Below are 71,015 nucleotides of genomic sequence, written 5' to 3' on the forward strand. Positions count from 1 at the left end.
TTACATAATGCAACTACTGCTTCTCATTTGCCCTCAAACTGTAGTGGAGAGTGTGGGTACTGCAGCGCTGTCTGATAGACTTCTATAAGACCAGTCAGCGAAGGGTGCACACTATTTGACAAGTCACACGACTCCCCATAAATGGCGTGCGCCCTACACCTGGCCGGCCTGAGCTGGCGTCCATTTCACCAGTTTTCTGGCATAAATGATGATAAATCTAGCCGGGCAAGTGGTAAGTAATCAAAAAATTGCCGTTTTTATCTGCAAAATACGTAATTTGCACAAATGTGCAACTTGTAATTGCAACCAGAAAACCGGCATATGCGGCATAATAAATCCGCCACTCCGTTGCAAAAAATGCTGCGCTTCCGCAAAATGAGGCCTTAACCTAAACATGCTAAATACTCTATATATTTGGCGCAATTGTGTTTTTTTTTCCCCATTTCCACCCAATTCTGATTTTTTTCCCTCTTCCTAGGACATTGTACAGACTATCAAGTAGCGCGATTATGGCGTACAAAAAAAAAATCCCTTATACGACTCTGCAAATGAAAAAATAAAAAAAAAATCATGGCCTGCCTATTAAAGGGTTAATACTGTGCTAACAACATACTACACGCATGTAATGATGACACACCGTGAAAGCCCTGGGTAGCATTTGCTCTATTCTGCCTAGCAACCAATGGTAAGCTCTCATCGCCTATTGGACCGCGTCAGCTTCTCCAGCCTGAATCTTTTTTTCTATTGGTGCAGGTTCTCACATGGCAACCAATCATCTGCAGCCACGGTCAAGCTTCATCGGAAAGCTGACTGGAAAGCGGAGCTTACAAAGTGATTTTCTGAGCTTCATTGGAAATGCCGGCAGCTTCACACTATAGACTGTAATCCTGTCACCGACCGAACACACATTCCCGCCTTCGCATCTCCTGCCACTGATGTATCAGGTAAACCCCTAGTACAAAGCTTTACTTGGTATGCTCCTTTCAGGTAATGCACTAAATGGACGATACCATTGCGGAAAAAGGGGTAAATATACTCAAACTATTACAGCGTTTTTTTATTATTTTTTTTTTTAAAGGCGTCTATATTTTTACATAGGACAAATATTACGTGCACAAAATAGACAACCGCCCTCGGTTTGTTATGGGTAAAATCATCATAATAATCGTTATGTTCCGCCCCTCACTGGTTGTGTATGTGGAAAAGTCCAAGCGGAAGTGAGGTGTCTTGTTGATTTAACCTCTTCCTGTTTGGGGTGTTAGTGACAGCAACAGCTGGGACGAGCGGAGCTGATCTGTCACTGGCCGGGGTAATGTTACATATATGTGCTGAGTGCGGGGACGTGGAGTGCTGCTGCTAACACTGTGCGGGTGTGCTTTACGGCAGGGCTGTGATACACATGGGAAGGGATGTAGTGCAAGGATTGGTAATGCAGTGAAGGGTAGCAGATGTCTATCAGGAGTAATGGGTTTCTGTATTGATCCTTGGAGACTCTAGGGCGCTGTGCACATGGGTGTGACTTTAATGCAGTTTCTGCATGCTGATTTGTACATGGATTGTGTTTTATGTGGCCAATCTGGGGTTAAATTCGCAGGTTTTGCAGATTGCTTGTGAAGTTTTCATAGATTGCATTGCCATGGATTTCCTGCAGCTGATCTGCGGTGTGTGAATTCACCCTTAGGATTTGGTTATTGATCAGTGATACCTTGTGTACTATACGATGCTACACTAGATCTGTAACCGTTGTCTGCCATATATAACCCTTACGTTTGAGATTTTTGGCTGCACCTTGTTTGTGGATTTCTGTTCACATTTTATTACAGAGATGATAAGAAATCTGCAGACTATAAATACCGTGTTAGCGCCCCTTGGCCGTGCTGGTGCAAAAGGGGAATTGCACCAAGTTTTGCACCTCATTCTGTTGCATCAGGGTAGTCTAGAAACATGGCACACAACATATTAAAGCCACCACTGATCTCTCCTGACAGGTCTGGTTTAGTAAATAATTGTCTTCCCTATAATGTAACACTTCTATTAGTCTGTGTCAGATTATTCCTCCTGGAAATATAGTGATACATTGACAACTGGATGTTACCAATGGAGGGGATGTCTCTGCACAGTCTGGTACTGATCTATTCCTGTCCTGACCGTGCCCAGCTGTCAGGACACACCCATTTGACAAGGGAAATGGTAATGCCCTGTTGTCAGTTTATTTATATGTTTCAGCAGGAATAAGGGAGCCTTCACACGGAGTAAACACGCGTGTATTTTTGCAAAATACACATGTAAAAATAAGACTCCCATTGACTTCAATGATATTTTTTACACCTATAAATGTCATTGAAGTCAATGGGAGTCTTATTTTTACACGTGTATTTTGCAAAAAAATACACGTGCATTTAATCCATGTGAAGGCTCCCTAATAGCAGAATGGCGCAATATGGGATTTATAAGAGAAATATCACATGTTCTCCTTAAAGGGGTTTCTGCTATTTATGGCTTATCCTTTGGATATCTGTGTGGTCTGGCACCTAGGACCTCTGCAGATCAGCTGTAATGAGAGATAGCAGCTCCAATTCACCATACAAATTGTAGCGGTGGATTTTCATATTGCATCGGTGTCCTCTTGAAGTCTATGAAGCAGCGATTTTTATCCCTAAACCCTTCGCTACAGTCTGTAAAGTGAGTTTAAACCTCCATTACTTCCAGATTCCAGTAGTACTGTCTTGGTACAGCTGAAGTGCGGGGGTCCTGGGTGTCCAACCCCAGCATATCTGATATTGATGGGTTATCCTAAGGATGGGTTATCAATAGCAGAAACTATACAACTCCTTTAAGGAATATCATTTCCCGTTAGAGATATTGGTGCCATTACCGATATCCCTTCACTGTCAGAAAGGCGTTCCTGACAGACTGGGAACGCCTACTGTCCGTAGCGCTATACTGTCAGAGGGGGTATTCCTTACCACCCAGACATGCTGAGCTGTGAGGCATGCCCCCCCCCCCCAGGTACTAGTCTATGGACAATTATTGTCAGGCGAGTGGGGGGAAGGGGTTCCTCACTGTTATGTCTGGGCGGTGAGGAACGCTACACACAGTACTGTCAGGAGGGGCGTTCCCAGCTACACTGTCAGGAACGCCCTTTTGACGGTGAAAAGCTATCGGTAAGTGCCCCAATATCTCTTCCCCTGGGGCATGTAACGGGAAAGCCAACAGTGCACTGAATTCAGCACACTATTGGCTTTCTAGTGGTATATAAAACCGCATGTGCCCGAGGACGTGAAAGATCCTCTTTATTAAAATAATTCCAAGAAGAACTCATGTTCAAAGTTATGGCGCACAGGATTCATACACAAGAAGCTGTCTGACTACATTAATCGTTTATTTTGGGGAATATCAAGTCATCAGGTGTACACTGCTATGTCGGCAGTTATAATGATGATCGCTATAATGGGGGTCCCTATATCTCCCCCATGCTTGATCCAATAACATGGGACCCAACTATTGGACTCCCAGCGATCTAGTAGTTATATATATTTCTAATGCTGTAGCAGATCATGAAAGGATGATGCTAACTATAGAAAACAATCAGAATGCGGTTAGTTGCCGCGTCCTCCTGTTAGCAGATGTATCCTGCAGGTGCAAGGGGTCTCGTGCTTTGGCGAAACCAATGTTGTCGTTGCAAAGTACTGACTTCTAAGCTATTGCCACGTGGAGCCCTGGGTGGTGTCTGGGTGTTGTGATACCGGCTGCCGTGGACCATACAAATAACTGCTCAGTGTGGGCGTTGAGCGTATATAAGCACAGAGTTGGAGGCTCATTGTACTTTAGGACCGATTTCACATAGGGTAAGACTAGTGCTATATGGCGACTTTTGCTAAAAATTGAGGTGCTGCAATTTGTAGTTGCAAAACGGTTGAGCAGTTTTCAATTTTTTGGGGACTATAAGTTGCAGTCGATGTGACTTCATTCATTTGCATTAGTAAAATAAGTTGTAGGGCGTCACGACGATCTTTGATCGCGTCCGGGGGCTTCATGGCCCTCGCCTAATAGTAGTGCAGTTCCTAAAGGTAGTCAATCTGCAGTTTTGATCCCTTAGAACTACTGACAGCTCTGTAGGTGCAGAGAGAGCGGTGTAAGTATACCTGGGGTCATGGTCATGCAGGTTGCATCATTGAGGAATCTTTACTTTAATACATCTAGCACCACAATAACAAGGGCCCTTTTATTTGCAGTGCCTGGGGCTCTCTGCACAACCCCTCCCCCACTGCTCTGAATAATGACTCTAGCGGTTTCCTAATCGGATGCTAGACTTGTCACCCGGAGCAGAAGAGGGGTACATGAAGGGGTCACCTGGCACTAAGTGGTCTTCAAGCGTACCCCCAGATATATTTACATTGTACTTTGTTTTCTATAGCTCAATGACAACTGTTATAAGGGGCCAAAACTGTTGATGGACTCCCTTTTAAAAGGCCTAGCGTCATCAGACCGCCCCTTTAATTTGTTGGCTTCTCTCCAGACCCCAGGGCATGAGGCAGCTCATTTGCAGGTAAATGTAGCATCAGGTATCCGGTCAGCTGTGTAATACATTGGTGGCCGAGTCCTCCAGACCAGGAGCTGCTGCTTGTCTGTGCCTCAAAGAAGGGAGTAGGTCAGCGGTATGTGATCTGTGGGGGCTCAACCCCGTGCATAGGTTACTACCATGTTATTTGTGGGGGTCCGACCCTGTGGATACGTCATCAGTATGAAAAATCCATTTGAGTCTTTAAAAATCCTTTAAGTGCACAACGTATACTCATGCTGAACAGTATTGGCAGTGTGCCATAGGGACTAAAACTGTGAACATCTTACCATGTTTCTTGGGCTTGTGGCACACGACTAGTGCAATTCGGCAAGTGTGCATAGTTGCACAACATTTTCTGCCTATTTTGGTGTATTTAAGATATGCTAAAAACATAGAGAAAAGTGAGTCTCTTTATTCACATTTAAGGGTTAATCTGAGACTTTAATATTGGTGACATCTGTATTCAGTACCTAGCAGCCCCACCGATCAGCTGACTGAAGTGGCCACAATTTGGTGACTTTTTCACTGTATACTAAGCACAGCACCATACATAGCATAGTGGCTGTGATTGGTATTGCAACTCAGTCCCATGTACCTAAATGTTGTGGCCACGACAATCAGCTGATCAGCGGTAGTGCCAAGAGTTTCTACTGTACTAATCGGATATTGATGACTTATCTTGAGGCGGTGTATAAGTCTCCGAATGTGCCTTTAAACGTATAGGGCAACCTGCACGAGGCTTCCCGGCAGTTCCTGTGCTGCCCCCCTACCATGACGTGTATATTACAGCCGCACGCTTTTCCTGCCCTGACTGTACAGCTATGGCACTAAATCCAGTTATATCACCTGCCAAAGTGGCGTAACGACATCCTGTCTGAACACACCCTATTACGGTGAGATTTTACTAGACCTGGATGTGTTACGATCCTGGTCAGACGGCGTCAGTGACGCGGGTTCACCTTGTGCACATACATTTATAGAGGTAATCTCTCTATCAGTCAACATGGGCTTGTGGTTTGTTTGGCTTTGGGTAGATGTATTATAACTTGCTTACGGTGACTGCAGAGTACATAAAGTATTCCGTTCTCGTTCCGTACAGGGTCCCGCCCCTCCGTTGACCGAAAAGATGAGGACAGCAGTGATGACGGGTGCCAGCCTGGCCCTTACCGCTGCGGTGGTGGCCCACGCTTATTACCTCAAACACCAGTTCTACCCAACAGTTGTGTATCTGACCAAGTCAAGTCCCAGCATGGCTGTAAGTAAATGCAACAAAATAATATTCGTTACATACAACGGTAGGAACAAAGAAACTGAAATACTTTGAGACCCCCTAATGATTTTTAGTATATGTTTATTGGGGATTATTCCAAACGCAGTCCTGCAGATCGAAAATAGGATTAGTATAGAAGAGCAATACACATATAACGTATAACAATGATGTCATGTCTGCATACAGGCCCCCCTGCCCAGAACAGATGGCCGCGGGCGCCTTCCTTACTTAAGCGCTGCCATTAGTACTAAGGTTGGCGCTGCTTACAGTTACTGGTACCCCGGGAGCGATGGTGATCTGCATTTGTCACTCGCCACTTTGCACCCCACTATCTATGTTCCGGAGCCTGCTGTGACATCATCATTTGGTGTGGTGAATGTTGAATGCAATTCTGTTGGATCATTCATGGCAATTCTAATGTTAGGGTGGTGCCCGTGGAAATGTCCTGAACAGAGGGGACCTGCATATAATAAGGACTAGTGATTCTTAGCGCCTTTCTAGGGGATGTACCCCCAATTAAAAATATATACCACAGGATGAGAACCACTGACGTAGGGGAGTCAGGATTAATGGCTGTCGGCCAAGCAAGCTTTTACCCAACAGCTATTGGAGGCTCATGTCAACCTTTAGTCAATAATGAGATTAAAGTCGGGGACCATGATTGGTGTGTGTGGCCCCAACACATCATCATCAGCGAGCACATTGCCATCTACAGTAGCAGTAAACAAGTGTCGCCCACATGCTGCGACTAAAAGTTATGGTGGTAAGTGAGCTGCGTTATATCGAGGATTTCCACCGTAATGGACACAAAGGTGCGTAACGTATTACAAGGTGCCCTCTGATCACATACTGTAAGGCCCGCTTCACATCGGGTTTCTATTTGGGGAGTCTGCTTGGGGGCCCCCTGAATGGAAACCTATCTGCATTAAAAAAAAAAAAAAAAAAAAAGTGGTTACCTAAGGCTATAATGGGGTCTGCTTTCCGCACAAAAAATGAGGAGAGAAAAGTGCTGCTTCCAGGACTTTTCTCTCTGTATATTTTATGCGGATTGGTGAACAGAATTGCCCGAACGCAGATGTGATGTGGGCCTCAATGTAACAAGTCCTACACCTTTGTGTCTGTTGCAGGACCACAACAGGTGTGCATTTGCTGGAAAGGAATACACTAATGTATCGGCCATTTTCTACCATGCCCGTGGCTTCTGTTTTTCACAGATCTCAATAGACTTGAGTCTGAGTGATCCATGAAAACCTGTTCACTTCAGGACGTGCTCTAATGATTCATGGGCTGTTAAACATGGAATGCCTTGTGACTGGATCCATCGACTTCAACGGGGCCACTAACTTCTGTTTTGTTTTTTAAAAAAAGTGGCAGCACATGCCTGTGATCTCTGCTGTGTGAATAAGTCCTTATCTTTGTTTTTTCTCTTTCCCTCAGGTGCTTTATATACAAGCATTTGTCTTGGTCTTCCTCTTAGGAAAATTCATGGGCAAAGTGTTTTTTGGTCAACTGAGAGCAGCTGAAATGGAGGTAAGATTTGGGGCTAGGGATTTGTGGTCTCTGCGTAAAGAGGATGTTTCACCACTTAGGTCACATGCGGTTTTATACACCGCTAGAAAGCCGACGCTGCACTGAATTCGGGGCTCGTTCACATCTGCGCCCGGTCTCCGTTCTGCAGGTTTCCATTTCCTGCACAAAACAGAGGCAGGAGACGGAAACCTGCAGGACTCTTTCAAACCCATTCATCTGAATGGGTTTGAAAGCTGTCCGGCCGTGAGCGGCGGTGAGCGTTTTATGTTCTTCGCCGCGAAACCGGGTTTTTTAATCCGGACACAGAGTCGGACATGCAGTACTCTGTGTCCGATTTTAAAAAACCTGTTTAGCGGCGGAGAACATAAAATGTTCAGGGCCGGACCTGGTCTGACAGCTTTCCGTCTTCTGCATGCAGGAGACGGAAAGCTGAGAACGGAGATCGAACGCTAGTGTGAACCTAGCGTCAGCGCACTGTCGGCTTTCCCGTTCTGTGCCCCGGGTGAAGAGCTATTGGTGCCGGTACCGTAGCTCTTCACTGTCAGAAGGGCGTTTCTGACAGTCACTCAGGAACGCCCTTCCTCACAGCAGCGTCTATAGTGTTGTACAGTGTGTGCGGGGAGGAATGCAAAATGGTGAAATGTCCTCTTTAACTGCACCGTTATATCCTGGTCCTGACAATGTGCTGAATTCTGAGCACTGTCAGCTTTCTAGCGATATATAATACCACTGATGTGCGAGGACATGAAAGATCCCCTTTGACTGCAGGATCATACAACACTTACAATTTGTTTGCAGTCTGTATCCATGGAGATACAAAATTTTAGATTTGGTTAATAGTCTTTTTGCAAAATTGCTTCCTTTTGTCTTTTAGAAGGATTGGGATTATAGCGTCTGTGTAACATGGTATTCAAGTTGTAAAGGTTCTATTAAGTTGCTTCCATGCCAGCCAAGAATCCACTATTAGTAAGAATTATTCATTCCTTGATGGTCCTTGTAGAATGTTACACAGACTAAGGTGTTATCTATAGTCTGTGATCTGCTCTAGGACTGTTATGGCATCCATAGCCGCTATTTCTGCTTCATAATGCTCTTTTCTTTGTGTCGTCCTCAGCACCTCCTGGAGCGCTCGTGGTATGCGGTCACTGAGACTTGTCTCGCGTTCACTGTGTTCCGGGATGACTTCAGTCCACGATTTGTGGCCCTCTTCACTCTTCTGCTGTTTCTCAAGTGTTTCCACTGGTTGGCCGAGGATCGTGTTGACTTTGTAAGAAGCACATCATGTATCTTCTTATCTTTTTCTATACATTAGATAGTTGTCTCTCCCAGGCCCCTCCATGTACATGTACAGCTATCCTGAGTATGAATGTGTTTGGGATGGGGGTAAGAGGAGAAAACTACCGCTAGACACCTGACTGCTGCTTATCTCTCAGAGAGCAAAAGGATCAGGAAACCGAAATCGGGCCGCCCAATCCTTATTCCCCTGACATCTGCCGTTAGGGGTAGAGTTATGAAGCCCCCATATACATTAGATGGTTGGCCGGTCTTGCCAAAATTGGCAGGTTTGTCAGATGTACATCTATTCTGTATGTCAGGTTACCTTTAAGGCTGTGATCACATGAAAAATATAGAAATTTGAGGCGGACTTCCACCTAGGATTCTTCTTCATTTTCTAACTCCGGCTCCCCCTGCTGCAGAATGCCAATGCAGAGGATCTTCATTGCGTCACGGGTTTCTTCCAGATGAATGGGCCTAATGAGTGGAGATTGGAGATGAGTGAGTACTGTTCGGATCAGCCGATCCGAACAGCACGCTCCATAGAAATGAATGGATGCACCTGGTACTTCCGCTTTGACGGTGGCCGGCCGCTTAACCCTCCCCGTGCCGGCTACGTCCATTCATTTCTATGCGAGCGTGCTGTTCGGATTGGCTGATCCGAACAGTACTCGCTCATCTCTAGTGGAGATGGAGATCTGTCCGCGGTGAGATCAAGCAGGGCACATATTTCTTCAGCCTCCTGCTGCGTTCTCTGCCTTCCATTGAAAACAATAGTGCAACAAATCATTTGAAAGCTAGTACAAATCGTTTCTTATTGTTTCAATACAGATGGAGCGCAGTCCAAACATTTCCTGGTTATTCCATTTCCGCATTCTTGGTAAGTGTCACGTATGTAATATCCTTTCTCCATAGCGGAAGCATACACTGCAGCGCTTTGCAACTCGGGCAGTACTGAGAGGTGTAAGAAATGTGCTGACCAGGGCACACGAGGAAATAAGGTGGATGTATATTGTGACCTGCTGGTATAGCATGGTGTTCCTTTATTATCCCTCCTGAAAATGTAGTAAATTGACAACTGACCATTACGGTTTCCTTTGTCACAGCCTGACCTTATCCTTTCACAGTATCATATACTCTCCCCATGGACACGGGTGGGTTATGTCTAGTTTTCAGTTTATTTGTACTTTTCCAGGAGTAATAACAGAGGAACATCATAAGTATTATATAAGAATATTAAGCAAAGCTGTTCTATAGGGAAGTACTAGCATATATGACATAAGAGCAGCAAGTCTTTCCTGTAGAATATTTTGGCACTGATTGCCTTGTCCTGGCGGTTGCAATCTTCGCATGGCTGAGCGCCTGACGTGTAACCCTCCGGCTCAGTATCACTTCCTCTCTTCTATCTGCCGTTATGATTTGCATACATCTGTCTTCTCTATAAATATATTTTAGAATCCATGCCAGAGTCGTGTGGTCAGTTGTCATCACTGCATAGATATGACATCACATTTCTTACATTACATTGTTCTCTTTGTGGCCTTTACTATATCTACATTTTCTTAGGGTGGGTTCACATGTCGTTCTGCCCTTTCTTCTGGTCTGTCACATGACCAGAGGAACGGAAAAACAATAGGTGTAATGATAGACAACAATGGATCCTAAGGGATTCCATTGACTGTAAGGTAGTGCATTGAGTCAGCTTGCAGGATGTGCAGATGTAAATGGATCTTTGGTTTGTAGTTTCTTATTTATACCGTCTGCACTCACCGTTTGTTCATTCCTCCTAGCACTGATGCTCCTGCTGGGCGTGCTGGACGTTCTCTTCGTATCTCATGCTTATCACAGTTTGGTCACCAGAGGGGCCTCCGTGCAGCTTGTATTTGGATTTGAGGTGAGTAACCAGCCCTTGTAAGGTGCTAATAATGTCTATCTGCTATTAGAAAACCACTTTACATACATGACCAGTGCAGGTGGATATCAGTAACTTTGATATATATCTTAAGCTACTTTCCTCTTCATTATCATACACTCAGGTTGATCGTTTACAAAAAAGTCTGTACCTGTATCCAGCTCACACACAGACCTCTACGGAGAGGGGAAGGAGAAGGTTGTTAGCTGATTTATTGCCTGATTCTGGTAAAATCTTATTTTGGAACATAGCAGTGTTATAATGGCTCCCTCACTCGCAGAGAGTAGCAGCATTTACCTGCAGCCTCTCCTCCCCCCCCCTCCCCTCTCCGTAAACTTAAATGTAAAAAAAATTAAATCTGCCTGCTAAATTGAGAAATAAAGAAACATATTTCTTAGAAATAATAAGAAAGTTTCTTATATTCACCTGCACTATTCAGTTATTAAAAGTTGTTTAATAATTAGAGGCTTTAACATGCAAGACCCTTTTTTTGCTCTGCCATTGTCACTTCACCTTCTCCCCCCTGCCCACCCAAAAAAAAGGCATGGCAAGGGTTTGAAGAGGGGGAAGGTTTATCATCCTATATGTCAGAAATTTTGCATATATGATGCTGGAAAGCTACGCCACCTGCAGGTGCTCAGACCAGTGCTCAGGGATCATGAAGGGGCTGAGAGCGCCATTTTTCATAAATCTGCCCCAACGAGTCCTAATTTAATGGCCATTAGCTTACAACGCATTGCTGCAATGAAAATGGCACATTAAATCAGTCCCAAAGAAATGAAAGGAGCAAGAGTGTGACTATGTCACCGTCACTTCATCATTTGGACCCCCAACAATCTGCGGTCCTGTGCAATGGGGGTAGGCTGCATTTGTGGGCAACTAAACAAGGTCAAGGGATCTCTAACTGGTTATGTAGAAGATGGTAAATATGTCCTAAAAAATTGGGTTGCCTTTAAATCCTACAATGAAGTTCCAGGAATGTGAGTCGCCATTGTCACAAATTCTGTCTCATATATTTACATTCACAAGGATTCTCTAAATGCTCAAGAAATTACATTATCCGGTCAGACTACTTTTAGGTTAAGGAACGCTAATCCCATAAATAAATAATAAGTAGTGTTGAGCGAATAGTATTCGAATACCTCGCTCCCATAGGAATGCATTGAAGCCGGCTGGCGCTTAACCCCTTTGCGATCCGCTGCTCCCATGCATTCCTATTGGAGCGGAGGTATTCAGATCTAAGATTCAACACTAAGAATAAGAATAAGTAGAAGAAAGCAATGTGCCCATCGTTGTCAGTCAGCAAAGAACACATATTCCCCCTGAGCAGCTTCCCTTGGCTGTCTTATCCTGTGTGCAGCCCCTTATTTTCTTCCACCTCCTCCAACATACCTCACATTTCCATGGTCTTCCCAATCGAGCCACTGGCTTTTGGCAGGCCTAGGCCACATCCTGAATTTACTGCCCCTATGACACTAATGTGCATGACATGACTTCCAGTGTGCAGTGATGGTGGGTTTTCCTCCTGTACCCATAGACTTGCCATTGCTCCTGCTCTCCTCTTTCTCTATGCTCAGTTATCAGGTCTGTGATCCTCAGCACCGCGTTACATGGACAGTTGGAGACGGTACCATCTCTGCCTGATGGGGGGATAGTGTCATTTTCTATATCTTTACTGAAAAGAAGTCGCACCCCCCAATGAGTTAATCTTAGCGCATTTATTGGGTCCTGCTCATGCAGTGTGACATTTCAGTTTAGTAGATTGGAACAATACACACATTAATACAATTATAATTCATAAGTGACATACAAGATATATACTGTATACATAAGATTTCATAATCGAGAATTACTAATGGCTTTACTTCGACAGTCTCCAGTTCTCCCATTGCAGTGAATGACTATGTGACCGTCCACCATTAGTCAGGCTGAATGTGCAGTGGGGGGAAAGGATTGTAATGTCAGCCTCCTAGCAGCAGAGCCTATTCTCGTGTCCTGCATGTCCGACTTTGTGTCTGGTTTAAAAAAACAAAAAAACAAAAACATTTCGCCACAGACAAGTACAAAACGCTCACGGGCGCTCACTTTTCAAACCCATTCCAGTTTCTCAGGGCAGAAGACTGAAACCTAGCAGGATTAACCTAACTGGTGTTTATCTTCTTCCCAGTATGCCATACTCATGACGATGATCCTCACAGTCTTCATAAAGTACGTCTTGCACTCTGTGGATCTTCAGAGTGAGAATCCATGGGACAATAAAGCTGTGTACATGTTATACACCGAACTCCTGACTGGTAAGCTCACTATTAGACTTTATTCACACGCCTAACTTTTTTATTGTTTTTTGTGACACTTTTCATACAATAGGTCTCCCATGTCTGATTGTTGGGAGTCAGATGTGATCGGGCCGTGATGCTCAGGCGACCTCTGTAGCTTTTTCATTACATCTGGGTCTTGAACACTGTCTACCTAGTGGTGGCTGCGCTGGGTAGTGCTGCATTTTCCTAGCCAAGTGAGCAGGACAAAGCTGTCATCGCCAAGCTTCACGGCCCCTTCAAGTAGCTGGTTGGTGTGGGCGCTGAGAGCTGAACCCCCACAGATCTGATATTGATGGCTATCCAATGAATAGCCTAATATAATAGACATAACACCTCATAGGCTTTGCTTTCCATACAGACATCAACACGTCAGTGGCAGTCGGGACAGTTTATAGACTTTGCTTTCCATCCATCAGTCAATTCACTCTGTCTCACATGTACTCCAGTATAATGAAGCAAGAAGTCATTGTGAGACCAGACTGAAACGCTTCATTGTCCTTCTCTGTATGGACGGCATTACCAGTAAATGAATTCCCTCTTGCCCTCTATACTTCCTATACATCAGCAGCGGGCGGGTCTGGTAACCTGCACTGATTTCTAGAATAAATGGGTAAAAGGGCCTTGCTGAGACCGCTACAGTCCTCCGCTCTACCAGCTGAGTTATCGAAGGCTTGGGCCTAGGTGAGACCGCTACAGTCCTCCGCTCTACCAGCTGAGTTATCGAAGGCTTGGGCCTAGGTGAGACCTCTACAGTCCTCCGCTCTACCAGCTGAGTTATCGAAGGCTTGGGCCTAGCTGAGACCAGCGTCCCTTCGGCTGCCATCAGTGATGTTTTCATTGAATCTAAGCTCAGTCCAGAGCTTGATAGTACTCAGTGTTTTTATTACCCTCCCATATCCTACTGTGAAGATATACATCGTCCGTTTTATTGTCAGCTCTGTACGGCATTGATGGAATTCCTGAGAGAAACCATTTTTATTTTCCTTTGTTGCAGGCTTCATAAAGGTGTTGCTCTACATGGCTTTTATGACAATCATGGTTAAAGTCCACACGTTTCCACTCTTTGCAATTCGGCCAATGTATTTGGCAATGAGGTAAGAGAACTGGAGGTAACATCTGCTATGGACTTCCCATTTAGAATGGCTTACATCTAATAGGGCCTGAACACTGCGGTCAAGGTCTAACCCTGCTCAATAACCAGCATTGACGTTAGGCTGTAAGACCCTTCCGACAGTGGAGATAGTTTGGTCCCCGATATCTCAGAATTCAGAACACTGTCCTCTTTCTAGCCATACATAATACCGCCAATGTGTGAGGACATGTAAGGTCCCCTGTAGCATCATACAATGAATGTGATTCCTGGCTGAAGTCTTTTTTTTCTATTCTACCCTGTTCTTTTATTTCCTTCCAGGCAGTTTAAGAAGGCTGTTACTGATGCCATCATGTCAAGGAGGGCAATCCGCAACATGAACACTTTGTGAGTAAATAATCTCTTCTACCTATATCTGGAGTAGACTCGCGCTATAAGCATCATTTAGGTTTTAAGTTTTTTTGGGGTTTTTTGTTTGTTTTTTTCTTTTGACTTTGAATTCAGTTTTGCAGGTATGTGCCCCAGTGCCAGAAATATCGCTGCTGTTAGTGTCAGATATCAGATAGTGTCAGCTGATCGTGCGGGTGCCGGGTGTCAGGTCATCAATATCTTATCTCAGAAATCCCCTCTAACTATGTATCAGTTTTCAGTATGCTTCCTGATGATAGTGGCTGCATCCAGCCAGAATCATTTAAAGGGATCAGTGGTGTGACTGACATCGGGGAGCCCAGATCAGCACAATAAATGGGGAGGAATACCTAGTCCCCTTCATTTTTACATAAGCGCTGTAGCTCAGTAGCTGCAGTACCGTGCACAGCCACTCTTGGGGAGTGCGCCATTGTACTAATAGCGGGAGCTTACTAACCCATCCATGTCAGTTTTCTGATGTAGTTGGGTGTAAATGTGGCACATCTTTGCGCATTGTCCCTTTTTGTGCCACATATGCACCACATCGCTGGTTCTACATCCTGAACACCACTCTTTAATGAGAGGAGCAAGGTGGAGGCCAAGGACAGCCAGAGTGACAAACTTACTATAACTCATGCCAAAAACTAGTGAGTTTTACTTGAAACCTACGCTGGTGCCTGACCGGAGCCTCTTATTAATTCAGGTTTATCTCGTGCCAGCCAGGGAATTGATTGACATAACGATTTACTCGCCACCTACAGGTATCCAGATGCCACACCGGAGGAGCTACAAGCAATGGACAATGTGTGTATCATCTGCAGGGAGGAGATGGTGACAGGAGCCAAGAGACTTCCCTGCAATCACATCTTCCATACCAGGTGAGGGCGCTATAGAAGAATGCTATGCAAGTAATCCCATTCATATGGTCTTCCAGCAGTATACTGGTGCTATGCTATGCTATAGAAGAGCATGTCTATATAGTCTATGGATTTAATGGGTTTTAGTTCTGTGCTTTATGGCTCATGCTTCTTACCAGAGGTGCACTGATCACTCTACAAACTATAGCAGCGGATTTTGATATTGAAATTCTGCCCCATAGACTTCAGTGGGACAGCGCTGCCGTAACCAAAGCCTGCTGCTACAATTCGTACAGCTGGAGATCTGAAGGTGTTTTGGTTGTCTGACTCTCCCAGATCTAATATTGATGACCTGTGCTAAGGCTAGGCCATCAATATTAGATACTGGCTCACTAATGTAAATCTGTGTGCACTTACATGAAATTCTGATACCTTTCCTTCCCATTCCAGCTGCCTACGTTCCTGGTTCCAGAGGCAGCAGACTTGTCCCACGTGTCGAATGGATGTCCTCAGAGCTTCTCTACCTGCCCAAACACAAGCCCCTGCAGATCAGCCAGACCCTGCCCAACAGCCTCATGTGGCTCCTGCACAGCAGACTCCAGTTATCCCACCACCACCCAACTGTACGTCAGAACATTTGCTTGAATCCTAGAAGTCATTGACATTGAAAGGATTTCTTATAGTCCGTTTATTTACTCCTCCATGTTTCTCCTCCATCTAGTCCCTCCAGGAATGCTCCCCCCTTTCCCTCCTGGAATGTTTCCACTTTGGCCTCCAATGGGTCCTTTTCCACCAGTCCCTGGAGCTCCTGTGGCCAATGCTCCTGAAGAGGCCAATGCTGGACCCTCCACTGGTAAGGCCAATTCTCCATTCTGCCAATTCCTGTTATCGGTTGTTTCACAGTATGACTAAACCCAGAGCACCTCAATGCCAGCTTATAAGACAGCGAAGATCCTCTTCAGACGACTCGGACCACCATCTTCTGTAATCTACTTCCTGCCAGTGGGTGATCTTTACCTCCTTCTGTTTTTAGCTCCATCTGCTCCTAGGCCTGGTGATGGCTCTAGCACTGCCAGTCCTGATGCCTCTGCTGGGACATCCCTGCCAAGTTTTCCCTTCCCACCTCCATTTTTGGGAATGCCACTGTTTCCTCCATTTGGTAAGACACAGTTTAAATATCCCAATCTCCTTAGGGCTTATTCACATGACAGTGAAATTTTTTCTTTTTTTCTCCTTATGGCTGTTTTGAAAATAATGAGTGAATGACGGACAGAAATGAATCGGAATAGGTCCTTCACCCGTCCATTTTGTGGCAGGGCTCACTAGATGAAATGAATGGGTTCATAGTGGTTCAAGTGGCACATGGATGTCATCCATATGTCATCTGGGCTGTGTTACCGCGGACAGGCTACATGCACAAGAAGCCTAAAATTTTAATGGCCAAGAAACTGACCTGGTCCTAACAAGTTAGCCTAACAAGTACCTGTGATCGTTGGTTTAATGTTGCTCCTTTTCTCTTAGGTTTGCCCCCCATGCCGATGCCTCCTGCTGGCTTTGCGGGTATGACAGATGAGGAGCTGAGGGCAATGGAGGGCCATGAGAGGCAGAATCTGGAGGCCAGGCTTCAGTGTCTCCAGAACATCCACACACTTCTAGATGCTGCCATGTTACAGATAAACCAATATCTTACGGTGTTGGCAACCATTGGGTAAGCCCTATATGTACATTGCTCCAGCTCATACGTGTATGTCCTTATTTACAGTGGTTTTTGGTGGATGTAGAAAGAATTGTGTAATTTTACCAATGAGGCAGATTTGACGTATTTCGTTTGCCTGGTCCAGGTGCCACAATTCCAGTAGATCTTCCCTACTTCCAACCTGTTCAGGAATTGGTATTTTTTCTTAACCCCATTGGCAAATTAAAACTTAGGAAACCAGTCGCCAGGAAAATTCAGTATAATGCACAGGAGCAGGTTGTGGGGAAATCTTCAGTATCACTTGTATTTTTTTTGCAAGGATGAGTTTACACAGCCACAATATATCCTGTTCTAACCACCAATTCCATCCCAGCTACAGGTCTAGTTACCCAAACTAGCAGCATCCTGGGGGTTTGTAATGCTGTAAGTTTGGGTCATTAGACCATGGTCTGGATGAGATTTGTAGCTGTACATTGGGTCTGTATAATATGGATGTATGAATACAGCTTTTATTCAGGTCAGTAGGGCACCAGCACCAGGCCCTATGGTTGCAAGGGCAGACTCAGATGACCCAGATCAATCGGGACGGGACAGTCCTGCAGTTTGGGTGCTGTACCGCTGTTCTGGGTAGTAGGCAGTGATTTCAACTTTGTGTTCTCTGGACACAGAGGCTGAATACAATAGCGGCTTCGTGCTCCATTATTCTGCTTTTGGCACCGAGCGTGGACATTACAGCCGGGTATGCGGTTAGGTGGATTTTTTTTTTTTTTTTTGTGGTTGTGGTGGGGAAAAGGGAGGCTTATGAGGGGACTAGTTACTATTAAATTATTGGGGGTGCCCATTTAAAAGGTTTGAACAGTGTCCCCTATTGTATTAGAACGGCCCTGCTTTTATCTCTGCTCATTCCTTAGGAGTCCAGTGGGCGGTCCTGCTCAGTGACGGACATCCTTCTCTGTATGAGTGTGTGTACACAGATCAGTCACTTAGTAGGACCGCCCAATGAACTTACGGTAACCTTAGAATGAGCTTTGAGATAGAGATATATATATATACTTTCGGTGCCAATTCCTTGTCGTTTTCAACGTCTGGTTACTTGCAAGCTAAGGCCCTGTTCACATCTGCATTCAGACCATTCTGTTCCCCTAGCCGCATAAAATATGCAGAGAGAAAAGTCCTTTTCTCTCTGCATTATTCATGCAGAAACCACCTGGACTCCATTATAGTGTATGGGATCTGCGGATTTCCTTCGGTAACTGCTTTTTTATGTAGATAGGTTTCCGTTCAGACTCCCCAAATGCATGTGTGAATCGGGCCTAAGAACCCATCCAGACCTAATGCTTCTAAAAGCAGAGGCGTTGGCACAGTTGTATGGTCACTCATCTGCTTCTAGGCTCCTTCCCTGATACTTTGGAACAGGAGAAATACTGTGTTACTGATGTGTTTGGCTGCCAAGCTTCTCCGTCTACTCTTCTCGAATAGGTTTCTATGATTCTTGGATTACGGAATTTTAACAAGAATGGTTAAAGACTTAATGTATGTGGTGTTTTTGTCTACCCATTTGAACAACAGGCCCCCTCGCCCTCCCGTGCCGTCAACACCATCACCAGTGGTCACCACAGATATAGTTTCATCCACTCAGCCTGAAGAGACTCCCACTTCTGACACTCCATCAGCTGCGCCCGAGGCCTCGCCGTCAGGTATACCTCCCGCAGTACTTATCGCCTAGCGCCATTCCTTTGACAACTTATTTTGGCCTACCATTAAAGGGGTATTCCCATAACTCTTGTTCTGCAGCCTGCAGGGCTCTGTGCTCTCTTCACTTCCTGGATTTCTTGGCACATTGGTGGGCGGGATTACACTTACTCTGCTATGTTTGCACTCGGTAATGAGGGATTGGTTGTAAATGCATTACCACAGTATGAAGCTGATGTAGCAGAGCTGGATTTGATTCAGCTTGCATTACATACAGAGGTAACACTCCTTATCTCAGCCCTTATCAGCCAAATTCAATTAAACCGGCTGATAAGTGGAAAAGCTGAAGATAGACAGCACAGTAATCCCTCACCTCCCCCCTCCCCTATCTGAGAAGCTCCATTGCTTGTCAGCCCCTCCCTCCCCCCCTGAGAGCAGGCAGCTACATCACTTGGGAACTGAGCAGATAAGCCCAGTGGCCATAGAAACAAAGTGTCAACAATGAAGTGAATAAATTAAGATAGCGGCCAAACAAAGCAGTTTTGATAAAGCAATGCATTTAGGAAATGTCTTAAATCCACATAAACTAGCAGTATAGATAGAATGCTTTTCATGGGACAACCCCTTTAAACATGACCTAATACCTTTCTCCGACAGTCCCTGAAGAATCCACCAGTGAAGAGATTATCAACGATTCTGAAGCTGGAACATCAACAGAAGAACCAGATGCTGCAGAACTACGGAGACGTAGACTTCAGAAACTGGAAACTGGCACCTCGGACTCTCAATGAGGCTCCTGACCTCCTCGGCACAGACGGACTGTGTGTAGGGAACACAAGAGGAGCTGCTTTTGGACTTTGAATGAAAGCCTGACAAGACTTAAGCTGGACTTCTATAGATATATATTTTTTAAGGACACAATCCAGGCTCTTCATGAAAATTGCTTGTTAAATGGGGGAACCTTGTGACCTCATTAAATGTGTTGGACTTGTTTCAGTAAAATTAAATATCGGACTGGTCTATTTTACTTTTATCAACTTTAATTTAATCAGAAATACGTTTTATCCAATAATGTACAGAACCGCAGTAGTGACGTGAATGAAAACCACCTGATCTAAGGGGGGCTGAATGTACGTGGAGGATCACGCTGCTGGTTCTCTCTCATAGGTACCAAATGATTGTCGCCATTTTTGAGAGACTAATCAGTAATGGATGAGACATCATTGAGAATAAACTACTGAAACCAACCACTTGGCTAGTAATCGGAGGGTACATGCATAGTGCTGTAGACTAAAACTGGAAGACCCCAACATGTGAATATCCCCTAAAGTGCCGTCCTACTGTTACTGGGCAATAGGATCGAGGATAAATAGCTGATCGGTGGAGGTCTGCCTGCTGAGTCCCCACCGATCAGTCCTTCTGGACTAGGCTATCTCTGGTGCTCCCATTGAAGTGAATGGGAGCACTGATACACCCTGTCTAGCAGGTACATGCCTACATTCACAACCTGGGAACAATTCCCTATTCTCACCATTGGTGGGGGGGATCAGCATTCAGACCCCCACGATCATTGTTTGTTAATGCCTATATGCCACTCCACCTCATACGACGACCCATTCATGTTGTAGTGTCACGGCTCCTTCATTTTTATTATTTGGGGATGACTAACATCACTGACCTGCCTACCTTATACTATGTATCCAGTATTCAACGACCTTCCTTTTCTATAGATGATTTTTTTATTTTTTTTCTTTAATGCTTTTCTCCTAGATTTTTTTTTTATTTGACTCTATACTTCTTTTAAAGAGGACCTTTCACCATTTGGGTCACAGGCGGTTTAATACACCGCTAGAAAGCCGCAGTGAATTCAGCGCACTGTCGGCTTTCACGATCTGTGCCCCCGGTGAAGAGCTATCGGTGCCGGTACCGTAGCTCTTCACTGTCAGAAGGGTGTTCCTGACAGTCAATCAGAAACGCCCTTCCTCACAGCAGCTCCTATTGCGCTGTACTGTGAGAGGGGGCATTCCTTACTGCCCAGTGATGATGCCGAGTGTCTATGGACGAGTACTGTGAGGAGAGGTAGGGAGGCGTTCCTCACCGCTCTCACAGTACAGTGCTATAGATGCTGCTGTGAGGAGGGGCGTTCCTGACTGACTATCAGAAACACCCTTCTGACAGTGAAGAGCTAAGGTACTGGCACCGATAGCTCTTCACTGGGGGCACAGAACAGGAAATGAATTCAGCGCACTATGTGCTTTCTAGCGGTGTATTAAACCACATGTCCCCAAATGGTGAAAGGTCCTCTTTAAGCTGAAGATCAGGTATAGGTCCTTCCAGGCACACACACACAGCAGAGCGCTACCTTAGTCGTCATCATCAGCTACTTACCATATTCAATGCCCATCGCTAAATGGGACCTCGACCACTGTGCGTGGTCTCATGTGGAGTCACTCCACACCTAAACCTCCACCTCGAACGCAAACAGCAGAACATCATTATGTTTTCTGTATTTTATATTAAAAAAAAACTAGCAGTTTACAACAAATCCAAAAGAAATATAAAACCCGGCAATAGTAACAACTGTAAACGACATCCTTCATAAACTGCGCAATGGTCAGGGTGGTGGAGATACAAGTTAAAGGTCTATCACCCTGCTAAAGACCAAATGACCTCATATTATTATTAACCCTCAGTGTTCCCAGAAACATCTGTACCATATGGACCACAAAATGGTTGGAATTTCCTACCCACCTACGGGTCCAATGACCAGATGCAGTTAAGATGGGATCATTACTCCTGCATATGGGAGGTGATTTGGGGCTGTATTACAGTCCATATACTATGGTCACATTACACCCATCAGGATAGGGTCGTAAAGGGGTATGGTTATAGCTACAGGATAATCCATAAATGTCTTAAAGACGTGGGTCCCATCTCTGAAAAGTGAGCAATTTTGTACCTGTCTGTGGCGAACCGTTTTTTGTTTTTTTTTTTAACCGGACACAAAGTCCTTCATGTCCAATTTTGTGTCCGGTTAAAAAAAACAAAACAGTTTCGCCGCAGACCGGTACAAAACGCTTACGGACATTCACTTGAATGGGTTTGTAAACTGACTGCCTGGTTTCCGTCCCCTGTCCAGTTTCTCAGGGCAGAAGACAGAAACCCAGCAGGATTGCTTAAAGTGGACACGGGCGCAGAGGTGAACCCGCCCTAAATTGAGTGAAACTGAGCATAGACAATCCTCTCTTCCTTACACGGGGCCCCATTCTCAGGATAGATAAAGGTTTCAGAAGCGGGATCTGCATCTATTAGGCTTTGTTTTTTGTTTTTTTTTTCCATATCCTGTGGATACAGCCATATAGAAAGATGGGGGTGCCCTTTTAGCTGAGGATCATTGAAACGTTTTCTCTTCTTTGACAAGGGCTATGACATCATTCATAATGTCAAATAGAAAATTTTGACAACCTGGCTCATACAGTGTCTTGATAATCCATGACTTTTGACCTTTAGAGGCCTTGAAACTCTGTGTCATATCACTTAACGTATCTCCAGCATTTTTCACCACTTCCTTAACCCTATGGACATTTCTGTTATGGTCCAGGGCTGCCAGTTGCGTGCGTGCTACCATAGAGTCCATGAAGAAATGTAATGACTTTGGACGATACTTAAGGCAAGTGGTACGATAGATCTCTAACTCTCCTGCGTGACATAGGAAAGACAATTCTTTTATGTCCTTTAGCAGATTGGTATTTTCTACAATTTTTTTCAGTTCTTCATGGGCAACCGAACCTTCCTCCAACCAGTTTGTATTGTTCACCACTTCTTTAGGGAGCGGAGGATGATGACACGCTTTGCAGTCACTATCACTGTCCCACCTGTGAACATTGGCGACATGCTGAATAACCGATTTCCATTTCTGGATCAATAAATCAGGGTTATTACAACATGTGCAAGAGCTCCACCAAATATGGTTTTTGATGGCCTCCACCCACTGATATAGGATTTCACAGTCTTTATGTTTGGCTGCCATTAAAACCTCATTGCCAATTGATTTGGATAAATGCCACAGATCAAATTTATGTGCGATACCTGGATACTCGTCCTTAAGAATTTCTTGAATAGCAATACTTCGGTCAGTGACGACCATCTTCACTTTGGCATTCATAGTCTGGAGTTCACCCATTGCCTTCTGAAATCCTACTTTTTCTAGCCCTTCCAATGTCACTTGTGGAGTAACCGGCTCCACCGATAATGAACAGATTTTTTTACTAGCCACGTCCATCAAGGAGTATATAGAATACTTAGCAGAAAATCCAGGATTGTCCAATTGTCGATCTCCTGCCAAGCAAAGTGGTCTTTCCTGGACACTTCGTATGACGGCCTTTTGTTCCTCCCTCCAGTGATGTCTAATGGCCGGATACAGGTACATAGATTGATGTCTGTAATAGGAAGCTTTGTCTATGGATTTCACATTCAGCAATTTAAACATATGTTGGGATTTCACAAAACTAGAACCACTACATAGCACTGCGGCCGATAACAGAACATTTCCCAATGGTTCATATCCATGTCTTGGCTGGCTTTCCCACAGTAAACTTGTATGACCAGACCGGCAACGAACTTCTATTGACAAATAGGATCCAATGGTTTCCTTTCTGTATTGTGTAAGTGGTGACGTACATTTGGTTTTGGACATACATGGGATCATCATTATCAGTTTTTTGAGACAGGAATCAAAAACAATATACTTTTCTTCTTCTACAGGATTCTCCACTGGTGAATCCAAGTCCTGGAAGACCTGCTTTACGTCATCTTCATCTTCTCCATCACTTGGCACTAAGAATGATTCATCCTCATCCTCACTCAGTTCATTGACATGGAACGAGAAGTCACTTGGGTCTTCTGGTTCCTCATCAGTCTGCATGGCCGATGTTTCCCATGAAGTTGGATTTCCACAAACTGGAGATACTGGTTTATTTGGTATGAAGGAAATATGTTGTGATACAAAGTCAATGATATTTTGTGAAGGAGTAGAAATTGGACATTGATCCTCTTCTGTTTTTATGTTGGTTTCCATTTTCAGTTTACTGTTAACATCTGGTGTTGTGAAGGAACCTCTGGAAGCTGCTGGGAATAAGACGTCTTCGTTCTCTTTTTTAATGGAGATTACTTGTCCGATATCGGTAGACGTAGGTGCAGATACATCTACTTCAGAATCTGGAAAGTACTCAACTTTGACAAGATTTAAATTAAAAGATTCCAAGTCATAGCCCGGGTCGTTGTCATCGTCACTTGACCCGGAAGAGCTGCAGTCAGTAAATCCTCCATCTTCTGGGTTACCAGTGGAAACAGTTCCACGTGAGTTCTTAGTTCGCTTGCTTGGTACTAACAAGGTGCACATAGTTTTACGATGTTTTGTGGCTATTTTAGTTTGCGTTTGCATATTTCTTGTCCTTTGGTATGGGTCAGTGGAAATACAGCAACTTCTCCGATTTGTGATAAAATCAGTGTTAACACCTTTGTCGACCATTAAAGGCCTCAGACCCATTGGTTTAACCAGTGATGTGCTGCTTGCTAGAAAAATAGCTTTATTTGTATTAGCAGATGTTTGGCTGACGCAATGGTTAGACACAACACTTGGGCTAGACGAGGGTGCAGTGGTGGGTCTGGAGGACGCCGTTTTCTCTTCCAACTTTCTTTTCTTGGATGTCGGCTGGGAATTGGGGATGGCAGCTTGAGAAGTAGGCACTGTAAGGGGAATATGGACAACAGATGTAGGGGGCGCTTGCTGTGTCACACTAGATGATGTTGATGAGGTAGTGGATGGAGTTTTGGGGCTTACAGGTATAGCTTCTTGCCTAGATGGAGTATCCAAAGTCAAGTCAGCTTTTTGGAGAGCAGCAGAAGAATCAACATGTTGGGGAACCAAAGAGGTTTGCTGAAGCGTGGATTGCGAGGATATCTTTGGATGACCAGCAGGATTTTTAATACAATACGTATGTACTACATCCGAGAAAGGTAGATTCTGGCTCTCTGCAGGTAGCGCAGATGGGATGCGTTGGCCACTAGAGGAGCTCGATGGCCATGACACAGGTGAAATATCTGTTGAAACTGCAGATGGTTTTATTGAATCGAAAATAGTTGGGACCGCATCCTTTCTTAAAGTCCTACGGTGGCCATCATAGTGGTAACAGTCATGTGTAAAGTGCAAGGAACATATTCTATAGGTGTCATATACCTTTCCTAGATATACTTTCTCAACCATTTGGTCAATGTCGGCACCGTATTGTCCTGACTGTTGCAGCCAATGCTTGATTCTTTCAGGTTCTTTTGGAAAGCAGTGAAGAGTTACGGAAGCATCGCCCTTCTTCCATCTGAAACCACAGCCGCGAACAACACAGCCTGGCATGGTGAGGTTCCTACATAACAAAAGAAAAAACAAGAAAAAACAGTACAACAAGCAGTGAGGTGAAGTACTAAAATATAGGTTAAAATGCGATGACATTGAAGACAGTGACAATAATACATATATAGGTCATACTGTGAGTCAAAATATGGCAAAACAGAAACAAATGCATTTGGTATTAAAGGGATTTTATTGTGCAATTGTAGTATAAGGTTGGTGTAGTCATAATCCTACTGACCCACATAATAAAGGCAGCGCTTTAAAAGGGGGTAAACTCTCAAGTAGGGTGCAAGACTATCGAAAAACACTAAGGTGATGCAGCACTCGATGGATGAATAAACTTGGGACATCGATCTGGGGATAGAAAACCCCTTTAAGGCTGATGCCTCACATTGAGGAAACAAAGCTTTTATTTGTTGCAGATTTTGTTGTGTTTTTTTTGAGCCAAAGCCAAGAATGGCTACAGATTGAAAAGGAAGTCTATGGAAAGCTTTTATAGTTCTACCTTTTGCTGAATACACACCTGGCTTTGGATCAAAAAAATGCAACAAAACCTGCATCCAAAAAAGCTGCATTTCCGCAACGTGGGGCCTCAGCCTAAAACTCATCCACTACACTGCAATTCTACATCGCAGTGGGTTACCCACCGCCGATTTTGCAGTGGATATGCCACATGTGTCCCCAGACTTAGTCAGTTATATGTACACCAGAAATGGTGCCACTGAAAATAAGAATCACTCGGCAATCTACATATGAGGAATAACACTATGTAACTTGCTGTCTGGAATTTCTAGCAGCTTTCCCCAGCGCAGGCTCCATCTCCAATTCTCGGTTCTCCTAATCTGTTGGTTGAAGACTAGCTGCTATGATGTCCCCTGTTCATCTAACTCATTCCCCATCAGCAGGATATATAGGACATTAAAGAGAAGTGCTGACCTGCATTGATGTGAATAAAGCAATAGGGGTGAGATAGAAACTTGATATTTATCTGCATTAGCCACTGCCGGGGTCTCTTCTCTCTCACTCGACTTCTATGTAATCTTATACTCTGTGAGACCAGTCAGTCTTTTTCTAGCAAGATAGTCTAAGCAAATATTTTGGTGAATGTCAATTTAGTAGGGAGGGGAGCAAGAAAATATTTTTTTTTTCTCAGATAACATAAATGACAAAGTTTCTTATATTTACATCCGCTATTGACCTATGTAGTGGTTGATAGGGTTGAGCGATCGTGTAATTCCGAACACGATCTTTTTAAGTGGGATCGAGATCGGTGATTATTTCCCACAATGCTTTGCTACTGGCCAAGTATTGTGGGAAAAGCTAACAATGTTAGCCTTCACACTGAGTATACGCTCCGCTCATACTGAACATAGTGTATACTCAGTGTGAAGGCTCCGCTGCGGTTCCATAGGAATGAATGGAAGCAGCCAGCACACAGCCTTAACCCCCTGCGTGCCGGCTACAACCATTCATTCTAATGGGAGACTAGCTAACATCTCTAGTAGCTACTTACCTGCAGAGATGGCTGGTCCGGTGCCCGGTGATCTTGGTCTTCTTCGCCTCGCTGCCCCCACCTCCGAGGTTAGTGTTAAAGAGCTAGGAAAAAGGCGGGGCTTGTGGCTTAGGAGAGTGTGGGCGGGTACAGGGCAGGGGAGACGTGACGTCTCCCTTCCCAGTACCTGCCCACACTCTCCTAACCTGGGAGGCGGCGGCGAAGAAGAACGAGAACACCGGGCACCGGACCAGCCATCTCTGCAGGTAAGTGGACACCAGGGGAGACTAAGTAGCCAGAGGATTAAAAAATAAATCCTCTGGCTACTTAGTAATTAAAAAAAAATCACTACACAGCGCAAATTCTAACAATTAAAGCGTTCAATTGTTAGATTCCATGCTCTATAGTGAATAGGATTGTTTTTAAAATCCGATCTCCGATTAGTAAAAAAAATCCCATTGACTTGCATTGGGATCGAGATCGGGTTCGAATGAAAAATGATCGGAAATCAGATTTCAAAATCGATCCTGAAAAGTCAAGATCGGCTCAACCCTAGTGGTTGACAAAATGTTAGTGATCATTTAAGAACTGGGTCAACTTTAATTTTTTCTTTCTTTGTGCCTTCTAAAAAGCCTAACTTTTTAATTTGTTCTTCAACATAGCTGTAAGAGGGCTTGTATTTTTTTTTTTTTATTGTCACCATTTAAAGGGGTTTTGTCATTCCAGACAGATGGATGAGTGGCAACGACTGGGACCCTCAGCGATCGAGAAAATGGGAGCTTGAAAGTCCCCCTGCATTCTCCATGTGAATGAAATGCAAGTGCGCCCCAATTCATTTATATGGGGCTTCCTAGACCACACTCTTTGGAAGACCCACAGAAAGAATGGCGTACCAGTTGGCAAGTATTTTGGTGCTTCATTCATCTGGAGGATACAGGAGTAATTTCACCTCAAATTTTCCTGAATGCTGGTGGTCCAAGCAGTCAGACCCTCAGTGATCTAAGACTTCTTCCATGTTTTCTGGATAAGGTACATGTGACTGTAATGACAAAAGTCCTTTTATTCCATATAATGCATTTATAAAACAATTCACAGGTTACAGGTTACCTTTATTCTGTGAGTTAATACGACTATGACGCTACCAAATTTGTAAACATTTCTTTGTGTTGCCATATTCTGACTCATAACTTCATCTATGGCAAAAGAAAAAAGTCATGTGAGGGTTGTTTTTTTTTGGGAGGTCAGCTGTAGTTTTTATTGGCGCTAACTTGCTCCTGCACCTTTAGAATGGTAGCAATTAACGCCTGATTTTCAGGACATAATCTGGGAATAATAGCCAAACCAGAATAACTCCTCCAGAAGAGGATTCTTTTATTTTTTGGAAGAGTTCTTCTGCCTTGGCTATTATTCCCAGATTATCTCCTAAGGCTTCTTTGAAAAGCATGCATCAATTTACAAGGAGCTATTGTCCAAAAAGTGGCGTTAGGAACAAGTTTCTTTTTATCACCAATGAGGTCTTAGGCTACATTCATACTACCGTTGTTAATGTCTGTTGCTGTCATCAGTCATAGGATAACAGCTATGGACATTAAAGAGGACCTTTCATGGTTTGGGGCACATGCAGTTCTATATACCGCTGGAAAGCCGACAGTGCACTGAATTCAGCGCACTGTCGGCTTTCCCGATCTGTGCCCGTGTAAAGAGCTAGCGGTGCCGTGGCTCTTCACAGTTAGAAGGGCGTTTCTGACACTCTGTCAGGAACGTCCTTCTCCACAGCAGTGCCAATAGCGCTGTACAGTGTGAGCAGGGAGGAACGCCCCCTCCCCTCCTGATAATACTTGTCTGTGGACGAGCACTGTGAGCAGAGGGAGGGGGCGTTCCTCCCCGCTCACACTGTACAGCGCTATAGGCGCTACTGTGCAGAAGGACGTTCCTGACAGAGTGTCAGAAATGCCCTTCTGACTGTGAAGAGCTACGGTACCGGCACCGCTAGCTCTTTACACGGGGCACGTATCGGGAAAGCCGACAGTGCACTGAATTCAGCGCACTGTCGGCTTTCCAGCGGTGTATAACACCGCATGTGCCCAAATCCATGAAAGGTCCTCTTTAATTGTAGCAGAGTGTCTGTTCCCATTGACTCGATTGTAATCAAGATGGTGGACACTTTCTTCCATCATGTTTGCTTACTTTTGTAACAAAAGCAAAAGTCCTGTATAAAGGTCTGTCTTATTCCAGAAAAGTAAACAAAGATGATGGACGAAAACTTCTGTCATGTTTTTTACATTGGGGTGAAAGCAGACAGACAAGCAATGGAGGGGGGCTTCAAGCAGCTCTTTTCTCTCCGTATGTTTCGTGTGGAAACCACACGGACCCCATTATAGTATATGGAGTCTGTGGGTTTCCTTAGGTAACCGGTTTTTTTATACGTATAAGTTTCCTTTTGGGGTGTCTCCAAGTGGACTCGCTGAACGGTAACCCCAACACAGATGTGAACCGGGTCTTATTGTAAGGATTGTTTACTCACTTCAATTCCAAATATCAGCTATCAAGCCTCTGATGATCAAACTGTGATAAGCGCGACATACAAGGAGAACGTCCAGCATATCCAACAGGAGCATCAGCGCTAGGAGAAATGAACACACATGGTGAGTACAAACAGTAACCAAAGATACAGAAGTATATTAAGTCATTAGTGTGATAAAATAGCCATGTCATGACGACAACTGATGACACTGATGGTAGCTATAAACCACATTTATAGTAAAGACAGCTGTATGCAAGGCATAACAGCCAATACAAGAGAGGAAGTAATACCGTACAACTATCTGGTGGGTTATACGTCAGACTAAGTAACACTCAGAGATGTAAAGACTGCAACAGCTAGGACAATGCAAACAGTGCCAAAATATTGTCCAAAAAAAACCAAATTACTTTTTAAAGAGACCTGCCTTAATTCAAGTATGCAGCATCTTACATAGACCTCACATCCAGCATGTACTACTGGGAAGACGACATTCACAGTACTCCAGAATAAAAAAAAAAAAAAAAATAACTAGGAGACATTGGATCCTAAACTGGAAAACTTTAGGAGCCACAAAATTTTTTAGTCACAGTATCATGTAATGCTCTCCCAAGTGCCTCCTCCCACAGTATATATAATATATATAATGCTATCCCCACAGTCTATATATTGCTCATCCCAGTGTCCCCCACAATATTATATATTGCTCCCTCCAAAGCCTCCCACAATATATATTGCTCATCCCAGTGTCCCCCACAGTATATATAATGTTCTAAAGTGTAGGAGGGAGCAGGTTGCAAATTCTGTATCAGGGGTCTGAGAATGAATGGCGGGATAAAGAATGCAATAACCGCAAACATATGTGAAAACATTTTCTTGAATGGTGAGAAATATACAAGATAAGTAGTATATTAGAATGTGATAACATTTGTCTTCACAATAATCTGGAAAGCCCTTTATAGAGGACCTTTCATACCCTATGAGATGTTACCGTATTTTTCGGACTATAAGACGCACTTTTTTTCCTCCCAATATGGGAGGAAAATGTGTGTGCGTCTTATAGTCCGAATGCAGCGTGTGCAGCGTCTGTGTCCCGTCTGTGTGAATCAAAAGGAGAGCAGCACGGTGCCTGCCTGCTCTGCCCCTCCTTCCCTGTCTGTGTCGTGTGTTTGCAGGAGCGAGATCTGAGAGGCAGGGAAGTAGGGGCGGGCCAGACAGGTGAAGGAAGCGTGGTTTCAAGCTTGCCGAGAAAACCACGCCTCCTTCTCCCGTCTGGCCCGCCCCTCCTTCACTGCCTCTCAGATCTGGCTCCGGCAATGAAGCCACACAGACAGGGAAGGAGGAGCGGGCCAAACGGGAGGAGGAGGCGTGGTTTTCTCGGCAAGCTTGAAACCACGCCTCCTTCACACGTCTGGCCCGCCCCTCCTTCCCTGTCTGTGTGGCTTCATTGCCGGAACAAGATGTGAGAGGCAGTGAAGGAGGGACGAGCCAGACAGGTGAAAGAGGTGTGTTTTCAAGTTTGCTTAGAAAACCACACCTCCTTCACCCGTCTGGCCCGCCCCTTTTTCTCTTCTTGCATAGCTTCACTGCAGGGTGTCTCTTTCCATCCATGGATGAGATAGATTAGATATAGATAGATAGATAGATAGATAGATAGATAGATAGATAGATAGACAGAAAGACAGACAGACACAGACAGACAGACAGATAGACGGATAGATAGATAGATAGATAGATAGATAGATAGACAGATAGAGATATATGTTCAAATCACCCCCATATCCCTAGAATACATATAAAACAAAAACATTACTGTGAAACACATACACATTTGGTATCCCTGTGTCCGAAAGCCCCCGGTTCTATTTACATTGGTGAAATATTATATTATTAGGTTATTAAATATTTCACCAATTTTTTTTCCTTGAAATTTTTTTTTTTCCCTATTTTCCTCCTCTAAAACCTTAGTGCGTCTTATGGTCCGAAAAATACGGTATATGTTATATACTGCTGTGCTGAATGCAGTGCACTTTCGATTTTGCAGGTATGTGCCCCCTTTGAAGAGATATTAGTACGGTTAGTTTTGCACGGCCAGAGGCCAGCGATGATGCTGAGCTGTGAGGACGGCTCCTCTCTCCTCTGACCAAGCAGTGATATCTCTGGAAGCGGGAACACATTACAGCAGTATATAATATGTCACATGACAGGTACTCTGTATGTATAATCAGATTTTATTCACATTTTTCAAATACAACAGAAAAAAAAGGAAGACTTTTTAAGTACAAGGGGTCGTGTTGAGTTTAATTATAGTCTTACCTCCTTTTCGGCCACTAACTTCGTACATGTACATGTAGTGATATCACTGGGTTTCGTTCAAGATGCCCTTTAGTGGTTGCTGAAGTCAGTCCAGCCATATCTGGATCATTGGAATCATCATCATCACTGCCTGGACATCATCAGAAACCTGGGCAGACTGACTAGAGATGGAAAAGAAACCTTGTAAATGGAAGAAAGGTATATACATGTCAAACTGTGTGTGCTGAGAGTTTCTATATAGTAGAGGTGGCCTGTAACCTAGGCAATGAGCTGCAAACACTGAGGACACATATGCAGCAAGATAGATAAAGCAATGTACTGGGTAAAACACTTCTGTTATCTAAAGCCACAACATACAATCCTAGAGCTGGGAATATTGCTTTTTACAGGAGAGAGGACTTCCCAAACGGTGTGTGAAATCTGCATTGCACTCTCCAATTTTCTAGTGAACATAATCTTAGTGGCCAATTATTAATAGTAATGAAGTCATAAATCTGTGCTGTGTGAAGGTTGCAGACAATGGAGGATACACTGCTCATCACTTATGTATATTGTAAATATATGCATTCTGATGAATATGTCATAAATTGCTCTGCAACCAGGCTAAAGGGATTGCCCCACACAAGACACTTATGTCCTACCCACAGGATAAGTGTCAGATTGGTAGGGGTTCAACTCCATGAACTCCCACTGATGCAGAGAACAGGGGCCCGCTAATCACTCACCTTTAATGTTGTGCTGTCGCACATCAGGTGTCTATGGGCCTATTGCAGATAGCAGACTGCCAAACTTGTCTATTCTGGCAGGCCCATAGACATTAAGGGTAAGTTCACCAGGTTCCGATCCAAAAACCAGGTAGTCGCGATTGAAAGCCACGCACTCTGCTCCGGATTAGGCCCAATGAATGGGCCTAGTCCGGAGGAGGGAGTTTCTTCAGGCCGAATAGCGAGGCGACTCAGCCAGAAGAATGATCATCTCACTTCTTTTTTCCGGGAGCCGGAAGAAACGGTTCCAGGAAAAAAGACCTAAGCGGCTCCCATAGATTTGAATGGGAGCCGTCTTTTTGGTCAGCGTTTTGAGGTGGATACGGCCTCAAAACCCTGACCAAAAAACCCTGTGTGAACTTACCCTAATAGAGTGCTCCATTCCAGATGAGCTATTTGGGGCACCTGTTCTCATGATCACTGGGGTCCAAGAAGTCAGACTCGCCACCAATCTGACAAAATACTGTGGATAAACAATAAGTGATTTTCATGGGACAACTCCTATAAGACCCTTTAAAGGGGGTTGAACGGGAAGGGGGGGGTCTTATTTTATTTACTTATTTTTCCAGGTTCCAACCTTTGGTCACACAATTGAAACCAACACCTGTCCCCAGTCGCTCTGCCCTGCTTTTCAATAATAATAATAATTAAATAATCAATAATAATTTTTTTAAAAAAGTAAGACCGACCCTTGAAAATGGGAGAGGTGGTGGAACGACCCGGCGGCTGATTTTGATCACGTGATCTGGGGTCAGAACCATTACTAGCCTGGAACCCTCAAGGTACAGCCTCAAAAAACTGTGGTAGTAGTAAGTAAAATAAGTCTCCCTGGATATCCCCTCTAACACAAGGTGATACCGGTTTGGGTGAACGATTGTAGAAATGTTTGCTCCCCATTGATGCCAACAATAAGACGACCAGAAGCTAAGCTGGCAGTGATCGAATGTCAGATAAAAGTTTACAAACACCATTGTAGAAAAGCAGGACTTTTGTGAAAAATATTTTGTATACTCATCCAAAGGCCAGGGGAGGGTAAAAATAAGCTTATTTAGCTTTAAAAAAGAAGAAATGCTTATGGACAAGTAGAAGAAGTGTCACATTTGTGATTATTATTGTTTATTTATATAGCACCATTAAAGGGGTTGTCCCATCACAAGGATCCTATCTATACTGCTTGTTAATGTAAGACTTTTCCTAAATACACTGCTTCAGCAAAACTGCTTTGTTTGTCCACTATCTTACTTTATTAATTTTTTGGGGACACATCCCTTGACTTATCTGGTCATAAGTCAAGTGATGTATGTGCTGCTCTGAGGGGGGAGGGGCTAAGTGCACGGGAGCGAGCCTGGAGGGGGGGGGGAGTTTACTCTTTGGGGGGAAGGAGCCGCCAATACAGACCCGGCATCCGCTGTAATAAAGAGGCGGATGCTGGGGAGTGTAGACGCCGGCACAGGTGCACAGATGCCAGCAACATCGCTATGCTTCTGCCCTGCATGAAGCCAGCAGAGGCAGGAGCGATGCTGCTATTCCGGGGGGCGCGGAGGAGCGGAATAACAGCATCGCTTCTGCCTTCATGCAGGGCAGAAGCTTAGCGATGTTGCCGGCATCTGTGCCGGCGTCTACACTCCCCGGCATCCGCCTCTCTATTACAGCGGATACTGGGTCTGTATTCACATATGCGAAGCCAAGCGGCGAGATGCCGCTGGTCCTGCGTGCACACTCATAGACCAGTCTAGCCTTCACAATGCGAATACAGACCCGGCATCCGCTGTAATAGAGAGAGGCAGATGTCGGGTCTGTATTCGCATTGTGAAGGCTAGACTGGTCTATGAGTGTGCACACAGGGCCAGCGGCATCTCGCCGCTTGGCATTGCACATGTGACCCCGCCCACCAATGACGCAACAAAGCCGGAAGACAGAAGAATTTACAGCAATGAAGACTGGTGAGTATGCGACGTGCGAATACCCCTTTAATTCCCTGGTGCTTTACATTATTATATTAATTCCATGGTGCTCTGTACATTATTATATTAATCCCATGGTGCTCTGTACATTATTATATTAATTCCATGGTGCTGTACATTATTATATTAATTCCATGGTGCTGTACATTATTATATTAATTCCATGGTGCTGTACATTATTATATTAATTCCACGGTGCTGTACATTATTATATTAATCCCATGGTGCTGTACATTATTATATTAATTCCACGGTGCTGTACATTATTATATTAATTTCACGGTGCTGTACATTATTATATTAATTCCATGGTGCTGTACATTATTATATTAATTCCATGGTTCTGTACATTATTATATTAATTCCATGGTTCTGTACATTATTATATTAATTCCACGGTGCTGTACATTATTATATTAATTCCATGGTGCAGTACATTATTATATTAATCCCATGGTGCTCTGTACATTATTATATTAATTCCATGGTGCTGTATATTATTATATTAATTCTATGGTTCTGTACATTATTATATTAATTCCACGGTGCTGTACATTATTATATTAATTCCACGGTGCTGTACATTATTATATTAATTCCATGGTGCTTTACACACACTACACAAAATATACTAACAGATATAATACTAACAATGACCGACTGGCAGTGCGACACACTATACCTCTGCCCTGTGACCTATGCTGACAATCACTGGATGTGACCATTGGGGCAATTATATTAGTACAGTGATGGAAATGGAGATGAATACGGAAGGGAGTGGGGACCATCAGCACTCAGTGCTGCAGAGGATGACAAATGCGTTTAACCTTATAGGTATATTATATACTGTGGCTTTTTAGGATATAAATATATATATATATATAACACACACACACATGCACGCACACATACATTTTAGTTATATATATATTCACACACAAAGTGAAAAAGATAGCTCTGTATATATATATATATATATATATATATATATATATATATATATATACACCCACCCACATATACACATAGAGAGAGAGCTTTGTACACACACGTATTTCCAATGACACACACAGAGCCCCTTCCTCTATCCTGTCATGTCGGACACTATAATACACCTCCTTCCTGCCTCCCCCCGGGGTATCAGCCGCCATCACAGTCGGTCACTGTTTGCCCTCACAGAACTCACGTTCCACTTCCCTGGAGAAATCCCCGACCGAAACTTTCACCACAATATTCACCACGTGACGTCACGTACAGGGCGCTCGTAAGTCGCGGGTTGATGACGTCAGTAAACAGGAACGAATTACTATGAAAATGGTTGCGTCTAGAATGGAGTGGCTCCTGGTAGGTCCTCCCTCCAGTAGCTCCAATCTAGTCACCTCACTAGTGAACCGGCTAGAATGGAGTTACTGTAGGGAAGATCTACCAGGAGCCACTCCAATCTACTGTAGACAATTCACTAGTGAGGTGACTAGATTGGAGTTGCTGGAGGCAGGACCTGCTAGAATCAACTCCAATGTAGACTGTTCAGTACTGAAGTGACTAGAATGGAGTAGCTTAGAGGAGCTGCCGCCAGAAACTCCAATCTAGTCACCTCACTACAGGAGCAGCGAGAGTGGAGTGTCTATAAGAAGGAACCAGAACTGGCCAAGAGAGACATTGTATATGTATATGATATCAATAAGAATATAGGAAAAACACATTCCTGGACATAGATATATATATATATATATATATATATATATATATATATATATATCTATATATATATATATATATATATATATATATATATATAAAAAATTTTAAAAAAACTTGATAGTATTCAGTTCATAGTCAAGTTGTTGTTTTTTTTAAATATTTCCTACCCACTGGCTAACACAGTACGAGAACAAACATTTTCCTTATATATAGATAGATAGACCTATATATATTACATATATAGTTTAATATTTGCCATATGGTCTGAACAGGGCATTGACGCCGCAGCCTTACGTGTTTATTATAACTTGCGCCACTTTCTTGTTGTAAGTGATGATGGAAATATATGGCAATTAATAACTGATATAGAGGTAAATTCTGACATATCGCTGTGCGCCTGATTTATCAGTATATAGTTACTGAAGGTAGGTTCATGGTCTCAGTATATTCTGTAGTTGCTGTAGGTAGGTCCTCCTTGCAGTAACTCCATTCTAGCTGTCTCACTACAGAACTGACTAGAATGGAGTTGCTGCAGGTAGGTTCATGGTCTCAGTATATTCTGTAGTTACTATAGGTAGGTTCATGGTCTGGGTATATTCTCTATAGGTTATTCAGTATAGGACCTATGTCTTATGATAAGCTCCGCCTACAGTAATATTAATAAAACAAACATACATTTAAAAAAAAAAAATATTTTATTGAAATAAAACCATCCGCACAATCCTCATTATCCATTTAAAAAAAAACACCTCCACTAGTTACCAACATAGTCTATCAATTCCCCCTCCCCCTTACTTACCTGTCCTGGTCTAGTATTACCTGCTTTCATGGAATAAACCAGCCACTGTCATCTCATGTGATGGTGTTACTAGAGTAAAGACAAAATCACAGGTTCTACGTTGTTTAAAGAAGACCTTTCACGTCCTGGGGCACATGCAGTTTAATACACCGCTAGAAAGCCAACAGTGTGCTGAATTCAGCGCACTATCAGTTTTCCCTTTCTGTGGCCCTGGTGAAGAGCTATCGGTGCCGGTACCGTAGCTCTTCACTGTCAGAAGGGCGTTTCTTACTGTCAGTCATCTATAGTGCTGTACTGTGAGAGCGGGGGGCATTGCTCACCGCCCAGCGATGATGGACGAATACTATCAGGAGGGGATGTGGGCGTTCCTCACCTCTCTCACAGTACAGCACTATAGACGCTACTTTAAGGAAGGGCGTCCCTGACTGACTGTCAGAAACGTCCTTCTGACAGTGAAGGGCTACGGTACCGGCACCGATAGCTCTTCACCGGGGCACAGAACGTGAATTCAGCGCACTGTTGACTTTCTAGAGGTGTATTACACCACATGTGCCCCAGGAGGTGAAAGATCCTCTTTAAATCTAGCCACAAATTTAGTCCAGTGACCTTCTTTTTTATTTAATGGAGAACCAGAATGTGAGGCCTCCTCCTACTAAAAGGATAGTACCTCAGGATAGGTCATCAGTATTAGATGTGCAGGGGCCACTGCAGATCTCCGGTGCTGTACAAACTGTAGTGGTGAGTATAGGTACCACAGCGATGCACCATTACAAACTCTGTACCGGAGATATGCAGGGGTGTACACGTGTTGGGGTTCCCCTGCAGGCCTACCCTGAGAAAGTGGATAACTCCTTGAGGCTGGCGCACATGTGCAGGGTGTCCCAAAAAAATGTATACACATTTTAGCAGCTGATAACTCAATTATTTATTCTTTCTTTACAGACTGAACCCATTAAACTGAGTGATGGCATACAGACTTGACTTTGAAGAAAGGAAATTTATTCTAAGATGCTACTGGAAGTATGAAAACGCTGTAGAAGTGCAAAGACAATATAGGAGGGAGTTTAACAAAGAACCACTGGAATTAGAGATAAGTTTGAAGCTGATGGAACTGTTCAGGACATCCAAAAGAAGCGTTCCGGAAGACCACGTACCTCGACAAGCCCCATAAAAGAAGAAAGATGGGGCACCTCCACACTACCATGTGTTATTCTCAGGTCCCCACGTGTCCCATTCAGTCCATTCTTTTTGCATTGTTTGTTACACACACACATACTGTATATATATATATATATACAGTCCTATGAAAAAGTTTGGGCACCCCTATTAATCTTAATCATTTTTAGTTCTAAATATTTTGGTGTTTGCAGCAGCCATTTCAGTTTGATATATCTAATAACTGATGGACACAGTAATATTTCAGGATTGAAATGAGGTTTATTGTACTAACAGAAAATGTGCAATATGCATTAAACCAAAATTTGACCGGTGCAAAAGTATGGGCACCTCAACAGAAAAGTGACATTAATATTTAGTAGATCCTCCTTTTGCAAAGATAACAGCCTCTAGTCGCTTCCTGTAGCTTTTAATCAGTTCCTGGATCCTGGATAAAGGTATTTTGGACAAACAATTCAAGTTCAGTTAAGTTAGATGGTTGCCGAGCATGGACAGCCCGCTTCAAATCATCCCACAGATGTTCAATGATATTCAGGTCTGGGGACTGGGATGGCCATTCCAGAACATTGTAATTGTTCCTCTGCATGAATGCCTGAGGATTTGGAGCGGTGTTTTGGATCATTGTCTTGCTGAAATATCCATCCCCAGCGTAACTTCAACTTCGTCACTGATTCTTGAACATTATTCTCAAGAATCTGCTGATACTGAGTGGAATCCATGCGACTCTCAACTTTAACAAGATTCCCGATGCCGGCATTGGCCACACAGACCCAAAGCATGATGGAACCTCCACCAAATTTTACAGTGGGTAGCATGTGTTTTTCTTGGAATGCTGTTTCTTTTTGGACGCCATGCATAACGCCTTTTTTTATAACCAAACAACTCAATCTTTGTTTCCAAAATGAAGTTGGCTTCTCCAAATGTGCTTTTTCATACCTCAGGCAACTCTATTTGTGGCGTACGTGCAGAAACGGCTTCTTTCTCATCACTCTCCCATACAGCTTCTCCTTGTGCAAAGTGCGCTGTATTGCTGACTGATGCACAGTGACACCATCTGCAGCAAGATGATGCTGCAGCTCTTTGGAAGTGGTCTGTGGATTGTCCTTGACTGTTCTCACCATTCTTCTTCTCTGCCTTTCTGATACTTTTCTTGGCCTGCCACTTCTGGGCTTAACAAGAACTGTCCCTGTGGTCTTCCATTTCCTTACTATGTTCCTCACAGTGGAAACTGACAGGTTAAATCTCTGAGACAACGTTTTGTATCCTTCCCCTGAACAACTATGTTGAACAATCTTTGTTTTCAGATCATTTGAGAGCGGGCTGTCCATGTTCGGCGACCATCAAACTTAACTGAACTTGAATTGTTTTGTAGAAAGAAATGGTCCAAAATACCTTCATCCAGGATCCAGGAACTGATTAAAAGCTACAGGAAGCGACTAGAGGCTGTTATCTTTGCAAACGGAGGATCTACTAAATATTAATGTCACTTTTCTGTTGAGGTGCCCATATTTTTGCACCGGTCAAATTTTGGTTTAATGCATATTGCGCATTTTCTGTTAGTACAATAAACCTCATTTCAATCCTGAAATATTACTGTGTCCATCAGTTATTAGATATATCAAACTGAAATGGCTGTTGCAAACACCAAAATATTTAGAACTAAAAATGATTAAGATTAATAGGGGTGCCCAAACTTTTTCATAGGACTGTATATATATATATATATATATATATATATATATATACACATACTGTACATATCATGGAGGCTTCAGATCCGGGAGGTCAATTATTACCATCTCCCAGTACACGCTTGGCATTCTACCTCCCAGAGGACACAATCCGCAGCAGAACTATCACCCAATTATATCGACAACCCAGCAGGAGCCACAATTATTATTATTTCTTTCTAGTCACGTCCAATGTCAGCATTATAAAAAAAGTATTTGCCCCCTTCCAGAATCATTATTTATGAGTGTAAATGGATATACTTTCCTCCTGTATTTGTAGTGCAGAAGTCTCGCCCCTAGCCATTGGGGGTAGCTGGTTACTTAGATCCAAAAAGCCCCAAGATGTCCCCGTAGGACAGAGGCAGGGTCTTCAGTATGGCACCTGTGAACCGAGTAGGGTCCAGTACGTAGACAATGGGGCTGAGCCACAGAACTACCATTGGAGAGGCTAGACAATGTTGCAGACAGAAAAATGGAAAAGAGTCCATGTTGCTAGTTGGGATGGGTACAGCACAGATCCAGTTGTGAACCCTCAACAACATGGAAGACGTCATCTTATCAAGAGACTGAGTTGGCCTGGAGCCTGGTAACCTGGAGGACAAACCTGAGTTTGTCCTTGTGACGTAAGAGACCAGCTTGTAGGCCGTGGGTTGAAGACCAGAGGCAAAGACAGCAGAGATACTGCCAAAAACGGCCTATAGAGTCACGTGTAGGGGTGGGATGAAGCCGCTTCTCCCCAGTTCTGTTGATCTACTTGTTAAATATTTGGCAGGTTTGCAAAGACAGTGATAAAAGGTTCCACCGACATGATTCTGAGCCTCCGGTAGAGCATGAAGCCATAGGCCTCCTGCCCTACCACTCTGATATATACGTTAACAGTACCCTGCGGTCTACAAGGTGCGAGGAGAACAAACAAGTTACGTGTCCTGGTGCAGGTGGTGGAATAATGTCACTGCCTTGTGTCCCCCATGTCTGGTCACTCATGTCCTCTCAGAGCTCCCGGTACCTTGTATGTGGCTCACAATCTGGAAAAAGAAGCAGCGTCACCTCGGGATGGGGGAGGTGAGTATAATATTCACACAACAGGGGGGTTATAATAAGGGGACATATTGGGGGAATCAGGTTACATTACAGGAGGATATAAAAACATGGTGGCAGCAGGTGACATTGATGGTCTTAGAGCACATTGCGGCGATTGGTTATATCATGGGGGTATCAGGGGATATTGGGGGAATATTAATACAAAGAGACACCATTTATATCAGGCTATAGTCATTCTACCTTCTTTCTATCTTGTTTACATCGCTGCCCATATCCAAGATGGCACCGATGGACTCTAAGGGTGCATTCAGACTACGTAACGCCGGGCGTGTATGAGAGCCGTACACGCCGGCATTACGGCAGACTGCCGAACACTTCCCATTCACTTCAATGGGAGCGCTTGTAACAGCGGCGTTTACGAGCGCTCCCATTGAAGTGAATGGGAAGTGTTCGGCAGTCTGCCGTAATGCCGGCGTGTACGGCTCTCATACACGCCCGGCGTTACGTAGTCTGAATGCACCCTAAGCGCTACTGCGCATGTCCGGATGTGTCAGAGCCAGAATCAGTCTGAGAGGTCAGAGCCAGAATCAGTCTGAGAGGTCAGAGCCAGAATCAGTCTGAGAGGTCAGAGCCAGAATCAGTCTGAGAGGTCAGAGCCAGAATCAGTCTGAGAGGTCAGAGCCAGAATCAGTATGAGAGGTCAGAGCCAGAATCAGTCTGAGAGGTCAGAGTGATAAGAAATATTATAAAATATGAGATATATCCGCTTGTGGTGCCATAATATCACATTGTAATAAGAGTCTGAACATATATATATATATATATATATATATATATATATAAACTTATATATATTCTTAGTTAGTGATTGTAACCATATGTGTCCTGAGAAATATTATATCCTGCCAGATGTCCCTATGGGAGAGGGGTGTCCAATGCCTATGTCAAAGGTCATTCTTGATTGTTATTGTAACGGCTAGCCTATGGGGCTCTTTAAGATGAAACCATGTGCTTTGAATAATGAGTATGTTCTTTGTTTAAGTTGATTGATGATAATTGATCTAAGCTTCAACCAATAGGAATTGAGAATGATGTCATAAGCGAGAGTTTTGATGTATAAGAAGTCCTGAGTTCTTTGTTCTGTAGAGAATCTGACTTTACTCATGTAATAAGCATTTTCTCCCACCCGGGTGAATAAAGCCTTATACTTCTTGAAGATCGAGGTCTGGAGTGGTGTCCTTCTGATTTTTTATTACAAGAGCCAGAAGCAGAATGAAAGGTCAGAACCGGAATCAGTATGAGAGGTCAGAGCCAAAAGCAGTATGAAAGGTCAGAGACAGAATCAATATGAGACATCACAGCCGGAATCAGACTGAGAGGTCAGAGCCAGACTCAGTTTGAGAGGTCAGAGCCAGAAGCAGTATGAGAGGTCAGAGCCAAAATCAGTATGAGAGGTCAGAGCCAAAATCAGTCTGAGAGGTCAGAGCAAGAAGCAGTATGAATGGTCAGAGCCAGAATCAATATGAGAGATCAGAGCAAGAATCCGTATGAAAGATCAGAGCCATAATCAGTATGAGAGGTCAGAGCCGGAATCAGACTGAGAGGTCAGAGCCGGAATCAGACTGAGAGGTCAGAGCCAGAATCAGTCTGAGAGGTCAGAGCCAGAATCAGTATGAAAGATCAGAGCCAGAATCAGTCTGAGAGGTCAGAGCCAGAATCAGTCTAAGAGGTCAGAGCCAGAATCAGTCTGAGAGGTCAGAGCCAGAATCAGTCTTAGAGGTCAGAGCCAGAATCAGTCTGAGAGGTCAGAGCCAGAATCAGTCTGAGAGGTCAGAGCCGGAAGCAGTATGAAAGGTCAGAACCGGAAACCGTATGAGAGGTCAGAGCCAGAATCAGTCTGAGAGGTCAGAGCCAGAAGCAGTATGATACGTCAGAGCCAGAATCAGTCTGAGAGGTCAGAGCCAGAATGAGTCTGAGAGGTCAGAGCCAGAAGCAGTATGAGAGGTCAGAACCAGAATCAATCTGAGAGGTCAGAGCCAGAATCAGTCTGAGAGGTCAGAGCCAGAATCAGTATGAGAGGTCAGAGCCAGAAGCAGTATGAGAGGTCAGAGCCAGAATCAGTATGAGAGGTCAGAGCCAGAATTAGTATGAGAGGTCAGAGGCAGAATCAGTCTGAGAGGTCAGAGCCTGAAACAGTCTGAGAGGTCAGAGCCAGAAGCAGTATGAAGGGTCAGAACCGGAATCAGTATGAGAGGTCAGAGCCAGAAGCAGTATGATACGTCAGAACCAGAATCAGTATGAGAGGTCAGAGCCAGAATCAGTCTGAGAAGTCAGAGCCAGAATCAGTCTGAGAGGTCAGAGCCAGAATCGGTATGAGAGGTCAGAGCCAGAATCGGTATGAGAGGTCAGAGCCAGAATCAATCTGAGAGGTCAGAGCCGGAAGCAGTATGAAAGGTCAGAACCGGAATCAGAATAAGAGGTCAGAGCCAGAAGAAGTATGATACGTCAGAGCCAGAAGCATTCTGAGAGGTCAGAGCCATAATCAGTCTGAGAGGTCAGAGCCAGAATCAGTCTGAGAGGTCAGAGCCAGAATCAGTCTGAGAGGTCAGAGCCGGAATTAGTATGAGAGGTCAGAGCCGGAATCAGTCTGAGAGGTCAGAGCCAGAATCAGTCTGAGAGGTCAGAGCCAGAATCAGTCTGAGAGGTCAGAGCCAGAATCAGTCTGAGAGGTCAGAGCCAGAATCAGTATGAAAGGTCAGAGCCAGAATCAGTAAGAGAGGTCAGAGCCAGAATCAGTCTGAGAGGTCAGAGCCAGAATCGGTATGAGAGGTCAGAGCCAGAATCAATCTGAGAGGTCAGAGCCGGAAGCAGTATGATACGTCAGAGCCAGAAGCATTCTGAGAGGTCAGAGCCAGAATCAGTCTGAAAGGTCAGAGCCAGAATCAGTCTGAGAGGTCAGAGCCAGAATCAGTCTGAGAGGTCAGAGCCAGAATCAGTCTGAGAGGTCAGAGCCAGAATCAGTCTGAGAGGTCAGAGCCAGAAGCAGTATGAGAGGTCAGAACCGGAATCAGTATGAGAGGTCAGAGCCAGAATCAGTCTGAGAGGTCAGAGCCAGAATCAGTCTGAAAGGTCAGAGCCAGAATCAGTCTTAGAGGTCAGAGCCAGAATTAGTTTGAGAGGTCAGAGCCAGAATCAGTCTGAGAGGTCAGAGCCAGAATCAGTCTGAGAGGTCAGAGCCAGAATCAGTCTGAGAGGTCAGAGCCAGAATTAGTTTGAGAGGTCAGAGCCAGAATCAGTCTGAGAGGTCAGAGCAAGAATCAGTATGAGAAGTCAGAGTCAGAATTCATATGAGAGGTCAGAGCCAGAATCAGTCTGAGAGGTCAGAGCAAGAATCAGTATGAGAAGTCAGAGTCAGAATTCATATGAGAGGTCAGAGCCAGAATCAGTCTGAGAGGTCAGAGCCAAAATCAGTCTGAGAAGTCAGAGCCAGAATCAGTATGAAAGGTCAGAGCCAGAATTAGCAAGAGAGGTCAGAGCCAGAATCAGTCTAAGAGGTCAGAGCCAGAATCAGTCTAAGAGGTCAGAGCCAGAATCAGTCTAAGAGGTCAGAGCCAGAATCAGTCTAAGAGGTTAAAGCCAGATTCAGTCTGAGAGGACAGAGCCAGAATCAGTATGAGAGGTCAGAGCCAGAATCAGTCTGAGAGGTCAGAGCCAGTATCAGTCTGGGAGGTCAGAGTCAAAAACAGTCTGAGAGGTCAGAGCCAGAAGAAGTATGAGATGTCAGAGCCAGAATCAGTATGAGAGGTCAGAGGCAGAAGCAGTATGAGAGGACAGAGCCAGAATCAGTATGAGAGGTTTGAGCCAGAAGCAGTATGAGAGGTCAGAGCCAGATTTAGAATGAGAGGTCAGAGCCAGAATCAGTCTGAGAGGTCAGAGCCAGAAGCAGTATGAGACGTCAGAGCCAGAAGCAGTCTGAGAGGTCAGAGCCAAAATCAGTCGGAGAGGTCAGAGCCAGAAGAATTATGAGATGTCAGAGCCAAAAGCAGTCTGAGAGTTCAGAGCCAAAATCAGTATGAGAGGACAGAGCAACAATTAATATGAGAGATCAGAGCCAGATTCAGAATGAGAGGTCAGAGCCAGAATCAGTCTGAGAGGTCAGAGCCAGAATCAGTCTGAGAGGTCAGAGCCAGAATCAGTATGAGAAGTTTGAGCCAGAAGCAGTATGAGAGGTCAGAGCAAGAATCAATATGAGAGATCAGAGCCAGAATCAGTATAAGATATAAGGGCCAGAATCAGTATGAGAGGTCAGAGCCGGAATTAGTATAAGAGGTCAGAGCCAGAAACAGTCTGAGAAGTCAGAGCCAGAATCAGTCTGAGAAGTCAGAGCCAGAATCAGTCTGAGAGGTCAGAGCAAGAATCAGTATGAGAAGTCAGAGTCAGAATTCATATGAGAGGTCAGAGCCAGAATCAGTCTGAGAGGTCAGAGCCAAAATCAGTCTGAGAAGTCAGAACCAGAATCAGTATGAAAGGTCAGAGCCAGAATTAGCAAGAGAGGTCAGAGCCAGAATCAGTCTAAGAGGTCAGAGCCAGAATCAGTCTAAGAGGTTAAAGCCAGATTCAGTCTGAGAGGTCAGAGCCAGAATCAGTATGAGAGGTCAGAGCCAGAATCAGTCTGAAAGATTAGAGCCAGAATCAGTATGAGAGGTCAGAGCCAGAATCAGTCTGAGAGGTCAGAGCCAGTATCAGTCTGGGAGGTCAGAGTCAAAAACAGTCTGAGAGGTCAGAGCCAGAAGAAGTATGAGATGTCAGAGCCAGAATCAGTATGAGAGGTCAGAGGCAGAAGCAGTAGCAGTATGAGAGGACAGAGCCAGAATCAGTATGAGAGGTTTGAGCCAGAAGCAGTATGAGAGGTCAGAGCCAGAATCAATATGAGAGATCAGAGCCAGAATCAGTATAAGATATAAGGGCCAGAATCAGTATGAGAGGTCAGAGCCGGAATTAGTATAAGAGGTCAGAGCCAGAAACAGTCTGAGAAGTCAGAGCCAGAATCAGTCTGAGAAGTCAGAGCCAGAATCAGTCTGAAAGGACAGAGCCAGAATCAGTCTGAGAGGTCAGAGCAAGAATCAGTATGAGAAGTCAGAGCCAGAATTCATATGAGAGGTCAGAGCCAGAATCAGTCTGAGAGGTCAGAGCCAAAATCAGTCTGAGAAGTCAGAGCCAGAATCAGTATGAAAGGTCAGAGCCAGAATTAGCAAGAGAGGTCAGAGCCAGAATCAGTCTAAGAGGTCAGAGCCAGAATCAGTCTAAGAGGTTAAAGCCAGATTCAGTCTGAGAGGTCAGAGCCAGAATCAGTATGAGAGGTCAGAGCCAGAATAAGTCTGAGAAGTCAGAGCCAGAATCAGTCTGAGAGGTCAGAGCCAGAATCAGTCTGAAAGGTTAGAGCCAGAATCAGTATGAGAGGTCAGAGCCAGAATCAGTCTGAGAGGTCAGAGCCAGTATCAGTCTGGGAGGTCAGAGTCAAAAACAGTCTGAGAGGTCAAAGCCAGAAGAAGTATGAGATGTCAGAGCCAGAATCAGTATGAGAGGTCAGAGGCAGAAGCAGTATGAGAGGACAGAGCCAAAATCAATATGAGAGATCAGAGCCAGAAGCAGTCTGAGAGGTCAGAGCCAGATTTAGAATGAGAGGTCAGAGCCAGAATCAGTCTGAGAGGTCAGAGCCAGAAGCAGTATGAGACGTCAGAGCCAGAAGTAGTCTGAGAGGTCAGAGCCAAAATCAGTCGGAGAGGTTAGAGCCAGAAGAATTATGAGATGTCAGAGCCAAAAGCAGTCTGAGAGGTCAGAGCCAAAATCAGTATGAGAGGACAGAGCCACAATTAATATGAGAGATCAGAGCCATATTCAGAATGAGAGGTCAGAGCCAGAAGCAGTATAAGAGGTCAGAGCCAGATTCAGTATGAGAGGTCAGAGCCAGAATCAGTCTGAGAGGTCAGAGCCAGAATCAGTCTGAGAGGTCAGAGCCAGAATGAGTATGAGAGGCCAGAGCCAGAATTAATATGAGAGGTCAGAGCCAGAATCAGTCTGAGAGGTCAGAGCCAGAATCAGGATGAGAGGTCTGAGCCAGAAGCAGTATGAGAGGTCAGAGCAAGAATCAGTATAAGATATAAGGGCCAGAATCAGTATGAGAGGTCAAAGCCGGAATCAGTATAAGAGGTCAGAGCCAGAATCAGTCTGAGAAGTCAGAGCCAGAATCAGTCTGAAAGGACAGAGCCAGAATCAGTCTGAGAGGTCAGAGCCAGAATCAGTCTGAGAGGTCAGAGCAAGAATCAGTATGAGAAGTCAGAGCCAGAATTCATATGAGAGGTCAGAGCCAGAATCAGTCTGAGAGGTCAGAGCCAGAATCAGTATGAAAGGTCAGAGCCAGAATTAGTAAGAGAGGTCAGAGCCAGAATCAGTCTGAGGTCAGAGCCAGAATCAGTCTGAGAGGTCAGAGCTGAAATCAGTATGAGAGGTCAGAGCCAGATTCAGTCTGAGAGGTCAGAGCCAGATTCAGTCTGAGAGGTCAGAGTCAGATTCAGTCTGAGAGGTCAGAGCCAGAATCAGTCTGAGAGGTCAGAGCCAGAATCAGTATGAAAGGTCAGAGCCAGAATTAGTAAGAGAGGTCAGAGCCAGAATCATTCTGAGGTCAGAGCCAGAATCAGTCTGAGAGGTCAGAGCCAGAATCAGGATGAGAGGTCTGAGCCAGAAGCAGTATGAGAGATTAGAGAAAGAATCAGTATAAGATATAAGGGCCAGAATCAGTATGAGAGGTCAGAGCCGGAATCAGTATAAGAGGTCAGAGCCAGAATCAGTCTGAAAGGACAGAGCCAGAATCAGTCTAAAAAGGTCAGAGCCAGAATCAGTCTGAGAGGTCAGAGCAAGAATCAGTATGAGAAGTCAGAGCCAGAATTCATATGAGAGGTCAGAGCCAGAATCAGTATGAGAGATCAGAGGCAGAATCAGTCTGAGAGGTCAGAGCCAGAATCAGTATGAGAGGTCTGAGCCAGAAGCAGTATGAGAGGTCAGAGCCAGAATCAATATGAGAGATCAGAGCCAGAATCAGTATAAGATATAAGGGCCAGAATCAGTATGAGAGGTCAGAGCCGGAATCAGTATAAGAGGTCAGAGCCAGAATCAGTCTGGGAAGTCAGAGCCAGAATCAGTCTGAGAAGTCAGAGCCAGATTCAGTCTGAAAGGACAGAGCCAGAATCAGTCTGAGAGGTCAGAGTCAGAATCAGTCTGAGAGGTCAGAGCAAGAATCAGTATGAGAAGTCAGAGCCAGAATTCATATAAGAGGTCAGAGCCAGAATCAGTCTGAGAGGTCAGAGCCAGAATCAGCATGAAAGGTCAGAGCCAGAATTATTAAGAGAGGTCAGAGCCAGAATCAGTCTGAGGTCAGAGCCAGAATCAGTCTGAGAGGTCAGAGCTGAAATGCTGAAATCAGTATGAGAGGTCAGAGCCAGATTCAGTCTGAGAGGTCAGAGCCAGATTCAGTCTGAGAGGTCAGAGCCAGATTCAGTCTGAGAGGTCAGAGCCAGAATCAGTCTGAGAAGTCAGAGCCAGAAGAAGTATGAGATGTCAGAGCCAGAAGAAAGCTGAGAAGTCAGAGCCAGAATCAGTCTGAGAGGTCAGAGCCAGAGTCAGAATGAGAGGTCAGAGCCAGAATTACTAAGAGAGGTCAGAGCCAGAATCAGTCTGAGAGGGCAAAGCAAGAATCAGTCTGATAGGTCAGAGCTAGAATCAGTCTGAGAGGTCAGAGCCACAATCAGTCTGAGAGGCCAGAGCTAGAATCATTCTGAGAGGTCAGAGCCACAATCAGTCTAAGAGGCCAGAGCCAGAAGAAGTATGACATGTCAGAGCCAGAAGAAATCTGAGAGGTCAGAGCCAGAATCAGTATTAGAGATCAGTGCGTATATATGTGCGCGCATATACAGGGTGGGGCGCATATATGTGTGTGTAGGGGGGTATGCGCACATATATATGCGCGTACATATATATGCGCGCACATATATATGCGCCCACATATATATGCGCCCACGCAGTATGAAAGGTCAGAGCCAGAATCAGTCTGAAAGGACAGAGCCAGAATCAGTCTGAGAGGTCAGAGCCAGAATCAGTCTGAGAGGTCAGAGCCAGAATCAGTCTGAGAGACCAGAGCCAGAATCAGTCTGAAAGGACAGAGCCAGAATCAGTCTGAGAGGTCAGAGCCAGAATCAGTCTGAGAGACCAGAGCCAGAATCAGTCTGAGAGGTCAGAGCCAGAAGCAGAATGAGAGGTCAGAGCCCGAATCAATATGAGAGATCAGAGCCAGAATCAGTATAAGATATAAGGGCCAGAATCAGTATGAGAGGTCAGAGCCGGAATTAGTATAAGAGGTCAGAGCCAGAAACAGTCTGAGAAGTCAGAGCCAGAATCAGTCTGAGAAGTCAGAGCCAGAATCAGTCTGAAAGGACAGAGCCAGAATCAGTCTGAGAGGTCAGAGCCAGAATCAGTATTAGAAGTCAGAGCCAGAATTCATATGAGAGGTCAGAGCCAGAATCAGTCTGAGAGGTCAGAGCCAAAATCAGTCTGAGAAGTCAGAGCCAGAATCAGTATGAAAGGTCAGAGCCAGAATTAGCAAGAGAGGTCAGAGCCAGAATCAGTCTGAGAGGTCAGAGCCAGATTCATTCTGAGAGGTCAGAGCCAGATTCAGTCTGAGAGGTCAGAGCCAGAATCAGTATGAGAGGTCAGAGCCAGAATAAGTCTGAGCAGTCAGAGCCAGAATCAGTCTGAGAGGTCAGAGCCAGAATCAGTCTGAGAGGTTAGAGCCAGAATCAGTATGAGAGGTCAGAGCCAGAATCAGTCTGAGAGGTCAGAGCCAGAATCAGTCTGAGAGACCAGAGCCAGAATCAGAGCCACAATTAATATGAGAGATCAGAGCAAGATTCAGAATGAGAGGTCAGAGCCAGAAGCAGTATAAGAGGTCAGAGCCAGATTCAGTCTGAAAGGACAAAGCCTGAATCAGTCTGAGAGGTCAGAGCCAGAATCAGTCTGACAGGTCAAAGCAAGAATCAGTATGAGAAGTTAGAGCCAGAATTCATATGAGAGGTCAGAGCCAAAATCAGTATGAAAGGTCAGAGCCAGAATCAGTAAGAGAGGTCAGAGCCAGAATCAGTGTGAGGTCAGAGCCAGAATCAGTCTGAGAGGTCAGAGCCGGAATCAGTATGAGAGGTCAGAGCCAGAATCAGTCTGAGAGGTCAGAGCCAGAATCAGTCTGAGAGGTCAGAGCCAGATTCAGTCTGAGAGGTCAGAGCCAGATTCAGTCTGAGAGGTCAGAGCCAGATTCAGTCTGAGAGGTCAGAGCCAGAATCAGTCTGAGAAGTCAGAGCCAGAAGCAGTCTGAGAGGTCAGAGCCACAATCAGTCTGAGAGGCCAGAGCCAGAAGAAGTATGAGATGTAAGAGCCAGAAGAAATCTGAGAGCCAGAATCAGTATTAGAGATCAGAGCGTATATATGTGTGCGCATATACAGGGTGGGGCGCATATATGTGTGTGTGGAGGGGTGTGCGCACATATATATGCGCGCACATATATATGCGCGCACATATATATGCGCGCACATATATATGCGCGCACATATATATGCGCGCACATATATATGCGCGCACATATATATGCGCGCACATATATATGCGCGCACATATATATGCGCGCACATATACAGGATGGGGAGCATATATGTGTGTGTGTGCACATATATATGCGCGCACATATATATGCGCGCACATATATATGCGCGCACATATATATGCGCGCACATATATATGCGCGCACATATATATGCGCGCACATATATATGCGCGCACATATATATGCGCGCACATATATATGCGCGCACATATATATGCGCGCACATATATATGCGCGCACATATATATGCGCGCACATATATATGCGCGTACATATACAGGAAGGGGAGCATATATGTGTGTGTGTGCACATATATGCGCGCACATATATATGCGCGCACGTAAATATGTGTGCACATATATATGCGTATATATGTGCGCGTATATACAGGGTGGGGCGCATATATGTGTGTGTGCGCACATATATATGCGCGCACATATATATGCGCCCACGTAAATATGCGCGCACATAAAGCAGTCTGAGAGGTCAGAGCCAGAAGCAGTATGAAAGGTCAGAGCCAGAATCAGTCTGAGAGGTCAGAGCCAGAATCAGTATGAGAGGTCAGAGCCAGAATCAGTATGAGAGGTCAGAGCCAGAATCAGTCTGAGAGGTCAGAGCCAGAATCAGTATGAGAGGTTTGAGCAAGAAGCAGTATGAGAGGTCAGAGCCAGAATCAATATGAGAGATCAGAGCCAGAATCAGTATAAGATATAAGGGCCAGAATCAGTATGAGAGGTCAGAGCCAGAATTAGTATTAGAGGTCAGAGCCAGAATCAGTCTGAGAGGTCAGAGCCAGAAGCAGTCTGAGAGGATAGAGTCAAAATCAGTCTGAGAGGTCAGAGCCAGAAGCAGTATGAAAGGTCAGAGCCAGAATCAGTCTGAGAGGTCAGAGCCAGAATCAGTATGAGAGGTTTGAACAAGAAGCAGTATGAGAGGTCAGAGCCAGAATCAATATGAGAGATCAGAGCCAGAATCAGTATAAGATATAAGGGCCAGAATCAGTATGAGAGGTCAGAGCCGGAATTAGTATAAGAGGTCAGAGCCAGAATCAGTCTGAGAAGTCAGAGCCAGAATTAGTATGAGAGGTCAGAGCCAGAATCAGTCTAAGAGGTCAGAGCCAGAATTAGTATGAGAGGTCAGAGCCAGAATCAGTCTGAGAGGTCAGAGCCAGAATCAGTCTGAGAGTTCAGAATCAGAAGCAGTATGAAAGGTAAGAATCGGAATCAGAATGAGAGGTCAGAGCCAGAAGCAGTATGATACATCAGAGCCAGAATCAGTCTGAGAGGTCAGAGCCAGAATCAGTCTGAGAGTTCAGAATCAGAAGCAGTATGAAAGGTAAGAATCAGAATCAGAATGAGAGGTCAGAGCCAGAAGCAGTCTGAGAGACCAGAGCCAGAATCAGTCTGAGAGGTCAGAGCCATAATCAGTCTGAGAGGTCAGAACCAGAATCAGTCTGAGAGGTCAGAGCCGGAAGCAGTATGAAAGGTCAGACCCGGAATCAGTATGAGAGGTAAGAGCCAGAAGCAGTATGATACATCAGAGCCAGAATCAGTATGAGAGGTCAGAGCCAGAATTAGTATGAGAGGTCAGAGCCAGATTTAGTATGAGAGGTCCAAGCCAGAATCAGTCTCAGAGGTCAGAGCCAGAATCAGTCTGAAAGGTCAGAGCCAGAATCTATCTGAGAGGTCAGAGCAAGAATCAGTCTGAGAGGTCAGAGGCAGAATCAGTCTGAGAGGTCAAAGCCAGAATGAGTCTAAACGGTCAGAGCCAGAATCAGTATGAGAGGTCAGAGCCAGAATGAGTCTGAGAGGTCAGAGCCAGAATCAGTATGAGAGGTCAGAGCCAGAATTAGTATGAGAGGTCAGAGCAAGAATCAGTCTGAGAGATCAGAGCCAGAATCAGTCTGGGAGGTCAGAGCCAAAATGTGTCTGAGAGGTCAGAGCCAGAATCAGGATGAGAGGTCTGAGCCAGAAGCAGTATGAGAGGTCAGAGACAGAATCAATATGAGAGATCAGAGCCAAAATCAATATGAGAGATCAGAGCCAAAATCAGTATGAGAGGTCAGAGCCGGAATCAGCATAAGAGGTCAGAGCCGGAATCAGACTGAGAGGTCAGAGCCAGAATCAGTCTGAGAGGTCAGAGCCAGAAGCAGTCTGAGAGGTCAGAGCCAGAAGCAGTCTGAGAGGTCAGAACCAGAAGCAGTATAAGAGGTCAGAGCCAGAATCAGTATGAGAAATCAGAGCCAGAATCAGTCTGAGACGTCAGAGCCAGAATCAGTATGAGAGGTAAGAGCCAGAAATAATATGAGAGGTCATAGCCAGAATCAGCCTCAGAGGTAAGAGCCAGAATCAGTCTGAGAGGTCAGATCCAGAATCAGTCTGAGAGGTCAGAGCCAGAATCAATGTGAGAGATTAAATCCAAAATCAGTCTTAGAGGTCAGAGCCAGAAGAAGTTTGAGATTTCAGAGCCAGAAGCAGTCTGAGAGGTCAGAGCCAGATTCAGAATGGGAGGTCAGATCCGGAATCAGTCTGAGAGATCAGAGCCAGAAGCAGTATGAGACGTCAGAGCCAGAAGCAGTCTGAGAAGTCAGAGCCAGAATCAGTATGAGAGGTCAGAGGCAGAAGCAGTATGTGAGGACAGAGCCAGAATCAATATGAGAGGTCAGAGCCAGAAGCAGTATGAAAGGTCAGAGGCAGAAGAGGTATGAGAGGACAGAGCCAGAATCAGTATGAGAGATCAGAGCCAGAATCAGTATGAGAGATCAGAGCCAAAATCAGTATGAAAGGTCAGAGCAAGAAGCAGCATGAGATGTCAGAGCCAGAAGAAGTCAGAGGTCAGAACCAGAACCAGTATGAGAGGTCAGAGCCAGAATCAGTCTGAGAGGTCAGAACCAGAATTAGTATGAAAGGTCAGAGCCAGAATTAGTCTGAGAGGTCAGAGCCAGATTCAGAATGGGAGGTCAGATCCGGAATCAGTCTGAGAGGTCAGAGCCAGAATCAGTATGAGAGGTCAGAGCCAGAATCAGTCTGAGAGGTCAGAGCCAGAATCAGTCTCAGAGGTCAGAGCCAGAATCAGTATGAGAAATCAGAGCCAGAATCAGTCTGAGAGGTCAGAGCCAGAATCAGTCTGAAAGGACAGAGCCAAAATCAGTCTGAGAGGTCAGAGCCAGAATCAGTCTGAGAGGTCAGAGCCAGAATCAGTCTGAGAGGTCAGAGCCAGAATCAGTATGAGAGGTCAGAGCCAGAATTAATATGAGAGGTCAGAGCCAGAAGCAGTCTGAGAGGTTAGAGTCAAAATCAGTCTGAGAGGTCAGAGGCAGAAGAGGGATGAGAGGTCAGAGCCAGAATCAGTCTGAGAGGTCAGAGCCAGAATCAGTCTCAGAGGTCAGAGCCAGAATCAGTCTGAGAGGTCAGAGCCAGAATCAGTCTCAGAGGTCAGAGCCAGAATCAGTATGAGAAATCAGAGCCAGAATCAGTCTGAGAGGTCAGAGCCAGAATCAGTCTGAAAGGACAGAGCCAGAATCAGTCTGAGAGGTCAGAGCCAGAATCAGTCTGAGAGGTCAGAGCCAGAATCAGTCTGAGAGGTCAGAGCCAGAATCAGTATGAGAGGTCAGAGCCAGAATTAATATGAGAGGTCAGAGCCAGAAGCAGTCTGAGAGGTTAGAGTCAAAATCAGTCTGAGAGGTCAGAGGCAGAAGAGGGATGAGATGTCAGAGCCAGAAGCAGTCTGAGAGGTCAGAGCCAGATTCAGTATGAGAGATCAGAGCCAGAATCAGTCTGAGAGGTCAGATCCAGAAGCAGTCTGAGAGGTCAGAGCCAGATTCAGTATGAGAGATCAGAGCCAGAAGCAGTCTGAGAGGTCAGAGCCAAAATCATTCTGAGAGGTCAGAGGCAGAAGTATGAGATGTCAGAGCCAGAAGCAGTCTGAGAGACCAGAGCCAGAATCAGTCTGAGAGGTCAGAGCCAGAATCAGTATGAGAGGTCAGAGCAAGAAGCAGAATGAGAGGTCAGAGCCAGAAGCAGTCTGAGAGGTCAGAGCCAGAACCAGTATGAGAGGTCAGAGGCAGAATCAGTCTGAGAGGTCAGAGCCAGAATTAGTATGAGAGGTAAAAGCTAGAATCAGTATGAGAGGTCAGAGCCAGAATTTGTATGAGAGGTCAGAGCCAGAATCAGTCTGAGAGGTCAGAACAAGAATCAGTCTGAGAGGTCAGAGCCAGAGTCAGTATGAGAGGTCAGAGCCAGAATTAGCAAGAGAGGTCAGAGCCAGAATCAGTCTAGGAGGTCAGAGTCAAAATCAGTCTGAGAGATCAGTGCCAGAAGAAGTATGAGATGTCAGAGCCAAAAGCAGCCTGAGAGGTCAGAGCCAGAATCACTGTGAGAGGTAAGAGGCAGAAGCAGTATGAGAGGACAGAGCCAGAATCAATATGAGAGAAAAGAGCCAGATTCAGAATGAGAGGTCAGAGCCAGAATCAGTGTGAGAGGTCAGAGCCAGAAGCAGTCTGAGAGGTCAGAGCCAAAATCAGTCGTAGAGGTCAGAGCCAGAAGAAGGATGAGATGTCTGAGGCAAAAGCAGTCTGAGAGGTCAGAGCCAGAATCAGTATGAGAGGTCAGAGGCAGAAGCAGTATGAGAGGACAGAGCCAGAATCAATATGAGAGATCAGAGCCAGATTCAGAATGAGAGGTCAGAGCCAGAATCAGTATGAGAAATCAGAGCCAGAATCAGTCTGAGAGGTCAGAGCCAGAATCAGTTTCAGAGGTCAGAGACAGAATCAGTCTGAGAGGTCAGAGCCAGAATCAGTCTGAAAGGACAGAGCCAGAATCAGTCTGAGAGGTCAGAGGCAGAATCAGTCTGAGAGGTCAGAGCCAGAATGAGTCTGAGAGGTCAGAGCCAGAATCAGTATGAGAGGTCAGAGCCAGAATGAGTCTGAGAGGTCAGAGCCAGAATCAGTATGAGAGGTCAGAGCCAGAATTAGTATGAGAGGTCAGAGCCAGAATCAATATGAGAGATCAGAGCCAGAATCAGTATAAGATATCAGGGCCAGAATCACTATGAGAGGTCGGAGCTGGAATCAGCATAAGAGGTCAGAGCCGGAATCAGACTGAGAGGTCAGAGCCAGAATCAGTCTGAGAGGTCAGAGCCAGAAGCAGTGTGAGAGGTCAGAGCCAGAAGCAGTATGAGAGGTCAGAGCAAGAATCAGTCTGAGAGATCAGAGCCAGAATCAGTCTGGGAGGTCAGAGCCAAAATGTGTCTGAGAGGTCAGAGCCAGAATCAGGATGAGAGGTCTGAGCCAGAAGCAGTATGAGAGGTCAGAGCCAGAATCAATATGAGAGATCAGAGCCAAAATCAATATGAGAGATCAGAGCCAAAATTAGTATGAGAGGTCAGAGCCGGAATCAGAATAAGAGGTCAGAGCCGGAATCAGACTGAGAGGTCAGAGCCAGAATCAGTCTGAGAGGTCAGAGCCAGAAGCAGTCTGAGAGGTCAGAGCCAGAAGCAGTCTGAGAGGTCAGAACCAGAAGCAGTATAAGAGGTCAGAGCCAGAATCAGTATGAGAAATCAGAGCCAGAATCAGTCTGAGACGTCAGAGCCAGAATCAGTATGAGAGGTAAGAGCCAGAAATAATATGAGAGGTCATAGCCAGAATCAGTCTCAGAGGTAAGAGCCAGAATCAGTCTGAGAGGTCAGATCCAGAATCAGTCTGAGAGGTTAGAGCCAGAATCAATGTGAGAGATCAAATCCAAAATCAGTCTTAGAGGTCAGAGCCAGAAGAAGTTTGAAATTTCAGAGCCAGAAGCAGTCTGAGAGGTCAGAGCCAGATTCAGAATGGGAGGTCAGATCCGGAATTAGTCTGAGAGGTCAGAGCCAGAAGCAGTATGAGACGTCAGAGCCAGAAGCAGTCTGAGAGGTCAGAGCCAGAATCAGTATGAGAGGTCAGAGGCAGAAGCAGTATGTGAGGACAGAGCCAGAATCAATATGAGAGGTCAGAGCCAGAAGCAGTATAAGATATAAGGGCCAGAATCAGTATGAGAGGTCAGAGCCGGAATAAGTATAAGAGGTCAGAGCCAGAATCAGTCTGAGAAGTCAGAGCCAGAATTAGTATGAGAGGTCAGAGCCAGAATCAGTCTAAGAGGTCAGAGCCAGAATTAGTATGAGAGGTCAGAGCCAGAATCAGTCTGAGAGGTCAGAGCCAGAATCAGTAGGAGAGGTCAGAGCCAGAATCAGTATGAGAGATCAGAGCCAAAATCAGTATGAAAGGTCAGAGCAAGAAGCAGCATGAGATGTCAGAGCCAGAAGAAGTCAGAGGTCAGAACCAGAACCAGTATGAGAGGTCAGAGCCAGAATCAGTCTGAGAGGTCAGAACCAGAATTAGTATGAAAGGTCAGAGCCAGAATTAGTCTGAGAGGTCAGAGCCAGATTCAGAATGGGAGGTCAGATCCGGAATCAGTCTGAGAGGTCAGAGCCAGAATCAGTATGAGAGGTCAGAGCCAGAATCAGTCTGAGAGGTCAGAGCCAGAATCAGTCTCAGAGGTCAGAGCCAGAATCAGTATGAGAAATCAGAGCCAGAATCAGTCTGAGAGGTCAGAGCCAGAATCAGTCTGAAAGGACAGAGCCAGAATCAGTCTGAGAGGTCAGAGCAAGAAGCAGAATGAGAGGTCAGAGCCAGAAGCAGTCTGAGAGGTCAGAGCCAGAACCAGTATGAGAGGTCAGAGGCAGAATCAGTCTGAGAGGTCAGAGCCAGAATTAGTATGAGAGGTAAAAGCCAGAATCAGTATGAGAGGTCAGAGCCAGAATTTGTATGAGAGGTCAGAGCCAGAATCAGTCTGAGAGGTCAGAACAAGAATCAGTCTGAGAGGTCAGAGCCAGAGTCATTATGAGAGGTCGGAGCCAGAATTAGCAAGAGAGGTCAGAGCCAGAATCAGTCTAGGAGGTCAGAGTCAAAATCAGTCTGAGAGATCAGTGCCAGAAGAAGTATGAGATGTCAGAGCCAAAAGCAGCCTGAGAGGTCAGAGCCAGAATCACTGTGAGAGGTAAGAGGCAGAAGCAGTATGAGAGGACAGAGCCAGAATCAATATGAGAGAAAAGAGCCAGATTCAGAATGAGAGGTCAGAGCCAGAATCAGTGTGAGAGGTCAGAGCCAGAAGCAGTCTGAGAGGTCAGAGCCAAAATCAGTCGGAGAGGTCAGAGCCAGAAGAAGGATGAGATGTCTGAGGCAAAAGCAGTCTGAGAGGTCAGAGCCAGAATCAGTATGAGAGGTCAGAGGCAGAAGCAGTATGAGAGGACAGAGCCAGAATCAATATGAGAGATCAGAGCCAGATTCAGAATGAGAGGTCAGAGCCAGAATCAGTATGAGAAATCAGAGCCAGAATCAGTCTGAGAGGTCAGAGCCAGAATCAGTTTCAGAGGTCAGAGACAGAATCAGTCTGAGAGGTCAGAGCCAGAATCAGTCTGAAAGGACAGAGCCAGAATCAGTCTGAGAGGTCAGAGGCAGAATCAGTCTGAGAGGTCAGAGCCAGAATGAGTCTGAGAGGTCAGAGCCAGAATCAGTATGAGAGGTCAGAGCCAGAATGAGTCTGAGAGGTCAGAGCCAGAATCAGTATGAGAGGTCAGAGCCAGAATCAGTATGAGAGGTCAGAGCCAGAATGAGTCTGAGAGGTCAGAGCCAGAATCAGTATGAGAGGTCAGAGCCAGAATTAGTATGAGAGGTCAGAGCCAGAATCAATATGAGAGATCAGAGCCAGAATCAGTATAAGATATCAGGGCCAGAATCACTATGAGAGGTCGGAGCTGGAATCAGCATAAGAGGTCAGAGCCGGAATCAGACTGAGAGGTCAGAGCCAGAATCAGTCTGAGAGGTCAGAGCCAGAAGCAGTGTGAGAGGTCAGAGCCAGAAGCAGTATGAGAGGTCAGAGCAAGAATCAGTCTGAGAGATCAGAGCCAGAATCAGTCTGGGAGGTCAGAGCCAAAATGTGTCTGAGAGGTCAGAGCCAGAATCAGGATGAGAGGTCTGAGCCAGAAGCAGTATGAGAGGTCAGAGCCAGAATCAATATGAGAGATCAGAGCCAAAATCAATATGAGAGATCAGAGCCAAAATTAGTATGAGAGGTCAGAGCCGGAATCAGCATAAGAGGTCAGAGCCGGAATCAGACTGAGAGGTCAGAGCCAGAATCAGTCTGAGAGGTCAGAGCCAGAAGCAGTCTGAGAGGTCAGAGCCAGAAGCAGTCTGAGAGGTCAGAACCAGAAGCAGTATAAGAGGTCAGAGCCAGAATCAGTATGAGAAATCAGAGCCAGAATCAGTCTGAGACGTCAGAGCCAGAATCAGTATGAGAGGTAAGAGCCAGAAATAATATGAGAGGTCATAGCCAGAATCAGTCTCAGAGGTAAGAGCCAGAATCAGTCTGAGAGGTCAGATCCAGAATCAGTCTGAGAGGTCAGAGCCAGAATCAATGTGAGAGATCAAATCCAAAATCAGTCTTAGAGGTCAGAGCCAGTAGAAGTTTGAGATTTCAGAGCCAGAAGCAGTCTGAGAGGTCAGAGCCAGATTCAGAATGGGAGGTCAGATCCGGAATTAGTCTGAGAGGTCAGAGCCAGAAGCAGTATGAGACGTCAGAGCCAGAAGCAGTCTGAGAGGTCAGAGCCAGAATCAGTATGAGAGGTCAGAGGCAGAAGCAGTATGTGAGGACAGAGCCAGAATCAATATGAGAGGTCAGAGCCAGAAGCAGTATAAGATATAAGGGCCAGAATCAGTATGAGAGGTCAGAGCCGGAATTAGTATAAGAGGTCAGAGCCAGAATCAGTCTGAGAAGTCAGAGCCAGAATTAGTATGAGAGGTCAGAGCCAGAATCAGTCTAAGAGGTCAGAGCCAGAATTAGTATGAGAGGTCAGAGCCAGAATCAGTCTGAGAGGTCAGAGCCAGAATCAGTAGGAGAGGTCAGAGCCAGAATCAGTATGAGAGATCAGAGCCAAAATCAGTATGAAAGGTCAGAGCAAGAAGCAGCATGAGATGTCAGAGCCAGAAGAAGTCAGAGGTCAGAACCAGAACCAGTATGAGAGGTCAGAGCCAGAATCAGTCTGAGAGGTCAGAACCAGAATTAGTATGAAAGGTCAGAGCCAGAATTAGTCTGAGAGGTCAGAGCCAGATTCAGAATGGGAGGTCAGATCCGGAATCAGTCTGAGAGGTCAGAGCCAGAATCAGTATGAGAGGTCAGAGCCAGAATCAGTCTGAGAGGTCAGAGCCAGAATCAGTCTCAGAGGTCAGAGCCAGAATCAGTATGAGAAATCAGAGCCAGAATCAGTCTGAGAGGTCAGAGCCAGAATCAGTCTGAAAGGACAGAGCCAGAATCAGTCTGAGAGGTCAGAGCCAGAATCAGTCTGAGAGGTCAGAGCCAGAATCAGTCTGAGAAGTCAGAGCCAGAATCAGTATGAGAGGTCAGAGCCAGAATTAATATGAGAGGTCAGAGCCAGAAGCAGTCTGAGAGGTTAGAGTCAAAATCAGTCTGAGAGGTCAGAGGCAGAAGAGGGATGAGATGTCAGAGCCAGAAGCAGTCTGAGAGGTCAGAGCCAGAATCAGTCTGAGAGGTCAGAGCCAGAATCAGTCTGAGAGGTCAGAGCCAGAAGCAGTATGAGAGGTCAGAACCGGAATCAGTATGAGAGGTCAGAGCCAGAATCAGTCTGAGAGGTCAGAGCCAGAATCAGTCTGAAAGGTCAGAGCCAGAATCAGTCTTAGAGGTCAGAGCCAGAATTAGTTTGAGAGGTCAGAGCCAGAATCAGTCTGAGAGGTCAGAGCCAGAATCAGTCTGAGAGGTCAGAGCCAGAATCAGTCTGAGAGGTCAGAGCCAGAATTAGTTTGAGAGGTCAGAGCCAGAATCAGTCTGAGAGGTCAGAGCAAGAATCAGTATGAGAAGTCAGAGTCAGAATTCATATGAGAGGTCAGAGCCAGAATCAGTCTGAGAGGTCAGAGCAAGAATCAGTATGAGAAGTCAGAGTCAGAATTCATATGAGAGGTCAGAGCCAGAATCAGTCTGAGAGGTCAGAGCCAAAATCAGTCTGAGAAGTCAGAGCCAGAATCAGTATGAAAGGTCAGAGCCAGAATTAGCAAGAGAGGTCAGAGCCAGAATCAGTCTAAGAGGTCAGAGCCAGAATCAGTCTAAGAGGTCAGAGCCAGAATCAGTCTAAGAGGTTAAAGCCAGATTCAGTCTGAGAGGACAGAGCCAGAATCAGTATGAGAGGTCAGAGCCAGAATCAGTCTGAAAGGTTAGAGCCAGAATCAGTATGAGAGGTCAGAGCCAGAATCAGTCTGAGAGGTCAGAGCCAGTATCAGTCTGGGAGGTCAGAGTCAAAAACAGTCTGAGAGGTCAGAGCCAGAAGAAGTATGAGATGTCAGAGCCAGAATCAGTATGAGAGGTCAGAGGCAGAAGCAGTATGAGAGGACAGAGCCAGAATCAGTATGAGAGGTTTGAGCCAGAAGCAGTATGAGAGGTCAGAGCCAGATTTAGAATGAGAGGTCAGAGCCAGAATCAGTCTGAGAGGTCAGAGCCAGAAGCAGTATGAGACGTCAGAGCCAGAAGCAGTCTGAGAGGTCAGAGCCAAAATCAGTCGGAGAGGTCAGAGCCAGAAGAATTATGAGATGTCAGAGCCAAAAGCAGTCTGAGAGGTCAGAGCCAAAATCAGTATGAGAGGACAGAGCAACAATTAATATGAGAGATCAGAGCCAGATTCAGAATGAGAGGTCAGAGCCAGAATCAGTCTGAGAGGTCAGAGCCAGAATCAGTCTGAGAGGTCAGAGCCAGAATCAGTATGAGAAGTTTGAGCCAGAAGCAGTATGAGAGGTCAGAGCAAGAATCAATATGAGAGATCAGAGCCAGAATCAGTATAAGATATAAGGGCCAGAATCAGTATGAGAGGTCAGAGCCGGAATTAGTATAAGAGGTCAGAGCCAGAAACAGTCTGAGAAGTCAGAGCCAGAATCAGTCTGAGAAGTCAGAGCCAGAATCAGTCTGAGAGGTCAGAGCAAGAATCAGTATGAGAAGTCAGAGTCAGAATTCATATGAGAGGTCAGAGCCAGAATCAGTCTGAGAGGTCAGAGCCAAAATCAGTCTGAGAAGTCAGAACCAGAATCAGTATGAAAGGTCAGAGCCAGAATTAGCAAGAGAGGTCAGAGCCAGAATCAGTCTAAGAGGTCAGAGCCAGAATCAGTCTAAGAGGTTAAAGCCAGATTCAGTCTGAGAGGTCAGAGCCAGAATCAGTATGAGAGGTCAGAGCCAGAATCAGTCTGAAAGATTAGAGCCAGAATCAGTATGAGAGGTCAGAGCCAGAATCAGTCTGAGAGGTCAGAGCCAGTATCAGTCTGGGAGGTCAGAGTCAAAAACAGTCTGAGAGGTCAGAGCCAGAAGAAGTATGAGATGTCAGAGCCAGAATCAGTATGAGAGGTCAGAGGCAGAAGCAGTAGCAGTATGAGAGGACAGAGCCAGAATCAGTATGAGAGGTTTGAGCCAGAAGCAGTATGAGAGGTCAGAGCCAGAATCAATATGAGAGATCAGAGCCAGAATCAGTATAAGATATAAGTGCCAGAATCAGTATGAGAGGTCAGAGCCGGAATTAGTATAAGAGGTCAGAGCCAGAAACAGTCTGAGAAGTCAGAGCCAGAATCAGTCTGAGAAGTCAGAGCCAGAATCAGTCTGAAAGGACAGAGCCAGAATCAGTCTGAGAGGTCAGAGCAAGAATCAGTATGAGAAGTCAGAGCCAGAATTCATATGAGAGGTCAGAGCCAGAATCAGTCTGAGAGGTCAGAGCCAAAATCAGTCTGAGAAGTCAGAGCCAGAATCAGTATGAAAGGTCAGAACCAGAATTAGCAAGAGAGGTCAGAGCCAGAATCAGTCTAAGAGGTCAGAGCCAGAATCAGTCTAAGAGGTTAAAGCCAGATTCAGTCTGAGAGGTCAGAGCCAGAATCAGTATGAGAGGTCAGAGCCAGAATAAGTCTGAGAAGTCAGAGCCAGAATCAGTCTGAGAGGTCAGAGCCAGAATCAGTCTGAAAGGTTAGAGCCAGAATCAGTATGAGAGGTCAGAGCCAGAATCAGTCTGAGAGGTCAGAGCCAGTATCAGTCTGGGAGGTCAGAGTCAAAAACAGTCTGAGAGGTCAAAGCCAGAAGAAGTATGAGATGTCAGAGCCAGAATCAGTATGAGAGGTCAGAGGCAGAAGCAGTATGAGAGGACAGAGCCAAAATCAATATGAAAGATCAGAGCCAGAAGCAGTCTGAGAGGTCAGAGCTAGATTTAGAATGAGAGGTCAGAGCCAGAATCAGTCTGAGAGGTCAGAGCCAGAAGCAGTATGAGACGTCAGAGCCAGAAGTAGTCTGAGAGGTCAGAGCCAAAATCAGTCGGAGAGGTCAGAGCCAGAAGAATTATGAGATGTCAGAGCCAAAAGCAGTCTGAGAGGTCAGAGCCAAAATCAGTATGAGAGGACAGAGCCACAATTAATATGAGAGATCAGAGCCATATTCAGAATGAGAGGTCAGAGCCAGAAGCAGTATAAGAGGTCAGAGCCAGATTCAGTATGAGAGGTCAGAGCCAGAATCAGTCTGAGAGGTCAGAGCCAGAATCAGTCTGAGAGGTCAGAGCCAGAATGAGTATGAGAGGCCAGAGCCAGAATTAATATGAGAGGTCAGAGCCAGAATCAGTCTGAGAGGTCAGAGCCAGAATCAGGATGAGAGGTCTGAGCCAGAAGCAGTATGAGAGGTCAGAGCAAGAATCAGTATAAGATATAAGGGCCAGAATCAGTATGAGAGGTCAAAGCCGGAATCAGTATAAGAGGTCAGAGCCAGAATCAGTCTGAGAAGTCAGAGCCAGAATCAGTCTGAAAGGACAGAGCCAGAATCAGTCTGAGAGGTCAGAGCCAGAATCAGTCTGAGAGGTCAGAGCAAGAATCAGTATGAGAAGTCAGAGCCAGAATTCATATGAGAGGTCAGAGCCAGAATCAGTCTGAGAGGTCAGAGCCAGAATCAGTATGAAAGGTCAGAGCCAGAATTAGTAAGAGAGGTCAGAGCCAGAATCAGTCTGAGGTCAGAGCCAGAATCAGTCTGATAGGTCAGAGCTGAAATCAGTATGAGAGGTCAGAGCCAGATTCAGTCTGAGAGGTCAGAGCCAGATTCAGTCTGAGAGGTCAGAGTCAGATTCAGTCTGAGAGGTCAGAGCCAGAATCAGTCTGAGAGGTCAGAGCCAGAATCAGTATGAAAGGTCAGAGCCAGAATTAGTAAGAGAGGTCAGAGCCAGAATCATTCTGAGGTCAGAGCCAGAATCAGTCTGAGAGGTCAGAGCCAGAATCAGGATGAGAGGTCTGAGCCAGAAGCAGTATGAGAGATTAGAGAAAGAATCAGTATAAGATATAAGGGCCAGAATCAGTATGAGAGGTCAGAGCCGGAATCAGTATAAGAGGTCAGAGCCAGAATCAGTCTGAAAGGACAGAGCCAGAATCAGTCTGAGAGGTCAGAGCCAGAATCAGTCTGAGAGGTCAGAGCAAGAATCAGTATGAGAAGTCAGAGCCAGAATTCATATGAGAGGTCAGAGCCAGAATCAGTATGAGAGATCAGAGGCAGAATCAGTCTGAGAGGTCAGAGCCAGAATCAGTATGAGAGGTCTGAGCCAGAAGCAGTATGAGAGGTCAGAGCCAGAATCAATATGAGAGATCAGAGCCAGAATCAGTATAAGATATAAGGGCCAGAATCAGTATGAGAGGTCAGAGCCGGAATCAGTATAAGAGGTCAGAGCCAGAATCAGTCTGGGAAGTCAGAGCCAGAATCAGTCTGAGAAGTCAGAGCCAGATTCAGTCTGAAAGGACAGAGCCAGAATCAGTCTGAGAGGTCAGAGTCAGAATCAGTCTGAGAGGTCAGAGCAAGAATCAGTATGAGAAGTCAGAGCCAGAATTCATATAAGAGGTCAGAGCCAGAATCAGTCTGAGAGGTCAGAGCCAGAATCAGCATGAAAGGTCAGAGCCAGAATTATTAAGAGAGGTCAGAGCCAGAATCAGTCTGAGGTCAGAGCCAGAATCAGTCTGAGAGGTCAGAGCTGAAATCAGTATGAGAGGTCAGAGCCAGATTCAGTCTGAGAGGTCAGAGCCAGATTCAGTCTGAGAGGTCAGAGCCAGATTCAGTCTGAGAGGTCAGAGCCAGAATCAGTCTGAGAAGTCAGAGCCAGAAGAAGTATGAGATGTCAGAGCCAGAAGAAAGCTGAGAAGTCAGAGCCAGAATCAGTCTGAGAGGTCAGAGCCAGAGTCAGAATGAGAGGTCAGAGCCAGAATTACTAAGAGAGGTCAGAGCCAGAATCAGTCTGAGAGGGCAAAGCAAGAATCAGTCTGATAGGTCAGAGCTAGAATCAGTCTGAGAGGTCAGAGCCACAATCAGTCTGAGAGGCCAGAGCTAGAATCATTCTGAGAGGTCAGAGCTACAATCAGTCTAAGAGGCCAGAGCCAGAAGAAGTATGACATGTCAGAGCCAGAAGAAATCTGAGAGGTCAGAGCCAGAATCAGTATTAGAGATCAGTGCGTATATATGTGCGCGCATATACAGGGTGGGGCGCATATATGTGTGTGTAGGGGGGTGTGCGCACATATATATGCGCGTACATATATATGCGCGCACATATATATGCGCCCACATATATATGCGCCCACGCAGTATGAAAGGTCAGAGCCAGAATCAGTCTGAAAGGACAGAGCCAGAATCAGTCTGAGAGGTCAGAGCCAGAATCAGTCTGAGAGGTCAGAGCCAGAATGAGTCTGAGAGACCAGAGCCAGAATCAGTCTGAAAGGACAGAGCCAGAATCAGTCTGAGAGGTCAGAGCCAGAATCAGTCTGAGAGACCAGAGCCAGAATCAGTCTGAGAGGTCAGAGCCAGAAGCAGAATGAGAGGTCAGAGCCCGAATCAATATGAGAGATCAGAGCCAGAATCAGTATAAGATATAAGGGCCAGAATCAGTATGAGAGGTCAGAGCCGGAATTAGTATAAGAGGTCAGAGCCAGAAACAGTCTGAGAAGTCAGAGCCAGAATCAGTCTGAGAAGTCAGAGCCAGAATCAGTCTGAAAGGACAGAGCCAGAATCAGTCTGAGAGGTCAGAGCCAGAATCAGTATTAGAAGTCAGAGCCAGAATTCATATGAGAGGTCAGAGCCAGAATCAGTCTGAGAGGTCAGAGCCAAAATCAGTCTGAGAAGTCAGAGCCAGAATCAGTATGAAAGGTCAGAGCCAGAATTAGCAAGAGAGGTCAGAGCCAGAATCAGTCTGAGAGGTCAGAGCCAGATTCATTCTGAGAGGTCAGAGCCAGATTCAGTCTGAGAGGTCAGAGCCAGAATCAGTATGAGAGGTCAGAGCCAGAATAAGTCTGAGCAGTCAGAGCCAGAATCAGTCTGAGAGGTCAGAGCCAGAATCAGTCTGAGAGGTTAGAGCCAGAATCAGTATGAGAGGTCAGAGCCAGAATCAGTCTGAGAGGTCAGAGCCAGAATCAGTCTGAGAGACCAGAGCCAGAATCAGAGCCACAATTAATATGAGAGATCAGAGCAAGAATTAGTATGAGAAGTTAGAGCCAGAATTCATATGAGAGGTCAGAGCCAAAATCAGTATGAAAGGTCAGAGCCAGAATCAGTAAGAGAGGTCAGAGCCAGAATCAGTGTGAGGTCAGAGCCAGAATCAGTCTGAGAGGTCAGAGCCGGAATCAGTATGAGAGGTCAGAGCCAGAATCAGTCTGAGAGGTCAGAGCCAGATTCAGTCTGAGAGGTCAGAGCCAGATTCAGTCTGAGAGGTCAGAGCCAGATTCAGTCTGAGAGGTCAGAGCCAGATTCAGTCTGAGAGGTCAGAGCCAGATTCAGTCTGAGAGGTCAGAGCCAGAATCAGTCTGAGAAGTCAGAGCCAGAAGCAGTCTGAGAGGTCAGAGCCACAATCAGTCTGAGAGGCCAGAGCCAGAAGAAGTATGAGATGTAAGAGCCAGAAGAAATCTGAGAGCCAGAATCAGTATTAGAGATCAGAGCGTATATATGTGTGCGCATATACAGGGTGGGGCGCATATATGTGTGTGTGGAGGGGTGTGCGCACATATATATGCGCGCACATATATATGCGCGCACATATATATGCGCGCACATATATATGCGCGCACATATATATGCGCGCACATATATATGCGCGCACATATACAGGATGGGGAGCATATATGTGTGTGTGCACATATATATGCGCGCACATATATATGCGCGCACATATATATGCGCGCACATATACAGGATGGGGAGCATATATGTGTGTGTGCACATATATATGCGCGCACATATATATGCGCGCACATATATATGCGCGCACATATATATGCGCGCACATATATATGCGCGCACATATATATGCGCGCACATATATATGCGCGCACATATATATGCGCGCACATATATATGCGCGCACATATATATGTGCGCACATATACAGGAAGGGGAGCATATATGTGTGTGTGTGCACATATATGCGCGCACATATATATGCGCGCACGTAAATATGTGTGCACATATATATGCGTATATATGTGCGCGTATATACAGGGTGGGGCGCATATATGTGTGTGTGCGCACATATATATGCGCGCACATATATATGCGCCCACGTAAATATGCGCGCACATAAATCAGTCTGAGAGGTCAGAGCCAGAAGCAGTATGAAAGGTCAGAGCCAGAATCAGTCTGACAGGTCAGAGCCAGAATCAGTATGAGAGGTCAGAGCCAGAATCAGTATGAGAGGTCAGAGCCAGAAGCAGTCTGAGAGGTCAGAGCCAGAATCAGTCTGACAGGTCAGAGCCAGAATTAGTTTGAGAGGTCAGAGCCAGAATCAGTCTGAGAGGTCAGAGCAAGAATCAGTATGAGAAGTCAGAGTCAGAATTCATATGAGAGGTCAGAGCCAGAATCAGTCTGAGAGGTCAGAGCAAGAATCAGTATGAGAAGTCAGAGTCAGAATTCATATGAGAGGTCAGAGCCAGAATCAGTCTGAGAGGTCAGAGCCAAAATCAGTCTGAGAAGTCAGAGCCAGAATCAGTATGAAAGGTCAGAGCCAGAATTAGCAAGAGAGGTCAGAGCCAGAATCAGTCTAAGAGGTCAGAGCCAGAATCAGTCTAAGAGGTCAGAGCCAGAATCAGTCTAAGAGGTCAGAGCCAGAATCAGTCTAAGAGGTTAAAGCCAGATTCAGTCTGAGAGGACAGAGCCAGAATCAGTATGAGAGGTCAGAGCCAGAATCAGTCTGAGAGGTCAGAGCCAGTATCAGTCTGGGAGGTCAGAGTCAAAAACAGTCTGAGAGGTCAGAGCCAGAAGAAGTATGAGATGTCAGAGCCAGAATCAGTATGAGAGGTCAGAGGCAGAAGCAGTATGAGAGGACAGAGCCAGAATCAGTATGAGAGGTTTGAGCCAGAAGCAGTATGAGAGGTCAGAGCCAGATTTAGAATGAGAGGTCAGAGCCAGAATCAGTCTGAGAGGTCAGAGCCAGAAGCAGTATGAGACGTCAGAGCCAGAAGCAGTCTGAGAGGTCAGAGCCAAAATCAGTCGGAGAGGTCAGAGCCAGAAGAATTATGAGATGTCAGAGCCAAAAGCAGTCTGAGAGTTCAGAGCCAAAATCAGTATGAGAGGACAGAGCAACAATTAATATGAGAGATCAGAGCCAGATTCAGAATGAGAGGTCAGAGCCAGAATCAGTCTGAGAGGTCAGAGCCAGAATCAGTCTGAGAGGTCAGAGCCAGAATCAGTATGAGAAGTTTGAGCCAGAAGCAGTATGAGAGGTCAGAGCAAGAATCAATATGAGAGATCAGAGCCAGAATCAGTATAAGATATAAGGGCCAGAATCAGTATGAGAGGTCAGAGCCGGAATTAGTATAAGAGGTCAGAGCCAGAAACAGTCTGAGAAGTCAGAGCCAGAATCAGTCTGAGAAGTCAGAGCCAGAATCAGTCTGAGAGGTCAGAGCAAGAATCAGTATGAGAAGTCAGAGTCAGAATTCATATGAGAGGTCAGAGCCAGAATCAGTCTGAGAGGTCAGAGCCAAAATCAGTCTGAGAAGTCAGAACCAGAATCAGTATGAAAGGTCAGAGCCAGAATTAGCAAGAGAGGTCAGAGCCAGAATCAGTCTAAGAGGTCAGAGCCAGAATCAGTCTAAGAGGTTAAAGCCAGATTCAGTCTGAGAGGTCAGAGCCAGAATCAGTATGAGAGGTCAGAGCCAGAATCAGTCTGAAAGATTAGAGCCAGAATCAGTATGAGAGGTCAGAGCCAGAATCAGTCTGAGAGGTCAGAGCCAGTATCAGTCTGGGAGGTCAGAGTCAAAAACAGTCTGAGAGGTCAGAGCCAGAAGAAGTATGAGATGTCAGAGCCAGAATCAGTATGAGAGGTCAGAGGCAGAAGCAGTAGCAGTATGAGAGGACAGAGCCAGAATCAGTATGAGAGGTTTGAGCCAGAAGCAGTATGAGAGGTCAGAGCCAGAATCAATATGAGAGATCAGAGCCAGAATCAGTATAAGATATAAGGGCCAGAATCAGTATGAGAGGTCAGAGCCGGAATTAGTATAAGAGGTCAGAGCCAGAAACAGTCTGAGAAGTCAGAGCCAGAATCAGTCTGAGAAGTCAGAGCCAGAATCAGTCTGAAAGGACAGAGCCAGAATCAGTCTGAGAGGTCAGAGCAAGAATCAGTATGAGAAGTCAGAGCCAGAATTCATATGAGAGGTCAGAGCCAGAATCAGTCTGAGAGGTCAGAGCCAAAATCAGTCTGAGAAGTCAGAGCCAGAATCAGTATGAAAGGTCAGAGCCAGAATTAGCAAGAGAGGTCAGAGCCAGAATCAGTCTAAGAGGTCAGAGCCAGAATCAGTCTAAGAGGTTAAAGCCAGATTCAGTCTGAGAGGTCAGAGCCAGAATCAGTATGAGAGGTCAGAGCCAGAATAAGTCTGAGAAGTCAGAGCCAGAATCAGTCTGAGAGGTCAGAGCCAGAATCAGTCTGAAAGGTTAGAGCCAGAATCAGTATGAGAGGTCAGAGCCAGAATCAGTCTGAGAGGTCAGAGCCAGTATCAGTCTGGGAGGTCAGAGTCAAAAACAGTCTGAGAGGTCAAAGCCAGAAGAAGTATGAGATGTCAGAGCCAGAATCAGTATGAGAGGTCAGAGGCAGAAGCAGTATGAGAGGACAGAGCCAAAATCAATATGAGAGATCAGAGCCAGAAGCAGTCTGAGAGGTCAGAGCCAGATTTAGAATGAGAGGTCAGAGCCAGAATCAGTCTGAGAGGTCAGAGCCAGAAGCAGTATGAGACGTCAGAGCCAGAAGTAGTCTGAGAGGTCAGAGCCAAAATCAGTCGGAGAGGTTAGAGCCAGAAGAATTATGAGATGTCAGAGCCAAAAGCAGTCTGAGAGGTCAGAGCCAAAATCAGTATGAGAGGACAGAGCCACAATTAATATGAGAGATCAGAGCCATATTCAGAATGAGAGGTCAGAGCCAGAAGCAGTATAAGAGGTCAGAGCCAGATTCAGTATGAGAGGTCAGAGCCAGAATCAGTCTGAGAGGTCAGAGCCAGAATCAGTCTGAGAGGTCAGAGCCAGAATGAGTATGAGAGGCCAGAGCCAGAATTAATATGAGAGGTCAGAGCCAGAATCAGTCTGAGAGGTCAGAGCCAGAATCAGGATGAGAGGTCTGAGCCAGAAGCAGTATGAGAGGTCAGAGCAAGAATCAGTATAAGATATAAGGGCCAGAATCAGTATGAGAGGTCAAAGCCGGAATCAGTATAAGAGGTCAGAGCCAGAATCAGTCTGAGAAGTCAGAGCCAGAATCAGTCTGAAAGGACAGAGCCAGAATCAGTCTGAGAGGTCAGAGCCAGAATCAGTCTGAGAGGTCAGAGCAAGAATCAGTATGAGAAGTCAGAGCCAGAATTCATATGAGAGGTCAGAGCCAGAATCAGTCTGAGAGGTCAGAGCCAGAATCAGTATGAAAGGTCAGAGCCAGAATTAGTAAGAGAGGTCAGAGCCAGAATCAGTCTGAGGTCAGAGCCAGAATCAGTCTGAGAGGTCAGAGCTGAAATCAGTATGAGAGGTCAGAGCCAGATTCAGTCTGAGAGGTCAGAGCCAGATTCAGTCTGAGAGGTCAGAGTCAGATTCAGTCTGAGAGGTCAGAGCCAGAATCAGTCTGAGAGGTCAGAGCCAGAATCAGTATGAAAGGTCAGAGCCAGAATTAGTAAGAGAGGTCAGAGCCAGAATCATTCTGAGGTCAGAGCCAGAATCAGTCTGAGAGGTCAGAGCCAGAATCAGGATGAGAGGTCTGAGCCAGAAGCAGTATGAGAGATTAGAGAAAGAATCAGTATAAGATATAAGGGCCAGAATCAGTATGAGAGGTCAGAGCCGGAATCAGTATAAGAGGTCAGAGCCAGAATCAGTCTGAAAGGACAGAGCCAGAATCAGTCTAAAAAGGTCAGAGCCAGAATCAGTCTGAGAGGTCAGAGCAAGAATCAGTATGAGAAGTCAGAGCCAGAATTCATATGAGAGGTCAGAGCCAGAATCAGTATGAGAGATCAGAGGCAGAATCAGTCTGAGAGGTCAGAGCCAGAATCAGTATGAGAGGTCTGAGCCAGAAGCAGTATGAGAGGTCAGAGCCAGAATCAATATGAGAGATCAGAGCCAGAATCAGTATAAGATATAAGGGCCAGAATCAGTATGAGAGGTCAGAGCCGGAATCAGTATAAGAGGTCAGAGCCAGAATCAGTCTGGGAAGTCAGAGCCAGAATCAGTCTGAGAAGTCAGAGCCAGATTCAGTCTGAA

General features: G+C 45.3%; 2 protein-coding genes across 4 annotated transcripts; one reads left to right on the top strand and one right to left on the bottom strand.

Moving 5' to 3' along the window:
* The first annotated feature begins 794 nt into the window (after nt 1-794).
* On the top strand, nt 795-19,852 carry SYVN1 (synoviolin 1). Of its 2 annotated transcripts, none has more exons than XM_075281435.1 (16): nt 795-944; nt 5,664-5,819; nt 7,272-7,364; nt 8,479-8,631; nt 9,471-9,519; nt 10,430-10,533; nt 12,719-12,845; nt 13,864-13,963; nt 14,281-14,346; nt 15,129-15,245; nt 15,675-15,847; nt 15,946-16,077; nt 16,258-16,383; nt 16,746-16,932; nt 18,490-18,617; nt 19,270-19,852. In XM_075281435.1, exons 1-16 carry the CDS (start codon nt 936-938, stop codon nt 19,401-19,403), a joined length of 1,854 nt encoding a protein of 617 aa, XP_075137536.1. In that variant the 5' UTR covers nt 795-935; the 3' UTR covers nt 19,404-19,852. The 2 variants fall into 2 exon arrangements, with proteins under 2 accessions (XP_075137536.1, XP_075137537.1); XM_075281436.1 differs by lacking the exon at nt 795-944 and adding an exon at nt 1,225-1,309.
* Nucleotides 19,853-21,181: 1,329 nt separating this feature from the next.
* Nucleotides 21,182-35,349, bottom strand: LOC142213204 (uncharacterized). 2 transcript variants are annotated; one of them, XM_075281459.1, is made up of 4 exons: nt 35,262-35,349; nt 31,348-31,508; nt 29,035-29,133; nt 21,182-25,031 (listed from the first exon to the last, which is right to left on the bottom strand). In XM_075281459.1, exon 4 carries the CDS (start codon nt 25,019-25,021, stop codon nt 22,004-22,006), a length of 3,018 nt encoding a protein of 1,005 aa, XP_075137560.1. In that variant the 5' UTR covers nt 25,022-25,031; nt 29,035-29,133; nt 31,348-31,508; nt 35,262-35,349; the 3' UTR covers nt 21,182-22,003. The 2 variants fall into 2 exon arrangements, with proteins under 2 accessions (XP_075137560.1, XP_075137562.1); XM_075281461.1 differs by lacking the exons at nt 29,035-29,133; nt 31,348-31,508; nt 35,262-35,349 and adding an exon at nt 27,618-27,688.
* Between the last annotated feature and the right edge of the window lie 35,666 nt (nt 35,350-71,015).

The sequence above is a fragment of the Leptodactylus fuscus genome, chromosome 7 (genome assembly GCF_031893055.1).
Source record: "Leptodactylus fuscus isolate aLepFus1 chromosome 7, aLepFus1.hap2, whole genome shotgun sequence".
Taxonomy (NCBI): Eukaryota; Metazoa; Chordata; class Amphibia; order Anura; family Leptodactylidae; genus Leptodactylus; species Leptodactylus fuscus.

Coding starts and splice junctions, on each gene's coding strand:
- SYVN1 (XM_075281435.1), top strand. Junction 9,520..10,429: donor ATTCCATTTCCGCATTCTTG/GTAAGTGTCACG, acceptor CATTCCTCCTAG/CACTGATGCTCCTGCTGGGC. Junction 16,384..16,745: donor GCCACTGTTTCCTCCATTTG/GTAAGACACAGT, acceptor CTTTTCTCTTAG/GTTTGCCCCCCATGCCGATG.
- LOC142213204 (XM_075281459.1), bottom strand. CDS start 25,021: ATGCCAGGCTGTGTTGTTCGCGGCTGTGGTTTCAGATGGAAGAAGGGC.